Source organism: Vicugna pacos, unplaced genomic scaffold (genome assembly GCF_048564905.1).
Source record: "Vicugna pacos unplaced genomic scaffold, VicPac4 scaffold_124, whole genome shotgun sequence".
NCBI classification, from domain to species: domain Eukaryota; kingdom Metazoa; phylum Chordata; class Mammalia; order Artiodactyla; family Camelidae; genus Vicugna; species Vicugna pacos.
The window spans coordinates 252,809-324,897 of NW_027328804.1; the positions used below are offsets into that span (position 1 = coordinate 252,809).

At 40.7% G+C, this 72,089-nt stretch overlaps 1 long non-coding RNA gene across 2 annotated transcripts; it reads left to right on the forward strand.

The window, feature by feature from the left end:
• The first annotated feature begins 15,350 nt into the window (after window positions 1–15,350).
• On the forward strand, window positions 15,351–52,355 carry LOC140695034 (uncharacterized). 2 transcript variants are annotated; one of them, XR_012070724.1, is made up of 5 exons: window positions 15,351–15,608; window positions 18,146–18,260; window positions 23,205–23,289; window positions 51,911–52,085; window positions 52,262–52,355. It is a non-coding gene; the product is annotated as an uncharacterized lncRNA (long non-coding RNA). The 2 variants fall into 2 exon arrangements; XR_012070723.1 differs by lacking the exons at window positions 51,911–52,085; window positions 52,262–52,355 and adding an exon at window positions 46,287–46,362.
• Window positions 52,356–72,089: the final 19,734 nt, after the last annotated feature.

Sequence of the window (72,089 nt, forward strand, 5' to 3'; positions counted from 1 at the left end):
CTTTTCAGAACACTGGGCTTCAAGAGCTTTTTGGACCACAGGGATGTGAAGCTTTTTTCCGACCTTGGGTCATGAGGAAAGGTTTCTCCAGGCTGTGGTTTGTCTTTCCAGCTGTCTTTCTTGGCCTTTGTTTTCTGCTTTTGTTTGGTTTGATTTTGCCACAAGAAGAGCTAAGCATCTCCCTTCTGGCTCTGATTTCACACTTAGAACAGCAGTGCCTACCCCGAGATTATACACAGAGTTACTAAAAGGGCTTCATATGGTACGTCTCATCTTTAATCCATCTGGACTTTCCTCTCAAAATACAAAAATGCTAATTCACGTGAAAAAAAATAATTCACCCGTCCCTACTTAAGATATGTGGGCAGACAAACCAAAAAAAAGCCACCTTTTATACGATTTCATTGATAGGGAACCTCCAGGATAGGTAAAGACATAGAGAGAGAAAGGGGATTAGGGCTTGTCATGGGCTGGGGGAGGTAAGACGTGGGGTGCTCTTTGTATACAAGCTTTTACTTTGAGGAAGGAAATAGTCTGAAACAAGTGGTGCTGGTCTCACAGCACTGTGAATGCAATTAATGCTCCTTAAAATTGCACAATTTAAAATGGAAAAAGGCTAAACTTTATTCTTATATACTTAAAACAAAAATAGAATATAGTATAATAGAAAAGAAAAAATCTGACTCCATAGAAGATCTGTCCTTTTGGCTTTAACCCTTTGCCCTCTTTTCTAGGCTTAGTTTTACTAGCTCTGCACCTTTGTAAAACAATGTTGCCTTTAGCCTTAAATATACAGGAGAGCCTACTTTCAAGGCTCTGATTTTTAAGGATATTAACACTTTTGCACTTATATAAAGACAACAGGTTGTAGAATAGAAAACTACTTTTGTTTTGTTAGAGGACTTACAGAGGCCTGGTCTACATAAACAGCTGTAAACCAAGATAATGGCGGACTAATATCTTGGAGAACCATCTTCCACATGTCAACTTCAGGCTCTTATTCTGCTAAAAAGTGGAGGGGCTGTGGTTGGTTGTTGCAAACTTGTTGGTGTAGAAATTCCTTGTTCTTGGAATCCTTTGCAGCTGTCCACGTGGGTCAGATCATGGTGTTTCTGCAAAACCTGCAACAAAACTAACTTTTTCTATTCTGCAACTTGTTATCTTTATAGGAGTGCAAAGTGTTAATATCCTTAAAGCTCAGACTTTTGAGAATAGGCTCTCCTGTTTATTTCAGGCTAAAGGCAACCCTGTTTTACAAAAAGTGCAGAGCTAGCAAGTCTAAGCCTAGAAAACACTGCAGAGGGTTAAAGAAAAAGAACAGATCCAATATGGAGTCAGATTTGTTCTTCTCTATTACAGTGACTTTTGGTGAGAGCTAAGTGGATGATTCCTGGGTGGGTCCTCCACTGTCCCAGGCTGGATTTCAGGCAGGATCCTTGCCAGATTCACCATGATTTTGGACCTAATCTACCGCAGAGAAACTGACAATTATTGGATTAAAATTACCTTTCAAAATCCCTTCAATTGCCTGTAAACTATACCACAGCAGGGGATGTCTCATTGGCCAGTCAACTGCCAGTCTCCCCTGATGCAAGGGACAAGCGTCGCGGTGAGATCCATGGTGGCCTGGCCAGTGCACCTTCCTACTTTGCTCTAAAGCTTTGGATTCCTCACTTTGACACTTTAAAAACTCCCTTTCCTCTTCCCTCTGGCCTGGTGTGAATGAACAAGGTCCCTGCACCCACCTGTGCTGAGTCCATGCCATGCACACAGCCCCATGCACACAGCCCACCATCTGCTGTGTAACCCTGGGATCAAGTGCAAACTCTGAACTCCCCCACACCAAAGGTCCGCGTGCCCAGTGCCTCCGCCCTAGGGGTCCAGATCACCATCAGTACCATCAACCACCCAAAGCCCAAGGCCAGTGGCTGGCAGCCTGGGATCAACCTGACCCATCGGGTCAGTTGAGGCACAGGCTGCGGGGATCAGGGTGCCAAGGCGGGAATTGGAACCACCTTCAGCCCAGCCTGCCTCACCCTGTAGTCTCAGACATTAACTATGAAGGTGCACACTAGGCTCGATCCCCCACTGGTGGCAGTAGTCATCATTACTGGAGCACGGATTTCCCCACCCCAACCACAGGGTGGGGGTGAGTGAGTGAGCTCAGAGTAGGGGTGCACTCAGATTGAAGGGGATCCCATGGTGTGGGGGTACAGGTTGAGAGGTGTGGGGCCCGATCAGAGTGGAAATGACCTGGCTGAGAGGTGAGGGGGATAATTTCAGGTTGTTGGGTGTCCTGTGTTGAGGCATGAGGGGTAAGCTTGTGGGTGTAGGGGCCATAGGTTAGGACCTAGCAGGATGGAGTGTCAGGGCAGGGACAATGGTGTGAGGAGAAGGAGCCCTGTCTTCAAGGTCTGGTGGGAGACTGGGCCTGGCCAGTGGTGGGAGGGTAGTAACAGGGAGGGGAAGTTGATCAGGGGAAGTGGGGCTGGGTGGGTGAGGCCTAGCCTAGGGCAGTCGTGGTTCTAGTTCTGTGCCAGGACCCAGTCGGTGGCTGGGTGAAGGCTCTGGGGATGGAGACCCAGCGGGACAAGCAGGAGGGGCCCCACCTGGCTCCTCCCGGCCCCAGCGGCCAGGGCCGGTAAAGCAGGAGACCCACCCGAGCAGTTTGCGCTGCGGGCGGGAGGAGGAGGGGCGCGCACGCGCAGACGGACAGACGCGCGGACGCCGGAACCCACCCAGAACGCGTGGAAGCTGGCGGCAGCCGGTTGCTCCTGGACCAGCTCCTGGAAGAGGAACACGGCCTGGGGCCTGGGCCGCCGCTTGCCCGCGGCTCGGCTGCCGCTGCCGGACAGTTAAGAGGGCGCTGGTAGGGGCGCGCTTCTCGGGGACCCGGCGGGTGACGCCTGGGCTGTGCAGCTGAGGATGCGCCCAGGGAGGGGTGCGGAGGTGAGGTCCCGGCCGCGCGTCCCGTTAGGACCCAGAGGCGGGTCCCAGCCGCCGCTGTGGTTCGTGGTAACCCCGGTATTAGTAGTTCCTGAACACCGCGTTTTTGCCGCCGCTTCTACCCGGGTTTAGGAGAGCAGGTACAGCCCCGGGAGTTGGGAGGGCGCGTGGACGGTTCCAGAGCATCTCCGACTGGCCCTCAGACGATGGCCTGCTCCTGGCAGGCGGGTGTGGTGCGGTCGCGGGGCCTCGGATGGAATGGGGACTGCCCCATGAGAGCCCCTGGATTTGCTCCCATCTTACCCGCGGCCTGACCTTGGGGGCGGCCTCTAAAGACCCAGGTTAGTGGGACTCAGGTTACAGGTCAGTCTGCTCCTGGGAGATGGGCTCGGTGCGATCAGTGTGCTGGGATGGCTGCAGCAGCAGCGGGAAATTGTTGCAACCCCCGCTCTCACAGGGCAGCCCCAATCCCGCCATAGCAGCCGCCACCTTTCCCTGACAGCACAGCACCCGCCTTCCAGGAGCAGGCTGACCTGTAACCTGAGTTCCACGAACCTGAGGCAGCAGAGGCCAAGCTCAGGCCATGCGCTGGGGAGTTTGAAGCAAATCCAAGGGCTCCCATGGGCAGACACCATAACCCGCCACTGCCTTCGACCACACTGTGCCCTCCTCCCGAGAGCAGGCTGACCTGCGGACCGTGCCTGGAGCAGCAGAGGCCGAGCCCTTGACAGGCCGTGGGGGAGATGGGGGCAAATCTACCAGCTTGCCAGGTCGCTGCCCATCTCCCTGCCGCTGCCCCATGTTCGTGGACCACTTGTTTTCAAGTCAGTGGTTTCCTGAGAGGCAGGCGTGGTGCAGTCAGGTGGCGGGGGCTGCAGGGAGGGGTGCTGCCCCAAGGGGAGCAGGTGGACTTGCTCCCATCTCCCCTAGGGCCAGACCTGGGGACGGCCTCTGCTGCCCCAGGTTTGCAGGACGCATGTCATGTCCGCCTGTCCCTGGAAGGAAAGCTCAGTGTACTCGGGGCAGCCTCAGTGGCTGACAAGGATTTTAGAAGTCGGCTCTAGCCCAGCATAACTAACTCTCCTTTCTTCTCTTGCTTCCTCAGTTGGTGGCTGTATCGGCTTTTTCATTACAGGTTATTGCTAGATAATGAACATAGGTTTCTGTGCTATATAGAAGAAACTTAACTTAAAATCTCTTTTTATATATAGTGGCTGACATTTGTAAATCTCGAACTCCCAAATTTATCCCTTCCTATCCCCTTTCCCTGGTAACCTTGACTGTTTACTAAGTCTGCAAGTCTGTTTCTGTTCTGTAGATGAGTTCACAGTGTCTTTTTCTCTCTTTTTTTACATTGCACATATGAGTGGTATCATTTGGTATTTTTCTGTTTCTGGCTGCTTTCACTTAGAATGATGATCTCTAGCTCCATCCATGTTGCTGCAAATGGTTTTATTTTGTCCTATTCATGGTAGAGTAGTATTCCAGTGTATAAATATGCCACAACTTCTTTATCCAGTCATCTGTTGCTACATTTAGCTTTCCTCCATGTCTCGGCTATTGTATACAGTGGTGCTGTGAATACTGGTGTGCAGGTATCTTTTCACATTGGAGTTCTTTCCAGTTATATACCCAGATGTGGGATTGCTGGGTCATAGGGTAAGTCTACTTTTAGTTTTTTCAGGGATTTCCATGCTTTCCATAATGACTACACCAAACTAGATTCCCACCAGCAGTGTAAGAGGGTACCCTTCACTCTACAGCCTCTCTAGCATTTATCATTCATGAACTTCTGAGCGATGGCCATTCTGACTGATGGGAGCTGATACTTCATTATAGTTTTGATTTGAATTTCTCAGTTTATTAGTGATATCGAGCATTCTTTCATGTGCCTATTGGCCATTTGTGTCTTCATTGGAGAAATGCTTCTTTAGGTCTTCTGCCTATTTTAAGATTGAGTTGTTTGTTTTTTTGTTATTAAGTTCTATGAGCTGCTTATATATTCTGAAAATTAAGCCTCTGTTAGTCGTATCATTTGCAAATATTTTCTCCCATTCGTAGTTTGTTGTTTCCTTTTGTTTTACTTATGGTTGTCTTTGCTGTGAAGAAATTTATGAGTTTAATTACGTCCCTTTTGTTTATTTTTTTCTCTTATTTCCATTGCCTGGGTAGATTACCCTAGGAGAATGTTGCTAAGATTTATGTCAGATAATGTTTTGCCTATGTTTTCTTTTAGGAGATTTATCATGTCTTTTCCATCTGCATCTTAAGTCTGTACTCAACATCTGTGCTTCAGTTTTGAATTTTGAGCTTCTTAGAGAAAACCTACTCTTAGCTCATACGTCAGATTCAACATGTCTAAAGCTGATTTCATAATCTTTTTTCTTGCAGCGTCTCCACTTATTCAGTGGGATAATCATTCTTCCGGTCTTGAATACACAAAGGCTTGGAGTGGTCTTTGATTTGTCTTTCTCTCACCACCCTCCACATTTTGTCAGCTTCTTGAACTGTATGTTGTTGGTTTCAAGTGTCTATTCTGATTGCTGATACTCTGATGAAGAGCTTTCATCCCTGATACACGAATTTTTCCTTCTGCTGAATTCTTGGATATTCTCTCCCCCCCTTTCAGTCAACCTAGAGTTTTGGTGCTCCAACATCTACAGTCAAGTCAAAGACTTAACACAACCAGATCTCAGCCAGGGAGTCTCGACCCTTCATCATTTTGGACTTACATTATTTTTTCCAATCATTATGTAACTTAGCCTCCTAGGGTAACCTGTGCCTTATTAAAAACCAGGAGTCACCAGCCTTTTCCTATCCAGTCCTCAGTTAAAACAGATTAGAATTGCCCTGAGAACTAGTTGGAGCCCCATCCCCTTCATAGAGTCTTCCCTATTTATTCCAAATACTTCTAGCTCTTCTTTGTATTCCTGTACTGTTTATGATCAGTAGCCTGTAATCTTGGATTTGAGTACTGACTTGGTACCATTCCTGGGTGATTTCCAATGTGTCTCCTCACTTAGCTGGTAACTGGAGAAGACTCACTTGTTCAGCCTCCTTTATACCCCTCACCCTGCTTAGCATCGGGCAATAACAGGCATCCAGGCAGTGCTTGCCTTCTTTATTTATTCGCAGTGGTGGTGGTGTGGATTATAGCTAATAACTATTAATTCAGTGTTGCAGTTAAAAAAGAAAGCCAAGAAAATCCAAAAAACTTTATCTCCATGTTCAGTTTAGCGCTTTATCTCAATAGTTTTCTTAAGACTGTGTTTACATTCACATAGTGTTCAGTGCTTGTACAGTTCCCTGAGGCAAGCAGGTGAGATGTCATTATGTTTGACTTTCACGTTACATTTCATATTGGATATATTTGTGTAATGACAAAACCTTATTTTATAAGTAAACAGCCGGAAGCCCAGAGAGACTAAGAGCCTAACCCAGGATCACCTGGTTAGTGTTTGGCACAGGCCAGGACTGCAGTGCACATCTTCCAGCTGATCCTCTTCCAGTGCCTTTTCATTCCACTGCTGGGAAATGTAGCCCCATCAGCCAAACGGCCAAGTCACATTGCTGCCCCTTTACCTGCCAGTGATGGCAGTGCTACAAAAAGTGGCAAAGGAAAGGTCAGAAATAGGAGTGATAAAAGACATGGAAGTGCTGGAAATGGATCCTCAACCTCCTCCTCCCTACTTGAGCGCCTCACAAGTGTCCCACTCTGAGAGTGCTGTTCATTGTTTATAACATAGCCTTAAAATCAGACTGATCTTTTATAGGACATGCTTTTATCCTGGTCCCTTTCCTGCTAGTAGTCACCGTCATGGGCAGAAAGTGCCTGGCTGTGCTCTGTTTGTCACGTAGGTGGGAGGGAAAGTGGGAGAGGGAGTTGGTTGAACTGAAGCCGAGCTTTTTACAGCTCTGTTGTTCTAGGACCAGAGCAGTTCCACTCTTGCTTTCATCACCTCTCCACCTCCGAGTCCCAGCCACCCATTCCTGCCTGCTTCCCCACATGCCACGTCCTGGGGGAGGACAGAGTGGTGGGCAATGCCCCCTCCGCCCTCTGTTCTGGGAGGTGCAGGAGTCTGCTTTAACTTTTGAGCTGTTTTGGTAATTGGGCTTTTCCAGCTTTTCTAGACATCTCCTTTCCAGCTCTGAGAAATTGGAGATGTAACTTAACCATACATGGACTATACTAAAGTATTCAGTGACATTAGTGTCATGTTGTCTGTAATTGTGTTCTGTGACTGGATAGGAGGTTTTTTATCTCACAGGATGCTTCACATCCAATTCTAAAGGCCTAGAGGCTGCAGGTGTAATCCAAGTCCTTACATGTCTGTAAGGTAGACATGAACATTATTTGATAATATGACCATATGTTCATAGATTACGGTTAGTCCACTGGCTCTGTATCTAATGAAAGTTTAAATATCAAACGCTTGAAGAAAATTTGCGGGCCATGTCTTTTTGCCTGTAAGTAGTTGCAAAAACTGAAATCACAACTCTACCACAAGCCACAGTGTTTCCCAGTAGAGAAAGCCCTCTAATTTTACAACCTCTAAGTAATGCAGTGGTTCTTTGAGTGAGATGAGGGATGCCAGAGTATTTTTTGGGACACTAGAGTGGGATGACAAGTATTCTGGGACTGGTTACAGTTGAATCTCTACTTCCTATATCCTGGACTGATTACAGAGGCAATGTTAGTGCGGTAACCATCTTGTGGATGCAAGTGTAGCTAGGAAGACAACAGAGAAAATAGAAGGGATATAAAGTAATGGAGGGACTTCATAGCAGTACAAATGGCGACTTTGACACCACCAGCTGCTGATGTGAACTTTGCAAGAATTTGTGAGAAGTGGTGGGTGTCATTGCAAGCAGGAGAGTTCTGCAGCTTTTGGGGTGAACAGGCAAAGGGGAGAGCAGATATGGTGGCTATCCAGGGGCTACTTTTGTCCTGAATGTGAAAATGTCCAGTCCCCTGTTCAATTTTGCAGCCACAACTTCACATGACTCAGGGCGTTATTTCCACCAGAATACCATAAAAATATAAACAACCTGTTTCCCAAAGTGTTTGTTCTCGATCTGAGATGATTGTCCTGTGGTGGTAGGTAAGTGGGCGATGGGGCCTATTACATCACCCCCTTTCACTAGAAGTCTACCTCGCTACTTTCACCCTACTCCTAGAGGTGCTGTCATTCTGTTACACCTAGGCCTGTAAGACCGTCTTGCCTGAATCCTCACGTGAAGAGGGATGGTTATGTGTAGTTTTAAAAAATTGCTTGGGTCATGTGGTCCTTTGTTCCTTCCAATGGAAATCACTATTCCAGAGCAAATAGTATGCCTCCATAGAAAGTATATTGTTTGTAAGTTGTCTTCAGAGGTTTTGCAGTTGGTTTAAATATTTGCTTGGTGATGGCATCTTGATTGATTGAAGGAGGCAACCCTCACTAGGGGCATTGTGTGCTTTCTGTCTGAGAGTTCCTTTACTGGCAGCAGAGTGTTCGTAGGCAGAGTTAGAAAGTTACCTGGTCTGAGAAGCCGAATTTGCCCGCAGCTGGGAATTGGCAGAAGAGTCTGTTATGGAAGGAAAGCTTTAGGATTATCTGGTAGCAGAGTTCTGGGATCCAAACCCCGGGAAACCTCAGCTTTTGTAGAGTATGTTCTGTAACAATAGGCTATAGGATAATTTTTACACTTGTTATAGGATGTAGAGTTGGGGAAAGGCTTAAAAGTGAAAGAACCTTAAAAGAGAATCTCCGAATATTTTAAAGAAGACAGTTCTCAGAATGAGAGCTTTTCTGGAAAAGACTAGCTCTTCACTTCACAGGGGAAGCAGGGAGCAGGTGTAACTGCACTTACGGTAACTTAAAAGGTAAACCTTACCCTCCCACTTAGCTGTTTCCTGGTGTAGGTTCATCTCCCACATCTGTAGTTTTAGACCTGATGTGTCATTTTCTGGTACTCCATTCTGCTTCTTAGTGAGAGACTGACCCAAAGTCACATAGCAATTGAAAAATTGCGCAAAGGTCTTTATTGTTAAAAATGTAGACCTGTGGCAGGGTGCTGCATTTGCAATTGACTTTCAGTACAGAGAACACTGAAAAGAATGCAGTGTTATTTCTTTTTTTATTCCTTTAAGCCTTTGAATAGAAGGTTTTCTTTGCAGAGTTTCTGGAGTACATCAGAACAAGCAGGAACTAAAATAGCTTTAAGAAATCTCCAGTATAGACGTTGCTTATAGTGTGGTATCTGTCTTATGTTAATTCTTTAAAGCAGGAAGTTGTAACTCTCAATTTCTTAAGCAAATATAAACATTCTTGACTCTTATTGACATTCTTTGTGGGGTGAAGCTGCTTTTGCTTCCATTCTGAGCATTGAAAGGCCTTCTATGATACTTCTACCAGTCCTCAGTATTTTATTTTCCCTCTGTTGTGAACTTGTTTTTAAATTTGAAGCAGATATAAATATCATTAACTTGCTACATATGTAGATATTCAGTGTTACATAGTCAGAAAGTTTGTGTACATCACACGTATCTACATAATTCCCCCCTTTCCAACTGTGTTCCTGATGAAAGGATGGTGGGAAATGGCATTATGGGCATATGTCTTACAGTACACAGTGTTTCCCCTGTTCCCTCTACCATATCTGGATGTTCTTTCATCTTTCAGCTTCTAGACTTACTTGCTCTTTTTCTTAAGCCAGGTGTATCTCATCCCCCTGCGCACACACACATGTGTACACACACACACATTCTACCGTAGGGAGTAGCGTGCACCATCCAATTCTCCCACTCCAGCTCTGGACCCACCCACTGGAGGCAGTGTCTTGCACGAATTCATTTGTAAGTTGCTTTTTAAAACTCGAGTGGTCAGGAATTAGGACTGATATCCACACCTACTAGGCAGGCCCTCAAGGACAACTTCTATGGTTAATGCCAGGTTATCTTAATGTTTGACTACCTGGGTTTCATGTCTTCCTGTGCCACCTGTGTGACCCATGATTCCCACATTTCTGTCTCCTGCTAGAATTTTTCTCTCCAACTCTGGACTCTTACAATCTTCTACTGATTTGACACCTTCAATTGAAACTCTGATATCTTAAAAGCAACATGTGTAAAAACTGAGCCCTTTGTTCTCCTACCCCCCAAACTGGTTCTTCCTGCAACCTCCCCCATTCAGTTAGTGGAAACTTAATCCATCCAGCTGCTTGGGTTAAAAAGCTTAGAGTTACTCTGACTTTCACTGACATACCACATGAATTCTGTCAATAGATCTGGTTTAACACTGCCTTTAAACCATATCCAGAACCCAGCCACTTCTCACCATGGCTCCTGCCTCGACTGCTGCTTCCCTGCCCTGAGCCACTGTCCTCTCCTCCTGCACAGCCCTTTTCAGAGGCTTCCCACCTTTCATCTCTGACCCGTTTTGACTATTCTCACCCGGCAGTCAAGTGAGCCTCGAAAACCTAAGTTAGATAGTGTCGTCCTTCTGCAGTGCCTCCCCATTTCACTCTGGGTAAAAGCCACAGTCCTTACAATGTCCTCCAAGGCCATGAAGGACCTGCACTGACCCTTCTCTGCAGCTCCAGCCGTGTCCCCATTCTGGAACATGTGAGGTGTGCGCTGCCCTTGGTGATGGTTATTCCGTCCACCTGGGACTTCTTACCTCCAAGTCTTAGTTCTAACCTCAGTCCTCAGTGTGGCCTGCTCTGGTATTTAATACAACATCACCCTCATCCCATACCCTCAACTCTCTTTACCTTGCCCTTTTTTGATTTTTCCATGGTTCCTCTTTCCTAACATGCCACCTCCTCTGCTGCTCTGTTGTGTGAATTGTCATCTCCACCCCCATCCCAGCTAGACTCCAACCAAGCTCCGTGAGGACAGGAATTTTGTTTTGTTTATTGATCTATTCCAAGTGCCTAGACTAGTCCTGGGTACATAGTAGGCAGTCAAAAATTATTTGCTGAATAAATTTAAAGACTATTTTAAAAATGAATCATCCTTTCAGGAACGGGTGAGGATCGGAAGCTGCATGAAGGAAAATGGTGCAGTAAATATTGATATTTGCCTGTTGTTCTTTGTGTGATATATATATATGTGTTTTAGTCTTAATTTGGTATCCCAGTTTCTTAATTTAATAGCTGTATTAAGGTGTAATTTACAGGCCATAAAATTCACACATTATAATTGTACAAGTCAGCCATTTTATCTATTTCTAGATTTGTGCAACTTTGTCCTCATAAAGTCCCCTTGTGTCCGTCCATATGCAGTTTGCCCTCCCCTCAGTGGCACCCTGATTTTATTTCTTTTTTTCTTTTGGCAATCACATCTCAAACAGATAATTTACACAGCAGTACTAATATAGCTTTGCACTTTTTGAAATGACACACTTAAATATGAAATTAGCGGTCATTGCTGAATGTAGGTAGCAGTATCCGACATTGGTGAAAAGAATGGACTTGAGTGTCAGACTGGCTGCAGTCTTACCCAGCTCCACCATTTACCAAGTTACCCAAATTATTTTCTGCCTCAAGCTCTTTATCTGTTATATGGGGGTAATAATAGCAGCTTACAGAGTTGTTGTGAGGATTAAGCAAACAGGGAAAAAAAATTTAGTATAGTGGCCTGCTTATGTTATTACCTAAGAAATGGGCTTATGTTATTACCTAAGAAATAGCCTTGCAGGTAAAGGGCAAAATTCAAATCAGTTTCTAAAGTATATGTAAAATATAATCCAGTTCCTGCCTGGTTTGTAAACACGTATGCCTACTGAAGAATTTAAAAGCAGGCTAATTTCCAACAGAAAAGATCATTTCTCAGCATTTCTTTCAAAGATAGCTGCAAAATCACTTTTACTAAATGTTCCATGCCCAACTCTTACAGAAATTTGACACCACGGACGTAATTATCTACATTTTTGTTAAAATGATTCTGACCATCAGGAAGTGTTCTCAATTATATTTTAGCCTTTATGTTGAGAAATACTGTGAGACTTCTTCTAAATTAATGGGTGGGGGCATTCATTGTAGCTCTTGTAGCCTGATAAGCCTGCACTAAATTATCTTTTTTTAACTTTTAATTAAAGTAATAAATTAATTTTTTGCTGGGGGGTGGTAATTAGGTTTTTATTTATTTATTTTATTTTTAGAAGAAGTACTGGGAATTGAACCCAGGCCCTTGGGCATGCTAAGAACATGATCGTCCACTTGAGCTATACCCTCCCCCCTAAATTATCTTAAATAAGGTCTTTTTCTCTGTTTTGTTAATTTATGTACAGATGCACAAAGCAGGGTCATCAGAAGCCTCTCAATCACGAAGATGATAATAGTGAAAAACATTGCGCAGTGACAGTGAATCCTTGGCATATGAAGAAAGATTGTAAAGTCCTGAATGAATTAAGAAGGTATTGTTACATTAACATACGTGTAAGCATGGCTCTCTTACCTTTATTTTTCACTTTATAATGAAGATAATCCCCAACCGTCACGGTTGCTTTGTTTGATAGAGGCCATATCTAAACCCTTTTCTGCAAGTTTTTTAAATAAGAAAGAGCAGCTAATTTATCAGAAGTGTGAATGGTGTAATCTGGTCTGTCTAGTATGGTAGCCACGAGCCACATGTGGCTATTGTGAATTGAGATGTTCTATAAGTGGAAAATACATAATAGATTTTCAAGACTTCGTACAACAAAAATAATGTAAAATATTATTAATAAGTTTTAAAAGTGTCAATCACACTTTTGAAATGATAGTGTATTGGATATTTTGGGATAAATGTAATTATTACTGGAATTAATTTCACTTATTGCTTTTTATTTTCTAAATGGAATTACTAGAAAATTGTGACTTGCACTATGTTTCTATTGAGAGTGCTGGCTTCTAACTTATTGCAAATAATATGAAAAGAAAACTTTGATTAAAAATTTTGTAATTGAGTCATTGATTTACATCATATTAGTTTCAGGTGTACAAAATAGAGGCTCAACATTTTCATAGATTATATTCCATTTAAAGTCACCATAAAATAATGGCTATATTTCCCTGTGCTGTATGATACAGCCCTGTAACCTATCCATTTTATACGTAGTACTTTTTACCTCTCAATCCCCTAACCCCTCCCTGCCTCCCCTCTTCTCCTTCTCCCCATTGGTAACCACAAGTCTGTTCTGTGTACCTGTGAGTCTATTTCTGTTTTATTATAGTCATTAATTTGTTTTATTTTTTAGATATACATATAAGTTAATACATAGAATATTTGTTTATCTTTCTCTGACTTATTTCACTTAGCATAATACCCTGTAGGTCCATCCATGTTATTGAAAATGGCATTATTTTATTTTTTAATGGCTGAACAGTATTCCATTTGTGTGTGTGTTCATGGTATGTATATATGTGTGTGTATATATATGTATACATGTATATATACATATATATATATATATAATATACCACAACTTCTTTATCCAGTCATCTGTCAGTGAACATTTGGGTTGTTTCAGTGTCTTGGCTATTTTAAATAGTGCTGCTGTGAACATTGGGGTGCATGTGTCTTTTTGAATTAAATTTTTCTCCAAACATATACCCATGAATGGGATTGCTGGATCACACGGAAGTCTATTTTCATTTTTTTATGGAACCTCTCTTCTGTCCTCCATAGAGGCTGCACCAATTTACATTCCCACCAATCGAGTAGGAGGGTTCCTTTTTCCTTAAAAGGTAAAAAATTCTCTACATTTACCTACCTTCCTTTCAGTTTAGGACACAGTTTGGCAAAAACCAGATAGAATTTAATAGGAGTAAATACAGTATTTATTTTGAATGTCCATGCATTATGGATAGATATGTTATTGATGAGTTGGTTCCCTATTTTTGTAGGTGCAGATGTTTTTATAGCTTCACAGACATTTCAGTCTTGCAGAGAGGAAAATTTCTTTTTATTTTGCTGAACTTGTCCGGGTGTCTTTATCGGACTTGGTCCAGGCCTGCAGAGGTGAATACACATCCAAACCTGAACCATTTGAATGTCTGCAAGATATTAAGAGTCTAGAATATCAGATCTGGACTGTAACTCTGGTAAATGACATCAGTGACTAGACTCAAGAAAACTCCATTTGAGGACAAAACCTTTCATAAGCCAAAAAGGCTTTGAAATTGTGGCAAAGCCAGAGACTTTTGTGCACCACTTATGGCCACAAACCCATGAGGACAACCACAGGCCTTCTGGAGTGCCAAGGAAATTCCATGTGAGGAGTCCAGCACTCACAGGAATCCAACAAGTCCCTGTCTGCCAGAACACTTTCATTGCTACTGTGCTGTTTTGAGTAAATGTCTTTTCATCAGGTTCAAATTGGTTTGTTGTTATTTTTTTGCATAAAAAAACAACTTCTTGTTCCCTGGTGAAAGTAAAAGCCTAACATTTTCTGATTTCTTTTGACAGAGAAAACATGAGCCTGTGGATCTAACCTCATCTGTGATGGTCTGCAGCTGGGAGCAACCAGATCAGTGTCAGTCCCCTTGCAGCCATTGGCTGGGAGCCTGCATGTTCCTTGGAATGGTATTTGAAACATGTCACACTAGCCGTGCCTTCGCTGTGGGCTGGGAGGCGAGTCACTCAGAATCTGCATTATGGAATGTATGTTTCAGATCTACAGTTAGGAGATCTTTTTTAATAGCCAGAGAATATAGTCATAAATATATCTATTAATGTATTTATGCAAGAACATTTTTAAAGATTTTTTTATTATAAAAAGTTTCCCCCCAAAATTGAAAATGAAAGAACAATGGAATTAAAAATCATCTGTACCTTAATTATACATAAAGAATCATAAAATCCTTCTAAACTTTTTTTGTTCAAATGAAGATATTTTTCCCTTCCAAAAAGGAAAATTATCATTTCACATTTTTTTACTTTCTCCTTTTATTATATATTCCATATCAATAAATATAAATCTTTTAAATCCCTTTTAATGGCTGTTTAACACTATATTGAACAGATATGTAAATAGTCCTAGGTTTCAGAAATTTAAAAAATTGTCATTACAATACCACTGCAAAGAATATTTTGGTGTTTCTATTTTTAGTTACTAATTTGGACTAAAAATTAACAAGTTTGCTTTTCTTCATCTAAAACATTGGTTATTTTACGAAGGAACTGTAAGGATTTTAAATAACTTTTCAGTAATTTCAACAAAGAAATTATCTTTAAGGCAAAAATGTATGATGGATTGCAAATCTATTTTTATTATATCTTCACTTTTACCAGTGTGACATATGTGTGTGTTTACACAAGTGCTTTAACTACCAGCAACGTAAGAAAAATCTGTGTACTAAAAATGTGAAAATACTTTCCCGGTTTGTGTTTTCATTCTCCCAATGTAGGTTTTGGATGACAAGCTTGTATTTGCAAAAGTACACCCACTGTGGGAGGTGTTCTGTACATACGCTGAGATACTGCACATAATATTGCCTCTGAAGCCCAATGATCTGAAAACCCGGTCCTCAGCCTTTGATAACTTGAGATGTTTTATGAAAGTCCTCCAAGTGGATGAAAGTATCAACAACCGGAACAAGAGCTTTTCTTTGCCCTATTTGAGAAGAGCTCCGTGAATGACTTTTATATTCAGCATAGAGATACATTCTCCAATCCAACCACCAGAAACCGCATTGTAAGTCTAAACCGAGTTTAGCTGCTGTCTTGGGGGTGATTTAGAACCTGCTGTTGAATTATCAGTGATTTGGTTTGGTTGGTTTGATTTGGTTTTTAAAAGCTGCCCATAAAAAGGAAAAAAGAGAAAGAAAAGAAATATGCCTACAGATTCCTGTTAGGATAGTAAACAGTGGCTGGTTAGTTACCTTGTATAAACCACAAGCTCTCTTAGAACATTTTTAGGTTTACTTCATCCTTTCTCAGATCAAGTATCAAGTAAGGGACAGTGTTAAAAAAAATTCAGGATTAACAGGTTTGTGAGCTCCAGGATTTGCAAGGCAGCTTTCCCTCCCCATGGTGTAAGTCAAATGGCAGAATTGAAATAAAGCACCTCATGTATCCTCCGGTGTTAACAGGAAAAGGCTAATCTTCTTGACCTTGTTTCTTCCTGGGTAAAATGAAGATAATATATCAGGAGGCAACAAGCTCATTTAAGGCAGGAAGCATGTTGTCTTGTTCACTGCTGAATCTCAGGCACTGGGAAGGCTGAGTTTAACGAGCGAATGAATGAACAAACTGTACTTCCCCCACAGTTACCATGTGGGACAGTGAGGATTAGAAGCTAAGAGCATAGACTCTAGAGGGGAGGGCACAGCTCAAGTGATGGGGCGCATGCTTAGCAAGCATAAGGTCCTGGGTTCAGCCCCCATCACGTCCTCTAAAATAGACATATAACCCTAATTACCTCCCCTCCCCCACCAGAATTACCTTATTATCTCCCCACCACCAAAAAAAAAAAAAAGAGAAGTGGCCAAGAGCGTAGACTCAAGCTGGAACACCTGTGTTGGTTTCTCGCTGTCGACCTTGTAAATGTCATTTACCCTCTGTGTCTATCAAGTTCCTCACCAATAAAATGGGGATAATTGTAGTACCAACCTCGTAGAGATGCTATGGGGATTAATGAATCTGTGTCAGTGATACAACAGCCCTGGCTTATATTAAGTACTATGCATCTGTCAGCTCTTTTCATAATTACTGACAGATGTTATTATCGACAAAAGACGTATTAGTTCTTTGAAAGAGAAATGCATGTTAGACCATTTCATTTATCACTTTCTGTAATTCAGGCTTTTCCCTCTGAAATAACATTTTATGTCTGTGCACTAGAAAGCCACAGGGCTTTCCAAATTTCATCTGTCTGGGTTCTTGTCATGATGGCAATACTGCAGATTGCTGACATTTTTTAGGGACTCCGTCTGAGATGACAGCAACCCCTCAAATTTACGAGCGCTTCTCTAACTGATAACATCTCGCTAGAAATGAAGTTTTTATAATGTAACAGCTTCAGATGCTTAATGATGCCATAAATGCAAGGATGTTATATCTAAGCTCTTTAAATAAATCTTGTCATTGAAATAAAGGAAATACTATATTATAGCCCTCTATGACTTTGTTATCTTTGCTATCTGTTTATCTGACTCTCTAAGACCAAAGAAAGCAAATACTAAGATTGATCATTACTACTGTGTGGTACACGTATTTGTGGATGAAGACAATATTGAAATGCACTGTTTAAGATATTAAAATGGACATTAAACAGCTTCTTGATGCACATGCATGAACAGAACAGGGAGCTGGGTGCAGGGAGCAGACACTGAGCTTCCTGGATTAGAGACCCAGCTTAGCAGTCCAGCCCAGCAGTCCACATGTTTCATATTTATGTCCCAGCAAAATTAGCAGTGAGAGTCTTAAATGAACTTTGGGGACACTTGCAAACAGCTGTCATGATTACTAATGTGGGACACCAGGATTCTACAGTGTTTAGTTGGCATCTGTGCATAACCAGTTCTTTTCCACTAAAGCTTCTTGTAATTGCTGGTCCCACATCCAGGTTGAGGAATCATCTCATGTGGTGTTTGGGAGGGAGGTAAGTGGAGTCAGGACCCATGTTAAGGCTGGGTGGGTAATAATCTGGTGCTAGTACAAGAGAAAGGAAAGTAGGTCAGGTGGGAAGGAGAATGACTGGATTTAAACTTTGTTTCTTGAGTAAGCTAAATATATGACATCATGTCAAGTTACTTTGTTGTTTATATTCCATTTGCTGTCACCAAATAACTACTGAATTGTGGGGACAAAAATGCCTGGGTTTTAGAATTGACCCTGCCCCTAACCTGCCAGAGTCCAGGTTCCTCTGGGTGCCCAAAGAGGGGGCTGGACCATCAGGTGTCCCTCCACTGCAGCAGTTTGGGCACTTGGGTGGCCTAGATTTTTGCTGTGGAAGACTGGCCCGGTTGTAGGACATTAAGCATCTGCAAGGTGGTCCCAGGACTGTGACATCTAAGCGTTCCTTTCCACCCACGTTTGCAAATGACCCTCAAGGGGTTAATATTAATCCTGGGTGAGAATTATGAAAAATTATATGGTACCTCCATCCCTCCTGGCAAGTGAGGGCCCCTTATTTACAAATGACCATGAAGTATTAGCACCAGATTTTATCAACAGAACATGTGAACATTTTGTGACAGTGACACTCACCTGTTTGCTTCTGATTCCCAGTGCCACTTCAACCTCCATCAGAGGACTTCAGCTGCCCCAGCGATCAGGGCCTTCTGTACAGGGAATGGGCTCCTCCTCGAAGCACAGACAAGCAGCAGCCCTTAGGTCTCATCAGGTGAGCTGTTGTGGAGAGCACTCCAGTGGGAAGGGCTCAGGGTTGTCCTCATGGCATCTGAGTGTGACAGTCCTCCAAGAGTGTTAACAACCAGGAAGCTCACAGGAGCTCTGAACTTCGTTGCCCCAAGTTTTTACTGCAGGCTTTATTACAAAGCCATGATTTATTGGGTCACTACCGACATGGCTAACCCAAACCCTAACTGTAAGTCAAACCTTTCCTTAGCCCTAAACTTTGAGCCCCTTCCTCTCCTGGTGGCCACTCACTTGTCACAAAGCTTAAAGCCCCACTCCTCTAACCACATGGTTGGTGTCTCTGGCTGGCCAGTCCCCATCCTGAGTCATCTCATGAACACAAGCCATCCAAGGTTCCACCATGAATAGCATAGACACTCCTATCTTGGGAAATTTGGAAGCTTTAGCGGTTGCTGCCTAGGAACTGGGAAAAAAGACCTACCAAATTCTTCATTAAATAGGAGTAAGTGTTATATTTCATTTAAATTATAAAATAAGAGAGAAATTCTCACTGCTTTTCTGTATCTGCTGTTCGACACCGTTTCACTACACCACGTGATTGTAATGTCGTGCTCAGCATGTGTCTTCTCAGAGCACCAGCGCTGGCTGCTCCCCGGGAGCTTATGCTGTTTGGGCAAGGCTGCTGGGGGGATACAGGCCAAGGACAACCGAGAAAACAAAAATAATCGGGCAAATAAGGAAACAATGTCAGATTGAAATGAAGAAATAACACAGTGTTGAGATGGGAGTCTTGGGGGGAAGTGAGTTAAGAAAGTTATCTTTGAGTAGGTTACATGTGAGCTGAGATGGTGAAAAGGAGGCTGGAATTTGAAGATCTGGGAAAAGTCACCCATGGAATAGAGGCAGCTTGTCTATTGGCCCTGAGGCACAAATGTGCTCAGCAGGTTTGAGGAGATACTGGAGCCAGCGCTGGTGAGAGTGATGAGACGCGAGGTTTAGAAGGGCATCAGGAGCACGGAAAGGAGTGTAGACTCTAAGCGCAGTGAGAAGCAGTCATGATAGCTTAAGCACTAAAGTAATTTTCTCTCATTCACATTTTGCAAAGATAATGTGGAGAATGTATAGCAGGGACTCAGGAAGCAGGGAGGCCAGGTAGGAAGCTCTTGGATTGGGCCAGATGAGAGATGGTGGGAGCCAATGAGGAATGCGTTTGGGGAGTGGGGCTGACAGGATGCAGTTATGGGCTGGCTGTGGATGGTTAGGAGAAGAGGAGGGTCAAGGTAGCCCCAGGTCGGTCTGGAGCCAGGTGTCTGTTCTTTCTTTTCTCAGTGCCCCATGCAGTTGCCCATCTACTTGGGCAAACCTCTTAACCTTCAAAGTGAGGGTTTTAAAACACTGAAGTCTATTTGTTGTTTCACATTTTATGGAAAGATTCAAACATGTACAGAAATAGAGAGAACAGTACAGCCAGCCTGCCTGTATCAGTCACCCAGCTCCAGAATTATAAACTCAGAGTCACTGTTGTTGCATCTTTCATCTCCATCTCCTCCCCTCCCCCACTATGGGGTCATTTTGAAGACAATCCTACATAGCTTAACCTTTCATTAGTGAAATGACAAGGTCTCTTTCAAATAAAATTGGAATATTCTTTTTTTTAGGGTTACAAAATAATTCCCTGCTTGTCACAAAAATACACTTTTAAGTAGTTTTGGGGTTGAAATCAAGATCCAGACAAGATTCAGACATTGCAGCTAGCATATCTCTCAAGTGTGTTCTAATCTATAATTTTCCTGTTTCTCATTTTCCTTGAAATTGCTGAGGGGTTTCTCTATTTCCTGTTTGGCTGATTTCATTCTCCCCTATGGTGTTAGACTTGTTTCTCCATCCTATGTATTGGCTTTAGCTAAGTGATTTAATCCTCCCCTAAAAGCTTGGTCTGATTGAGGTTCAACTTTGTGCAAAAATATTTTTTATGTGAAGTTTTGTACTCCTGTCATAAGGTACATAATATTACAGTTGACTCTCTTTTTTGTGATGACAGCAGCCAAAAATGATTGTCACCCGGGATCATTATTTCATAAGGAATTTTATTTCATGTGGTCATACTCTAATTTCCTCCCTCAATTATCAGCAGGATCAGTCACGAAGAGGCACTTTCTCCTTAACCCGGGTTATCCTTTAGAACACAGTTTTAAAGGAGGATATTTGTTAATATGTAAATATTTAAAATTGATAATTTTTTTTCTTTTTAATTTTTTTTTCTAATGGAGGTACTGAAGATTGAATCTAGGACCTTATGCATGCTGAGCACACACTCTGCCACTGAGTGTACCCAATCCCAGTTGAGATTCATATTTATTTGATATCTTCCTTCTGTTATTTTTGTTTTGTGTTATACAGAATTTGAAGGCAGGGCAATGGGTTTGACCACTTTTTAATCATTCTTTATGGGCTTTTGGGGTTTGTGTGTGTGTTTGTGTTTGTAAAGAAAACAATTTTCCCACTATTTTAAGTATGTATTGCTAAGGCAATTATGTTGATCTTTTCCCTGCTCCTGGTCCATGTATTCCCTTGTTACTTCCCACTAGTGGCCCCTTGAGCTCTGTGACAAGACTAGCATGTCGTTAATCCATGTGGAAGGAGATCTGAAGAGATTTATTCAAGGAGATGAAATTTGTAGACAATGTATTGGAAAGTATTGTGAAAGTTGTTCGTTAAGAGAAGGTCTGAGGTTGAATTGTTAAGTGCACAGAAATCTAAGCTATGAACTACCAAGACAATTATTAACTCCAGGAAAACAAAGTAGGGAAGAAAAGGTAAGACTAGCACAAATTGCTACAGCTTTGAATAGTCTGTACAGAGTAATAATAATGTAAAGCAAGGATACTGAGCTGATGAAAATTATAATGTAACTGTATTAAAAGGTTGGAAGAAAGAAGGTTTGGGTATGTAGATGAGATGGGGTTTGAAAGAGATCTGAACCCTCATTTTCCAAAATAGAAAGTTAAATAGGTGATACATAAAGCTGAAAAAGTTATTAGGCTGTGTTACAAGGATATTAGTCAGAGAAAGGGAGTAAGTATTCCAAGAGTCAGCAGTAGGAGCTGAACGTGGTTGTTTCTGGCCAGGAAATGGGGCAGTTGTTGGGAACTGCTCCTTTTTACAATCGGTGTTCGAGAACTGTTTGACTCTTTATTGAATGTATGGCATTAGTTTGATAAAAAGAAATCAAAGCTGAATTTTGAAAAATTTATGTTAAGAATTGGGGTGCTTTTGCAGAGAGAGATAACAATCAGCAAAACTACATTTGAAGGGATCCTCATTATTCCTTGCATTTCAGCAAGGACTAGGAGGCAGACATCTGTTTAAGGTTCAAAAATTCTGTCTGACCTTCCTGCCGACTTGTAACCTTTGGAAGTAATGAACTCCCCGTCACTGTAAATATCCAGGCAGAGGCTGCCTGACCAGCTCTCTAACTGTAGCAGGGTGTGTTTACCATTGGGCAGTTAGAGCAGGCAACTTCTAACATTCTTTCAGTTTTGAATTTGGCATTTTCAGGATGGATAGTTGATAAGAATGTATTACAAAAAGCTTAACAAGAAAGTCCAAGACATCTCAAACCCATTGCCAGGGTTTTCTCTGCCAGACACCATCCTAAGCCTGCCACCAGTGAGGCAGGCCACAAAGCCCAGTCACATAAGAATGAACACACTTTGTCGCTCCTATCTGATTTGGCATCAGTCTCAGCCCTTTTCCCCATGGAATGGTCCACGCCCATGTCTCTGACGATGGAGCTGGTCTCACAGCAGCTCTATGAGCACTGGTCCAGCCCAAGGGATTCCTGCGTGAAGTTTTCCAGGATTCCAGGCTATTCTCAGAGCTGAGTCCCCCTTAGGCTAAGCCCACGGAACTCATCTTAGCTCCAGACTGAGCCGGAAGCCTCAGAGAGAACTCAGAGCTGAGGAAATCCACAGGTTTTACCCAGCACTGCCGAATCATCAGTGAGCCAGTTGAGGGAAGGATCAGCAACAGCAAGACACACCTGAGCTGCCGTCTCATTGTTCCACCTCATCCCTAAACCCTCTGTGTCTGCCTGTCTGTGTCGGTCTCCCTTTTAGGATCAGCCTGGCACCACTTCATGCCCTGCCTCCTTTCTTCTAATCTTGCCTCCCTGGCCTGTTCCATCTACTCCAGATTAACTGAGAAAAGGTTTTAAAACCTAGGAACAACAGACGTGCTAGATACAAAGAATACAGGGCAATGTCTTCCTCAGCCACATCCCTCCTGCCCTCTCCCATTCCCTCAATGTCAATGAGTTTTATAAATATTTTGTCAGACAGACATTGCACTCGCAGTTGTTATCATTATCAGCCATTTCCTTATTATCTGTGGTTTATGATGCATTTGCTCCAGGGACTTTCCCGAGATAAGGCAGGAGCAGATGACTGAGCCACTTGTTGATGTCCACTTGTGTCAAGCCTGTTAAGAATGATTTTTGGGGGGATTTGTTGAATGTGCCAGACTGTCCAGTGAGTGGTGATGATCCCCTGCATCTGCTCTCGAGTTGGCCTCATCCCCTCCTTTGCTCTGTTCTCATTTATCTCTCTTCAGCAGGTGAGCCAGTGATCTGTACTTCTATGATACATAAAACACTTCTTATTTCATGGTAGAATTTGGGGGCTGCTATGAAAACGGATATGTTTTAAGAGTGAATTGAGTCGGAGGTTTAAACTTAAAGCCCCCTTGATTTAGAATCAGAAATTAATATGATGGAGGGAGGGTATAGCTCAGTGGTAGAGTGCATGTCTAGCATGCATGAGGTCCTGGGTTCAATCCCCAATGCCTCCATTTAAAAACAAATAAATAAACCTAATTATGCCCCCCAAAAAAGAAAAAATAAATTAACATGAGGATGAAGCTACAGAGTGATTATTTGTGTCTTCTGAAACTTCCTTCTGTCTTTCTGCAGGAAATTCTAAGGAGAGAAGTTCGGAATCTACTTTGCTTGGCTGGGCTATTACACTCAGATGCTCCTCCTGGCAGCAGTCGTGAGGGTGACTTGCTTTCTGTGTGGATATTTTAATCAAAATAACTGTACCTGTGGGTAACTTGTCTTTATTCCTTCTTACCGTGCTTACTTAACTTAGAATGACATTCTCCAGGAGCATCCATGTTGCTGCAAATGGCCCTATATTGTCAGTTTATATGGCTGAGTAGTATTCCATTGTATAAATATACCACTTCTTTAGCCAGTCATCCGCTGATGGACATTTAGGCTATATCCATGTCTTGGCTACTGTAAATAGTGCTGCTATGAACATTGGGATGCAGGTGTCATCCTGAAGTAGGGTTCCTTCAGGATACATGCCCAGGAGCAGGATTCATAGGTCATATGGCAAGTCTATTCCTAGACATTTGAGGGAACTCAATACTCTTTTCCACAGTGGCTGCACCAAACTGCATTCCCACCAGAAGTGTAGGAGGTTCCCCTTTCTCCACAGCCTCTCTAGCATTTGTCATTTGTGGATTTTTGAATGATGGCCATTATGACTGGTTTGAGGTGATACCTCATTGTTGTTTTGATTTGCATTTCTCTGATAATTAGTGACATTGAGCATTTTTTCATGTGCCCATTGATCATTTGTATGTCTTCCTTGGTGAATTGCTTGTTTAGGTCTTCTGCCCATTTTTGGTTTAGGTTATTTGGTTGTTTCTTATTAAGTCATTTGAGCTGCTTATATATTCTGGAGATCAAGCCTTTGTCAGTTTCATTTGCAAAAATTTTCTCCCATTCTGTAGGTTGTCTTTTTTTTACATATGGTGTCCTTTGCTGTGCAGAAGCTTGTAAGTTTCTTTAGGTCCCATTTGTTTATTCTTGCTTTTATTTCTATTGCTTGGGTAGACTGCCCTAAGGGAACATTTCTGAGATGTATGTCAGATATTTTGCCTGTATTTTCTTCTAGGAGGTTTATTGTATCTTGTCTTATGTTTATCTTGCTGAAGAGACTGTCTTTATTCCATTGTATATTCTTCCCTCCTTTGTCAAAGATTAGTTGACCAAAAGTTTGTGGGTTCATTTCTGGGCTCTCTATTCTGTTCCATTGGTCTATATGTATGTTTTTGTACCAATACCATGCTGTCTTGATGACTGTAACTCTATAGTATTGTCTGAAGTCTGGGAGAGTTATTCCTCCAGGCTCTTTCTTTTTTTTCTTCAGTAATACCCTGGAATTTCTATGTCTTTGATGGTTCCATATAAATTTTATTGTGATTTGTTCTAGTTCTATGAAATATGTCTTGAGTAATTTTACAGGGATTGCATTAAATCTGTATATTGCCCTGGGCAGTGTGACCATTTTAACAATATTGATTCTTGGAATCCAAGAGCATGGGATACCTTTCCATTTTTTAAAGTCTTCTTCAATTACCTTCACCAATGGTTTATAGTTTTCTGTGTATAATTCTCTCACCTCTGTGGTTAGATTTATTCCTAGAAATTTTATTACTTTGGGTGCTATTTTAAAGTGTTTTATTTCTTTACTTCCTTTTTCTGTTGATTCATCATTAGTGTAAAGAAATGCAACTGATTTTTGAACATTAATCTTGTAACCTGCTACCTTGCTAAATTCTTCGATCAGCTCTAGTAGTTTTGGTGTGGACCTTTTAGGGTTTTCTATATATAGTGTCGTGTCATCTGCATGTAGTGACACTTTTACCTCTTCTTTTCCAATTTAGACCCCTTTTACTTCTCTTACTTGCCTGATTGCTATGGTCAGGACTTCCAAGCCTATGTTGAATAGGAGTGGTGATAGTGGCATCCTTGTCTTGTCCCAGAATTTAGTGAGAAGCTTTTGAGGTTTTCACCATTTAGTGCTATGCTGGCTGTAGGTTTGTCATATATAGCTTTCATGATGTTGAGTTATGTTCCCTCAATACCCACTTTGGTGAGAATTTTTATCATAAATGGGTGTTGAATTTTATCAAAAGCTTTTATGCATCTATTGAGATGATCATGTGGTTTTAGTCCTTTCTCTTGTTGATGTGAAGTATTACATTGATTGATTTGTATATGTTAAACCACCTTTGTGTCCCTGAGATGAACCCCATTTGAGCATGTTGTATAATCTTTTTTATGTGCTGTGGAATTCTATTTGCTAGTATTTTGGTAAGGACTTTTTTGCATCTGTGTTCATCAGTGATATTGGTCTGTAATTCCCTTTATTGGTGGTGTCTTTGCCTGGTTTTGGTATCAGGGTGATTGTGGCTTCATAGAATGAGTTTGGGAATATTCCTTCTTTTCAGTCTTCTGGAAGAGTTTGAGAAGGACTGGTAGGAGTACTTCTTTGTATGTGTGGCAGAATTCCCTGGTGAAGCTGTCCAGTTCTGGATTTTATTTGTAGGGATTCTTTTTTTATTGTTAATTCGATTTCATTCCTAGTGATCGGTTTGTTCAAGTGGTCAGTTTCTTCTTGATTCAGTTTTAGTGGACTGTATGTTTCCAGAAACTTGTCCATCTCCTCTAGGTTATCCCTTTTTTTATGTAGTTTTTCATGATATTCTCATATGATATTCTATATTTCTATGTTATTTTTTGTAATTTCTCCATTTTCCTTTCTTATTTTGCAAATTTGTGCTCTCTCTTTTTTCTTCTTTGTGAGTTTGGCCAGAGGTTCTCGATTTTATTTACTCTTTCAAAAAATTGCTTTTGGTTTGATTGATTATTTTCTCTATTACTTTTAATCTCTATTTTATTTATTTCCTCCCAGATCTTAATTATTTCCTTCCTTCTGCTGACTTTTGGGTGTTTTTACTCTTCAGTTTCTAGTTCTTTTAACTGGTGGGTTAGATTTTTTTTATGATATTGTTCTTCTTTTTTGAGGAAGGCCTGTATCACTCTAAACTTTCCTCTTAGCACTGCTTTTGCTTTGTCCCATAAGTTTTTTGTGGTTGTTTTCATTTTCATTTGTCTCAAGGTATTCCTTAATTTCAACTTTGATTTCATCATTGACCCATTTTTTTTAATACCATGTTGTTTAATCTCTATGCTTTCCTTTTTTTTATGCTTTGTTTCTCTGAAGTTGTTTTCTAGTTTCAATGGCATTGTGGTCAGTAAAGATGCTTGAGATAATTTCTATCTTCTTAAAATTTTTGAGGCTTCTTTTGTGACCAAGTACATGATGAATCCTAGAAAATGTTCCACGCACACTTGAAAAGAATGTATATCCTAATTTGGGGGGTTGTAATGCTCTGAAAATATCCACTAAATCTAATTTTTCTAATGTATCATTTCATTTCTCTGTTGCCTTATTTATTTTTTGTGTGGAAGATCTGTCTAGTGATGTTAAAGTGGTGTTAAAACTTCTGACAATGATTGTATTCCCATCAATTTCCCCATTTATCTCTGTTAGTAGTTGTTTTATGTACTTAGGTGCTCATGTTGGATGCATATATATTAATGATTATAATATCCTCATCTTGTTTTGCTCCTTTAATCATTATAAAATGCCTTTATTTATCTTTCTTTATGGCCCTTGTTTTAAAGTCTATTTTGTCTGAAATCAGAACTGCTACACCTGCTTTTTTGGAGTTTCCATTTGCATGGAATATCCTTTTCCGTCCATTCACTCTCAATCTATATGTGTCCTTCTCCCTAAAGTGTGTCTCTTGTATGCAGTTTATTGAAGTTTCTTGCTTTATTATCCAGTCTGCCACTCTGTCTTTTGACTGGAGCATTTAGTCCATTATCATTTAGAGTAATTAATGATAAATGAGTGTTTATTGCTATTTGAACTTATATTTGCAGTTGATTTCATATTTCTTCTTTGTTCCTTTCTTCTTCCTTTTGTGGTATGGTAATTTTCCTTTGTGTTATCTTGGATTGTATTTAGTTTTTGTTACTCACTTGTAAGTTTTTGGCTTGTGGTTACACTTTTTTGTAAGTCTGTTAACCAATTACTGTGACTGTGTGTACTAAACAGATAGTAATGTAATCTCAAACCCATCCTACCGAGAACAAAAAATTTAAGAAAAAAGAAGAAAAAAAAGATACTCTATATTTTCTTGCTTCCCTCTCCCACTCAATGATTTAGATGTCTTCTTTTACAATTTCATGTTTATTCTATTTGTAATTCATGGTAGTATCATCTTTCCAGTTATAAGCTCTCATTTCTGTATCATCCTGCTTCTTTTTTATTTAGAGTGTACCTTACAATATTTCTTTTAGCATGGGTTTAGTGTTGCTAAAGTCTTTTAGTTTTTCTTCTCTGTGAAATTCATTACCTCTCCCTCTGTTCTAAAGGATAGCCTTGCTGCAGAAAGTATCCTAGGCTGCATCTGTTTTTTCATTCAGGACTTTGAATACATATTTCCACTCCCTTCTGGCCTGTAGTGTTTCTGTAGAGAAATCAGCTGAGAGCCATCTCTTGTAACTCACTCTTTGTTTTTCTCTTGCTGCCTTTAGGATCATTTCTTTATCCTTCAGTCTGGCCATCTTGATTTTGTTGTCTTGGTGTGAGTCTCTTTAGGCTCTTCCTGTTTGGGAACCTCTGAGCCTCCTGTACTTGGGTGTCTGATTCTTTCTTTATGTTTGGGAATTTTTCAGTTATGATTTCTTTAAATACCTTCTCCATCCCCTTTGTTCTTTCTTCCCCTTCTGGAACTCTTATGATGCATAGATTGGCATGCTTTATATTATCCCATAGGTTCCTTATATTGTTTTCATTGTGTTTTATTTTTTTCTCTCAACTGTTCTGATTGTGTGCTTTCTGTTGTCCTGTCTTCTAGGTCACTTATTCGTTCCTCTGCATTATCTAGCATGCGTTGTACTGCCTTTAGGTCAGATCTCATTTCAGCCAATGAATTTACCAATTCTACTTGGCTCTTCTTTATAGCTACTATTTTGTTTTTGACATATTTTATGTCTCTAAACACTATCTCTTTTAATTCCTTCAGTAATTCGATCACTTCTTTTTAGAAATCTTGATCTAATAGGCCATTAATATCTATTTCATTGATCGTTCTTTCAGGGGATTTCTCTTTCTCTTTTAATTGGGAATACTTCCTCTGCTTCTTCAACTGCTCATATCTCTCTGGCACTGTGGCTTAAGGAGTATCAGTTATCTATTGTGGCCCTTAAAGGGGTTTATTTCTTTATCTATCTAAGGCCTATGCTGGAATAAAACTTAAAAACAAGAGAGAGAAATAGAATTTTAAAAGAATGGAGGAAAAGAAGGTTTGAAAACAGTGCATAATCAATAATAGAAGAGCAAGTTGAAGAAGAATAGGAATCGAGTTGAGATGTCTTTTTAAAACCTTAATAAAAAGAAGAAAAAAATCAAAACACAATATTTAAAACCTGTGAATAATCAATAACAGATCAAATCCAAGAGAATTAAAAATGAAATGAAAATTGTAAACATATAGAACTGTTTAAAAAGTAAAGATTAAAAAGCTAATAGAAAATAAAACAGGTATAAAAAGATTTTAAAAACAAAGATGTGTTCTCCTAGAGACTGAACGCTCTTAATGGTTTTATTGAGAGGTCTTTGTGTCATCGCCCTGTTTCATGAACTCAGCTTGCTCTGTTGGCCCCCTCGTCTGTGCTGCTCACAGTGTCCATTGGCAAGAAGATTGCACCCCTCCAACACTGGGTCAGGTGCTTCTCTCCTTCGCGGTGGGCGGGTGGGTCACTCCCCGTCCGGATGCCACAGTCAGTGCTGTGTCAGTTGCTCCATAGGTGGGCTCAGCTTCAAGAATAACAGGTTTATGGAGATATAATTCACATACCATAAAATGCAGCCTTTGAAAGTGTGCATTAGTGTTTTATGTACATTTCAGGGTTGTGTAGCCATCACCCCCAAAAGGAACCAGTACCCTTTAGTAAGTCAGTCCCTAACCTTCCTTTCCCTTAGCCCTCAACAGCCACCACTCTACTTTCTGCCTCTATGGGTTTGCCAGTTGTAGGCATTTCATATAAGTAGAACCATACAGTATGCTGCCTTTTTTGATTATCGTCTTTCATTTAGTGTGACGTTTTCAAGGCTCATCCATCGTGTAGCATATATCAATACCCAAATTCCTTTTTGTATTCATATAATATGCCATAGTTATAAATACACCACATTGCTTATCCATCCATCAGTTGATGATGAATAATTCTGCTGTAAATGCTCATGGACAAGTTTTTGTGTGAACACATTTTCACTTCTCTTCAGGATATATCAAAAAATGGAATTGCTGGGATGTATTCTACTTTTAAATTTTTGAGGAATTGCTAATATAGCTTTTAAAGTGACTGAAGCATTGTATATTTCCAGAAATAATGTATGAGGAGTCCAGTTTCTCCACATCCTCAACTACACTTTTTATAACTGGGTTTATAAATTCATATTTATATATCATATATCATATATATTTGTCATCCTAGTTGGTATGAAGTGGTATGTCATTGTGATTTTGATTTCTGTTTCCCTAATGCCTACTGATGTTGAACATCTTTTTATGTGCTTAGTTCCCATTCGTATGTCTGCTTTGGAGAAACACCTATTCAAATTCTTTGCCCATTTTAATTATATTTGTCTTTGTATTGTCATGTTTTAAGTCTTCTTTGTCTATTCTGGATAAAATCCCTTATCAGGGAAAATTTTGGAAATATTTTCATCCATCCTGTGTATTGTCTTCTTACTTTCTTCATGAAGTCCTTTGAAGCACAGAAGTTTTTAATTTTACTGAAGTCCAGTTTACTTGATTTTTTCCTTTTGTTGTTTGTGCTTTTGGTGTCATATATTACAAGTATTTGTAATCCAAAATCCTGAAGATTTTCTCATTGTTCATTTTCTAAATGTTTTATAGTTTCAGGTCTGTGATTTATTTTGAGTTAATTTCCATAAATGGTGTTAAGATAAAAGTTCAGTTTTCTTTCTTTTCAGATGTATGTACAGGTGTCCCAGCATCATTTTTGTAAAGATTATTTTTCCCCATTGGATTGTCATGGCACCTTTGTCAAAAATTATATGGCTGTGTGTAAGACTTTGTTTATGGTCTCTTAGTTCTTTTCTCTCAATCTATTTTTCTGTCCTTTCTGCAAGTATCACACTGTATGGATCACAGTTTTGTTAGTGAGTTTTGAATTTGGAAACTTCAAAACTTTGTTCTTTTTCAAGATTGTTTTGACTATTTTGGGTATCTTGCATTTCCATATTAGTTTTAGGATCAGCTTGTTCATTTCTGCCAAAAAGCCAGAGCTGCATTGAATGTATAGGTCATTTTGAGGACAATGGCCATCCTAACAATAATAAGGCTTCTGATCCATGAACACAGAAGAGCTTTCCATTTATTTTAGGTCATTTTTAAATTCTATCACTAGTATTTTAGTTTTCAATATACATGTTTCAGATATTTTTCTCAGTATTCCACATATTTTTCTTAATATTACTAATTATTTTATTCTTTTTGATGCTATTGTAAATGAAAAGGTTTCCTTCATTTTATTTTTAGATTATTCACTGCTGTTGAATAGAAATGTAATTAATTTTTATATATTCATTTGTGTCTTACAATTTTGGTCAGACTGGGTTATTAATTCTAAGAGGATTTTTTTTTCTTTTCTCTCTATTTTTACTTTGTGGATTCCTTGTGATTTCAATATATAATATCATGCCATCTGGAATCAAAACAGTTTTATTTCTTTCTTTCTAATCTAGAGGCTTTATTTTCTTTGTCTGATTGATTTGACTAGAACTTCTAGTACAATGTTGATTTTGGGAGGGAATAATTCAGTGCTTCTGCATTATGTATGATCTTTGCTTCAGGTTTTTCATAGATGTTCTCTGTCAAGTTGAGGAAGTTCTCTTCTATTCCTAGTTTTTATCCATTATTCTATTAATATGGTGTATTACATGAATTGACTTTTGTATGTTGTACTGCCTTTGCATACCTGGATACATCCCACTTAATAGTGGTCTATTTTATATGTTACTGTTTTGGATTTGCTTGTATTCTGTTGAGGATTTTTGCATTTATATTCATAAGAGATAGTCTTTAGTTTTCTTGTGATGCCTTTGTCTGGTTTTCGTATCAGTGTGATACTAGTCTCATTGAATGAATTGGGAAGTGTGCCCACCTCTTTATTTTCAGACGAATTTGTGAAGCATTTTTTGTTTGTTTTTGTTTTAGTTTTTTCTTTAAGTACTTGATGGAATTCACCAGTAAAGCCATACGGGCCTAGCATTTCTTTGTGTGAATGTTTTGGATTGCTATTTCAGTCACTACTTACTGTAGGATTATTTGAGTTTTCTCTTTCTCCTTGAATTAGCTTCAGTCATTTATGTCCTTCTAGGAATTTATCCATTTCATCTAGATTATCTCATTTATTGGCTATATAATTATCCATGGTATTCCCTTATATTCCTTGTTATTTTTGTAAGGGCAGTAGTGACATCCTTCCTTTCATTTCTCATTTTAGTAATTTGAATCTTCTCTCTTTTTTTTTCAGTATTAGATAAAATTTGTCAATTTTATTGATCTTTTCAAAGAACCAACTATTCCTTTTGTTGATTATTCTCTGTTGTTCATCTATTGTCTATTCCATTTATTTCTGCCTTTAGTATTTTGATTAGAATGTTTAATTCATTTATATTAATGTAATTTCTTATCAGATTGAAGTTACAACTGCTGTCTACTTTCTATATGTCTTTTTTTCCCATTCCTCTATTACTACACATTTTTGTACATAGTAAGCATTTTCAAGTGTGCCATTTTAATTTGTTTATTTTATCTTTTTCTTCTCCTCCTCCTACTCTTCCTCCTCCTCCTTCTCTTCCATTGCCCTGGAGAGTAAAATTAACATCTTGTTTTAAAGCAATCTAGTTCACATGAATACCAACTTAATTTCAACAGTACACAAAAACTTTGCTTTGGTATCAGTCTTTTCCCTCCCCCTCCTCATGCTGTCATTTTCATACAAATTGCACCTTTATACATTTATAAGCTCATCTACACAGTTTCATAAGTATTGTTTTATGCAGTTGTCCTTTACATCAAATAGAACAAAACATTTACATGTAATGCCCGATTTATACTGTTTTATTTTTTTACTCATGTAGTAGTGCTCTTTATTTTTCAGGCGAGTGTCCTTTCATTTACACCTGCTGGACTATCCTTAGTATTTCTTGTAGGGCAGGCCTGCTAGCAATGGATTCTTTCAGATTTTGTTTTTGTAGGAGTGTCTTAATTTCTCCTTTAATTTTTTTAAAGAATCATTTTGCTGGCTATAAAATACTTGGTGACAGTCTTTTCCTTTTATCTCTTTGATGATACCATCCACTGCCTTCTGGTCTCCATGGTTTTTGATGAGAAATCAACTGTCTTACTGAGGAGCCTTTCTATATGTTGAGCCACTTTTCTCTTTCGGCTGTCAAGATACTTTATTCTTGTCTTTTGACACACTGAATCTGATGTGCCTATTTTAGATGTCTCTAAGTTTATACCACATGGAGTTTGTTGAGCTGCTGGGATGTACAAATTAATATTTTCATCAAATTTGGGAAGTTTTCAGCCATTATTTCTTTATATATTCTTTCTGCCCCTTTTTTTCTCTCCCTCCTTCTGGCGCTCCCATTATGTGTGTATTGGTATTGTTGATGGTGTCCCACCTATCTCTGACACAGTGTTCATTTTTTTTTCATTCATTTTTCTTTCTGTTCCACAGACAGGGAAATCTCAGTAGTTTTAATTTAACTGACTTTTTCTTCAACAAGTTCATATCTACAGAGAAACCACTTATTGAAGTTTTTATTTTAGTCATTATATTTGTATCTCTAGAATTTCTAGTTGGTTTTTATTATAAATTTTATTTATTGTTATTCTCTGTACAATGAGATGAGCACATAATTTAATCCTTTAGGCATGGTTTCTGTTAGTTTTTTGAACATATGTGTAATTGCTTATTTATGTCTTTGTCTAGTAAGTCCAGTGTCTGGGCTACCTCAGGGAGTTTCTGTTGACTACTTTTTCCCCGTCTGTTATGACCAAACTTTTCTGTTTCTTTGTACATCTTGTAATTTTCTGTTGAAAGCTGGACATTTAAAATATTACAATGTGGCAGATCTGAAAGCCTGATTTTCCTCATCTCCAGGGTTTATCGTTGCTTTCATTGTCATTGCTGCTGCTGCTATTTATTTAGTTACTTTCCTGAACAAATTCTGTAAAGTCTGTTTTCTTTATCATGCATGACCATGAGATCAGTGTGTGTGAAGAAAGCCTAGTTGTCATCACTGTAGTAATGATTGGACAGTGATTTCTTTCAATGCCTGGAGACAATCGTTTGAGCTGTTGCCAGGTGGCTGTGTGTCCACGTGCTGAGGGATGCCCTCAGCACCGGCATGCAGTCAGCAGCTCTTCCGTATCCTTTAGTTCTTGCTTATGCAGAACCTCAAATTCAGCCAGAGTTGAAGGCTTAGGATTTTCTCAGATCTTTCCTTGCCATGTGCCACACATGTATATTGCCTTCTACAATTCTCAGAATTTTTTGGAGCTTTTTAACCCTACCTTCACCCCCAGAACGTCTCATTAATCAATTTTGCCTTCTAAGTTTCCTAGTCAGCACGTAGTTAGCCTCTACTGGTCCCACTGCCTCAGGCAGTTGTAATGTTAGATACTCACTGCTGATTGTTTCCCACACACACTCTGGGGACAGGCTGTTTGCACAGCATGAGTTTGTGACAGGTCACATAGTGACAGCTCTCTGGGGGCGGATTTTTTGGGTAACTTTAAATCACTTCTGCTCCTACCTTGATTGTGAGACTATTGCTTATAAAGGCCACCATTTAGGTGAGGATACAGGGATGGGGTAGATCAAGTTACAATGCCTCAAAACTCACTATCTTTATGGAGATTTAGCTGGGTTTTTTTTCTCAAATAAAGACTCCCCGAATTGCTGGAAGTGTTGGTTTAATTTCCAGAGTTCTACAGAGGTTAATTTTGACAAATTTTACAAAGCCATTGTCATTGCTTCATAGAGGAGTAAGTTTTCCAAGATGTTTACTCAGATAGTCTAGAAGTGTATCCCATTTGCATTTGTGTTTAACTGAGTTACTTGCAAGACTAACTAATTCTACAGCTCCAGCCCCATTCACATAAGAGTCCACCTGCATGGATTCTCCTACAGCAGTGTACAACCTGTTGTCAGATTGTTGTTTTTCTTATTAAAGTGTAGGGGTTTTTAAAAATATGCTCATGAATAGCCTTTTGTCATTGTTACACGTTACAAAACTTCCACTAGTCTGTAGCTATTTTTTCCCCTCACTTATCGTTGCTTTAATGAAGTTCTCACTTTTAAGGATTTTCAGTAAAGCAGTTTGTGGATGCTGATCACACGGGTGAGGCATTTAACTACTGTCTAAACCTCAGTCTTTGCTCTGATTCACTGTCTGGAACATCTGAACACATCTACTGAACCCCATATACCAATGGATGCTGACAGACCTAATTAAAAAAATGCTTTTTAAGTAAAGCAAAAAATATTAACTTTGACACTGGAAACGACAAATCTCAAATTTCCTAGCTGATCTTGCTTTCTGTGATCATGAGCTACATCATGTTTTTAGAGCCGACAGGCATATTTAACTACTGATTTTATTTCATCGGATTTTAGAATGCAGAACACATTTCAGGCCCACTTATAGTACCATATGTGTATCTTAAATGATATGTACATATGATGATGTCTTTATTATAAGTACCTTATTTTATTTTAAGTACCTACTGCTGTGCATCTCATTAAGGAAAGCTTGAAACTGCAGTACTGAAATTTTTCATACCACCATCATCCCATAGCATCTCTTTTCCACTTATATGTTGTGTGGCAGAATATTTTTCTGCTCCCTAGAAATGATCAATGTTGAAGGGGAAAAAAAACCCCTCCTCAAATAAATATACTCCAAATCACACACTTATCTGAACGATGGCCACCATTTTAGTCCATAGTCCACACCAATCCATCTAATCATACTGACTCAGAATACTCAACATAGACAATCCACCCCTGAATTCAGGGTCCTCAACACACGTTCTATCCCCTCCCCATTCCTTGTTGACTCTGACCTACTTTTGTCCAACGTGTCCTGCCAGTCTCTTTGCTACTTGACTGCACTTTTTAATTTTTACCTTTGAGTTCCAGGCTGCGCCTAGTGATTTCCAGAGAAACGCCAGACACTTGGCTCATCAGGAGGGGCGGTGAGGATTTCAGAAAGCTGTTAAACTAACTCACTTTCAGATAGTGAGTGGCTGTTGTGCGCATTCCTTCTAGATCTCTGCCATGCCGGCTGCATCCACCCCAGCAAAATAACGTAGCTCCTCCAACCACCTCTGCCTCCATTCATCTGGGTTTCTGCTTTCAGTGACACTCAGATGCTGCTGAAGGGCAATATATATATATATATTTTAATTGAAGTATAGTCAGTTACAATGTGTCAATTTCTGATGTACAGCGCAATGTTCCAGTCCTTCATATTCACATATATATGTATGAATTCCTTTTCATATTTTTTTACTAAAGTTTATTACAAGATATTAAATATTGTTCCCTGTGCTATACAGAAGAAATTTAGTTTTTTAGCTATTTTTATATATAGTAGTTAATATATGCAAATCTCAGTCTCTGATGGGCATTTTTAAAGCCACATCTGGAACCCTTGTTGCAGAAGTGTCTGAGAAATATATTTTCGACCTCATAGACTTTTGGTTAGGAAGTTGGAATAAAGGCTGACCTGGCTCACCTAACTTGTCTGCCTTTGTGAGTAAAGAGGTCTGGAGTTTCAAGTCCCAATGAAATGTCCCGGCCCTTCAGTAGCAAACTCTTAAAGCAACCAAAATGCTCCCGTCTACCAGAGCATGACTTGTCCTTAGACACTGCTGGACATAACCACCGATGTTGTCTAAGGCATCGTCTTCATCTGGTGCACACTTTCTTTAGATGTGTAATATCCTGATTAACAGGACAAGCTAGTTTGGATTCCCAAGGCCACAGGCAGCCTTCTGCCTGACTTTGGAGTATATATAGTCCTCTCTCAGATCAGCTAGAGCTGTCTGGTGTGTGCTTTCCCAGAGAATGTGGGTGCAGTGCTCCCCACCAGAGTCCTACCAGTTGTTTTATTGCAGGAAGAGAGAGAGTAAAGGAGACAGAACAGGAAGTTCTTGTCCAGCCTCAAACACAGTCACCCCCGTCCAGGGCTCTTGCTCTGGGACACACAGCAGTGCAGGTCAGCAGCGATGTGGCCCCGGTGTACTCCAAAACATGGTGTGGTTTTACTGGGCTATCTGTGTCTTTCATGGGCCCTGCAAAGTTCTCGGCTTTGTGAAATGGGGAACTAAGGAACTCCCACCCATGGCTGTAACTCCCAGGGTTTGCACCCTTACGGGTTTTGAGGATTTGCTGGCAACTCATTCTTTTTCACTGGGTCATTTCTCGGTTACACCTGCAATCCTGTGACTTCCTTATCAGAACTGCTCCTTACGTTCGGGATTTAGTGAAAGATGCCATTTTAGCCTGTAAGTTCATGTTCAGGGAGGAGGAGGAAGAAGCATAGATCAGAATTGCTGTTTTGCTTTTTTTTATTATTGTTTTCATAAGCCGTCTCCTGTTGTCGAATGGACACTGAGCTAATGAATGACTGTTACACTCCCATTTGAAAGATGAGAAAAACGACACTCAGGGAGAGGAGGCAAACTTCCTGAGTTTCCAAAGACCAAAAGGGATGAGCACAGAATAAGATCCCTGCAAATTTCTTGTCTGTCATTCGCCTTTAGGTCAATGACAGAGTGCCGTGTGTAGTAGTAAAGTTGTAACGTGCTTTTAAAAGGGTGCAGATGTTCTTGTTTTGTTTATAAAATCACAGTGTTTTGTCTGAGACTCTGAAAAAGAGAAATGGGTTAGTAAATGTTGGTTTCTCATCCTTGGTCCTTCCTCCCCTTCACAGATATGGACCCTTCCATCTGTAGCAGGAATAAGACAGCCCCAGCCTTGCCGTCTCATGAGATCAGTACTCATTCATTTCATTCCTGCCCACCAGTAGGTGATAAAGCACAGCGAGATTTTCATGTCCTGCTTCACTGATTCTTGTGAAATTAGGTGTTTGAAAAGGGAAGCTGCTTTTTTTTTATATAAAGTGCAGTAATTTTCCTAGCAGAGAAGGAAATTGAGGATTTTCTTCATTGAAAATCAATAGAGATTTCAAGAGCATCTGTATTTCTGATGCATAGATTAAAATGACAAAATCTAGAGGGATTACCGAAACACAAGGAAGATACCAAAAGTGTCTTTAAAGAGCTTTTCTAAGACTGGGCTTTTAAAGAGACTGTTAGTTGACAGAGACCCTCTTCTCATCCATAGTCCCTCTCCTTAGGTTGGAAAGGGCCAGCGCTTCCCATGTGTGCAGTTCTGGTGCTTCAAGTGAGTTGTAGGGTAGGGCGGTGCACGTGGTGCTCCCTTCAGTTTGTCCATCCTAAGTAACCCCTGGCAGTCAGAGGGCGAGTGTTTTGCAACAACGTGAACCATTCACCATGCTCTCCGTGGTGTGTACTCATCTCAGCTCATCCAGGCTCAGGTGATGGCAGAGCAGAGAGTGGTGGCAAGAGGTCAGCCATGAGTAGCAGGAAGCAACTGGAGTCAGCTGGGGCCCAAGTGGCTAGGAGTTCCAGGTTGAATTCCCAGGACTTCCCACAGCTCATTCATTCAGCTAATACTTCTCCAGCACCTGTCATGTGCTGGTGCTTCATTGTGAACAGAACCAAATCCCTGTCCTCATGAAGATGACGTTCTAGTGGACATAAGAAATGATAAACGCAGAAGCAGATCCAGGTCAGGACACATGAGTGCTGTCTACTTTGGAGTGCACAAGGTGAGATCCTTTGGGAAGGAATGTATGATACAGGAAAATGTGGGGGAGAGGATGGCCGTATCCCAGGTCTTATTTGGGTCCCTGAGATGCACCTCGTGATGTGTGGGTCCTTGGTTTGCACAGGAACGAATCCAAGAGAGAGCCACAATTCAGTAAATGTAGATTTATTCAGAGAGATATATACTCCACAGACAGAGTGGGCTGTTTCAGAAGGCAACAGAAAGGCCATGAGGCGTGAGGGTTGGGTGCTCCAGTTTAAAGGAAAAGTAGATACACACTCCACAGACATAGTGTGGGCTGTCTCCCTCAGCAGAGAGAGCAGCCACGAGGTGTGGTTGTTAGTTTTTATGCACTCAGTATCTTCATATGCTAATAAGTGGGAGGAATATTCCAACCACTTTGGGGAAGGTGTTGCGATTACCAGAAATTGGGCCACCACTCACCCTTTGACCTTTCATGGTCAGCCTTGAACCTGTCCTGGCACCTGTAGGAGTGCCATTTAGCATCCTGCTGTATTTCAGTGAGTGTGTATTGAAGCTCAAGTTCTACTGGGAGTTGACTTTTCCACCGTCTCGGTGCTAATGGCTGTGCCAGTCTTTTAATGGCTGTGCCCTGCCCCCTTCCCTCCTGTCTCATGAAGGAGCTCTGGACTGATTGCACAATTGCAGAGCAGGGGACAGAGTGGAAAGAACTTTATAAGTGGAAGGTGGAAGGCAGTGTTGGTAGTAGAATTCTCAAGTCAATTATAAAGTAAGGGTCTTCTGTTTGCTGGGATTACCTGGTGTCACATTAGGGAGCTGTGAGCCTTGGGGACTTCAGTGAGTGGGTGGCTCACTGTATATACTGTGTTGCTTCTTAGGCGGCTCGAGAACAGTTGGCTTATATGTGACCCATTCACTCAAGCAGGGGTCTTTTTGGGGATTTTCTGCACTTGAGGCTAACATGGGTCACATGGGGGGGCAGGACCGGCCAGTCACAGCTTGGTCCACAGTCACCTAGTGCCCTCGTGGCTTTCATCCCATGGATGTGTCACCTCCCTCTCAATGGGGACAAGGTCAAAAGTGGTGGGGCAGCTTCTCAGTGGCGAAGGCATTGCTCTCCAGACCCAACACTCAACAGCATGGACCCCTGGTTTTGGCTACAGTCTTAGCTAGATGAGGCTGTTGAGTAGCTGAGCTCATGAGACGTGGGTGCCATGCTTCCACCCTCACCAAGAGCTCTACTTTTGAAGATTCTGATCAGACAGCCACAAATACTCCCTAGCCCATAAACAAGGAACAGTCCCTTTCACTCGGGGTAGGGCACACAGAAGGAGAACGGATCATCCCGAGAGCAGGAGAGGCCAAATCAGTCCTGCCCTCAGGGGTCTGAGAGACGAGCCAGCTCAGTTCCTCTTACTAGTGGTTTACTTGGAGGATCTGGGGTATTTTGGTGACCTGCAAGTGTCAGGAAATAGTACACGAGGGCTTTGTAGAATTTCTGGTCCGGTGTTAACTCACCCCATTGTAGCTGTCGTGCAAGGAAACAAAACTTGGTGGACAACAGGCCATGGCCTCTGCTCCCTGGTGGAGCCAGGAGATTACAATGTTAAGAACGACTGCAGGGGCATCATTTCTATGTTGAGAGGCCAGATGGCCTTACATATCTCTCATGCTGGATGCCTAAGTTGCAAAGGGAAACTGGATTTCATCCAGCTCTCCAGCCAAGGAGGAGACCACAAGTGGCCTCCCCCACCAACTGTGAGCTCTTTGCCTCCACTGACAGCAGCATGTATAGCAAAAAGCTGGGCTGCCACCTGCGTTTCCGTGTAAACATCCGAGTAGCCACAACAATGGCCTCGTGAGCGATGGTGTGCCCAAGGAAGCGCTATGTGGGGCAGAGGGAGGAGTGCCGGGGTCAGACGCCGGGAGGGCAGGCAGGCAGTGAGGACATCTGTGCAGCGCAGATGCCATGGAACTGAGCCAAAGGGAGGCTGGTTTTGGAGCAGGGAGCCTGGGCAGTGCCATGTTGTTCGTAAGAAGATCCTGGGCTCTGGATCCAAGAAGTCATTGGCTTGATTCCTGACCTCAACCCTCATCTTGGGCAAATGTTTGAAGCTTTCTGTGCCTCTGTTTCTTGGTGTCCCAGTTGGGGACAATAGTAGCAATTACTTCTGAGAGTCAGGAGCGCCTTTATAGATGTCATTTCATTACGCTCACATCAGCCCACAAGCACGGTGCTTGGTCCCCCGTTTTACACGTGGCAGACGAGTAACTTTTAATCAGTAATCACGCAGCTAATAATGGTCATAATCAGCATTTGAATTTGATCCCTGTGTCCAGATAATTTCTATTCTCACTCAGTATTACTGGAAAACTAGTAAAGTCAGAACAAACACTGCTGGGAAGTGGGTGCTTGAAACATGTTTGTCATCTTTGCCATTGGGGAGTGTTGAGTTCACATTCCTCACAGCACTTCTGAGGCTCCCTGCGTCTCCGGCTGCCCCTGGTGGGGTCTACAGGGCTCTGGGCAGCTTCTCCTTGTTCTCTAACCCCAAGGCTCTCTGCTCTCTGCAGGTTGATTCTCAACCCTGACTGCTCGGTAGAGCTAGTGTCTAAAAACAAAAAAATGTGGGGAGGGTACGGCTCAGTGGTAGAGCACGTGCTTAGCATGCAAGAGGTCCTGGGTTCAATTCCCAGTACCTCCATTAAAATAAATAATGCTCAATACTCCCCACAAAAAGAAAAGAAGTATTTAAAAAATAATAAACAGTACAAAGGCCCCACTCCAGGCTGTGGTGCACTATTTTTTAAAGGCTCCCAAATGCATCCCATATGCAGGAGGGTGAGAGCTATCCCTATACACTTCTTGTGAGCTTGTCCACTCACACCCATTAGCCTCTTGAAACAGTAAAACTACTTGGCTCAGCCTAGAACTTTCTCCCGATTTCTAGAGTTTTATTTTCCTACTGCACATCTCTCCTGGAGCCCACAGGAACTCAGCCAGAACTGAATCAGTTGTCTCCTCTCATGACTTGCCCCTCTTCCTGCCCTTCTTTTTTTTTTTTAACATTTTTTATTCATTTATAATCATTTTACAATGTTGTGTCAAATTCCAGTGTTCAGCACAATTTTTCAGTCATTCATGGACATATACACACTCATTGGCACAATTTTTCTCTGTGATTTATCATAACATTTTTTGTATATTTCCCTGTGCTATACAGTGTAATGTCGTTTATCTAGTCTACAATTTTGAAATCCCAGTCTATCCCTTTCCACCGTCTAACCCCCTGGTAAACACAAGTCTGTATTCTCTGTCCATGAGTCTATTTCTGTCCTGTATTTATGCTTTGTTTTTGTTTGTTTGTTTGTTTTTGTTTTTTAGATTCCACATAATAGCGATCTCATATGGTATTTTTCTTTCTCTTTCTGGCTTACTTCACTTAGAATGACATTCTCCAGGAGCATCCATGTTGCTGCAAATGATATTATGTTGTCGGTTTTTATGGCTGAGTAGTATTCCATTGTATAAATATACCACATCTTCTTTATCCAGTCACCTGTTGATGGACATTTAGGCTGTTTCCATGTTTTGGCTATTGTAAATAGTGCTGCTATGAACATTGGAGTGCAGGTGTCATCCTGAAGTAGATTTCCTTCTGGATTCAAGCCCAGGAGCAGAATTCCTGGGTCATATGGTAAGTCTATTCCTAGTCTTTTGAGGAATCTCCACACTGTTTTCCACAGTGGCTGCACCAAACTGCATTCCCACCAGCAGTGTAGGAGGGTCCCCCTTTCTCCACAGCCTCTCCAGCATTTGTCATTTGTGGATTTTTGAATGACGGCCATTCTGACTGGTGTGAGGTGATACCTCATTGTAGTTTTGATTTGCATTTCTCTGATGATTAGTGATATTGAGCATTTTTTCATGTGCTTTTTGATCATTTGAATGTCTTCCTTGGAGAATTGCTTGTTTAGGTCTTCTGCCCACTTTTGGATTGGGTTGTTTATTTTTCTCTTATTGAGTTGTATGAGCTGCTTATATATTTTGGAGATCAAGCCTTTGTCGGTTTCACTTGCAAAAATTTTCTCCCATTCCGTAGGTTTTCTTCTTGTTTTATTTCTGGTTTCCTTTGCTCTGAAGAAGCTTGTAAGTTTCATTAGGTCCCATTTGTTTATTCTTGCTTTTACTTCTTCTAGGAGAAAATTTTTGAAATGTATGTCAGATAATGTTTTGCCTATGTTTTCCTCTAGGAGGTTCTTGCCCTTCTTATTTCAGGGAATGGCACTATAATTTAGACACTGCCAAAGCCAGAAAGCTGGCCGGCATCTTTGACCTCTTCCTGCCCTTCCATCACACCTGTGGCCAATCCGTCCACCTGCTGAAATGTTTTCTTCTCTCTCCTCCTGGCAGGGCCTCAGCAGGCCTTCACATGAACCTGCCAATAGTCCTCCCTGCCTCTATCTTGTCTCTTTCTAGATCACTTTGCATGTCTCCTCTACCTTGGAGGCACACAGAGTCCTTTGTGATGTGCCCCTGTGATCTCTCCACCTGGTTGCCTCACCTGCCTCCCACACCCTGTGCTCGCTTCTAGACTATTTGCAGTTCCTGGAAGGGACCTGGCTCTCTTTGGCCTCCCTCCTTTGCATGTGCAGCTCCCCAGGGAGAAATGGCCTTAACATTATAAGTTCACCTGATCAATTCTAGGGCATCTCAGAGCTCACCACAGTGGTTCTCTCCTCTGGGAGAGCCTTGGCTACAGTTCCGGCTCCCTGCCCCGAGCACCCTCTGCTGACTGTTATCCAAGCCCTCTTAACACGCCTCCTCAGCCATCATTTCACAATGAGTCCTGTGCACCTAGGAGCTCCCGGAAGCAGGGACTGTGTCTTTTTCCTCTTTATTCTCAGAGCATTGTAGAGACTCAGGTACAATGGTGGAGGACACAGTGGTTATTCTGCAATTTCTCTAGAGTTGGGGCCTAGGGGTAACAGTCTGGTGGGAAGAAGGGCTTAGGGGATTCACCCTGAAGCCACATTTTCAATTAACATTTCATGTTGTTTTTGTCTACTATTTAAAGTTACGAGTCTTAAAACACAATGACGATTTCTAAAAATTACATTACCGATGATTGAGAAAAATGGCAGTTTTCCATATTTAAGAATATTATTTTAAGTTTGTGTGACTGGGGTGGTGGAAAATAGAAATGCAGGGGCTACTAAAGCATTCTCATCCCCTTCCCCACCCTCAGGTCCTTCGGACAGAAGAGACAGAGGGATGTGAGGAGAAGGCTTGGATGGTGAACCGTGCAGTGCTTTTAAATTGTGACAGTTACTTGTGCTTTTTTTTTTACTTTTTTTTTAATGGAGGTAATGGGGCTTGAACCCAGGACCTTGTACATGCTTAGCACGTGCTCTATCACTGAGCTATACCCACCCTTCCCCCCGATATTTGTGTTTTTAGTGGGCATAATGTGCTGGTAGCAGGTACTTTAGCATCAGATACAGTCACCTGCCTCTGACCATCACGTTAATACCTTTCCCTTGAGCTAGAGAGCTAGTCTGTTTCCAAACGTTCAATAAATTATCTACATTTTCTTTTTTCTTAAACAAAAGGTATTAACTCATTTTTTTCTTTAGTATCGCCTATAAATAAAATGTGATTTTATTAACCATTTACCAAAGTGTTAAGTGTAATAAATATTAAGTACAGATTTCTGAAGCATCAGGCATCACTGAAGATCCACATTCTGCTGTTCTGTCTCTCTGTTAGTCACCTTACTTTTGGAGTTCTGGAAGCGGTGCCAGGCAGAACTTGAGTACAAATGGGAGACGGTTGAGCAGGAAGAACAAGTCTGGCCAGAATAGGAGGCGAGGTGTCCCCACGTGGAGATAGATGAGATTACCCAGGAAAAGCGGGCGCTGTTTAGATGCACTTTATTCTGTTTACTTCTGGACTTGTCAGCCTTGGCTGCGTGTTGGAATCACCAGGGGACCTTAAAAAATGTTGGTGCCTGGGTTCCATCACTGCAAACTCTGATTGTACTTAGTGGCCTGGGGGCGCATTCTGGCATAGGGAAGTTTTTAAAGCTCCTCTGGTTATTCTAATGTGCAGCCAAGTTGAAGGAGCACTGCCTGGAATGGTGGACACAGAAGAGAAGTGAGGTCCTTCCTTCATAATAACAGTAAAAAGGGGGAAAAGAAAAAGACTGGTATAAGTGTATATGAAAAGAGGCATTGATTTGTATCCTTTCATGACACCAATAAAAAATGCAAAATATAAATTAGCTGCAATGACATAGATGTAGAAGGAAAGACAAATTGGTTTTTATAGTTGACTCCCATTTTTTTAAATGCGCCTTCATTATTGTGGCCTCCTTTTCATCATAGACTAGGTGCCCCTTTGTCTTGAACTAAGTCCCGGTCACTGCTCCCCCTTCCTACTGGGATGTGCACAAAGCAGCATGGCTCTCATCCTAAAGTCAGAGAAAGGGTAGAAGAAGCAGGGAAACATTTGTTGAGGTGCCATCAGTGTTTGAGCAGTGTTTGAGCTAGTCATTTTACATAACTGGAAATGTAAATTTATTGCTGCCACTCCTGCTGCAAAATTAAAAAAATAAAACTGTATATCTTTGTATCAACATTCCAGAGCTATGAAAAGATGATTTTTGAGTCATTTGTATTATTGCTTCTTTCCATCAGCTGAGATAATTTAGAGCTGATGGTGCTTGCAGTCAGCAGCAGCAGGACAGTAGGTTGTGAGAATGAATAACTCTTGGGAAAAAAATGCTTTTACTAGGAGTATCTGAAAATGTCTCCAAATATAGATTTAATAAATTGAATCACAGATCTACAGAATGTTGGCACTGAAAAGATATGGAGGGAGCAGGTCAAACTCCTCTTTTTATAAATGGAAAAAAATGAGGTTCAGCTACCAATAGAAAGTGACATTTGTCTTTTACAATGTAATAAGCTTCTAATAATCCCCATTATGAATAGTTCCCATTGTTTACAACTGAAGATGGGGGTAAAAGCATATGTTGGTGAAAGACTGTACATTCAGAGATGAAAGCTGAATCTTAGACAAAATTAGATGTTCATAATGCTTTTGAGTCCTGAAAAACAAAAACTTATCATATTGGCAGCATACAAAAAATACTGAAGAGAAGTTTTTTGGTCATTTAAACTGCCAAGTTTAAATTTAATTTTGCAAGCTAATAAGTTTAAATTTTCATTGGGACATGCTTGTTGAAAAATTGAAGATGAAGACTCATTTAACTTTATCATTCTTCCTTATTTAAAAAATTGCCTTATTTTTTTTTAGTTTTTTATTTGAAGTATTTTACTTTACTTGAGAAAGCATGCTCCATTGTTTAGAGAGGCCAGCGTTGTGGTAGTGAGATCTTGCGAATGAAGTTGCCTAAATTCATATTTGAACACAGCAGCTTGCTTCCTGAGTGATCTTGGACAACTTAACTTCTCTGTGCCATAGTTTCCTATAAAATAAGAATAAGAGAGTTGCTTCTTCATGACAGTGGTAAGGACGGGTCGAAGTAATGTATAGAATCTACTTGGAAGGCTTCCTGGCACAGAGGAAGGGCCATGTACTTAGTTACAGCTATTATTATACTATATCTGGTTTTATAATCCAGTTAAATCTTGATTCTTGCTGATTTCATCTCTTAAAAAATTCTAAATATAAACTCTAAAATGGAAACTCTTAAACTTCATAGTTGTAGCTAATTAACACATAAATCTCAACCAAGAAACACACAGTGGACACCAGTTAGCTGCAGACAACTGTGATTCTTTCTGTCCTGCACAGACCCTAAGCTGTCACTACCTTCACTTCTGAAATCAAAGGCAAGCTAAGGAATAGAGCTTTAAATCTTGGCCTCATCAGGTGCTCAGACCATGGCAGGGAAACAGTTTACTGTTCACATGTGCATTTTCAAAAAATAGTATTAAAACGAACACTGTACATATTTTGTTGTGTGTTTGACATCGTTAACAGAAAAGAAAAGGAAAAAAAACAGGAAAAAACCCATGCATTTACAAACAAGGAGGCTATGTCTGAAATTTTTTTTTATATTATGTTTAGGATTTACTGACCAGTTAGGAGAAATATCATTTCATTGGTGTAATCCCTTGATTGACTAAACTTGTTTTTTTAATTAGGAAGAAGAGCGTGTTCCCTTTACCACCTGGGGAAAGTGTATACATATAACCCTTTGCGCAAGTGCTCTTTTTCTGGGTAAGAACCTGCCACAGACTTTTAAAATCTAATGTGAAATGCTGAGAAATCTGAAAGTCAAGCTGGGAACTATGTAGTCTCATAGAGGAAACTTTTTCCAGAGAACATCTGAGCCAATGCAGGGCGCCGCTCTGGAGGTTCCACAGTCTCTTCTGCTCACAGTGCTTCCCCCAATTCTTTTCACCTCATTTGTTCAAATCAGATCAGTGGTTTAGGATTCTCCAGGGTCTGATTAAGAGACCAGATGGAGGCATTAAATTTCTAAAATTTTCCAAGTGTAACAACCTAGGTAAAATGTCTAAGAATAGCCTAACAAAAGGATAGTAGGAACTATCAAAAAATAAAAGTAAAAACTACTGAAAGATATAAAAGGTGCTTTAATCACATGATTCTAGATTAAAAGATCATATCTCCAAAATATCAGAAGTTATAAAATTGATTTGGGTTTATTGTGAATAAAATCATATTAGTAATATAAAAATTAATAAGATAATGAGAGTTTTACTAGTTCAAGAATAGCCAGATTATAAAATAAGGCAGGAAGTCCAGATATGGGCTCTGATATCAATAATAATTTAATATAAGAGATGGAAGGCATTACAAATCAGGGAGATAAATAAAGGTTATTCAGTGAATGAAACACTTGTTAGCTACTTGGGGGAAAAGAAAAGATTGAAATCATACAGTGAACCATATATTGTGATAAATTCCAGAAACATTTAAAAAGTAACACAATTAGAAAAAAAACTACAAATAAATATGGATGAGTATACAACCTCTAGATGGACAGTAAGTATCAGAGGAAATTATACAAAGATTTCCATGCATCAGAGCATCCTAATTTTAAACAAAACACCAGAGAATGTTATTTGCTTACAAATCCGACAAGGGGCTAATTCCTTCAATACATAGAGAGTTCAGATCACTTCAAAGGTAACATCAAAATATCTCAGAAGCGTAGAAGGCAGAGAAGATGAACACACATTCGCAAAAGAAAAAATAGATGTCACACTTCAATGGTAATTCACTCAGTGCACATCAAAATGAAATAGTTTTCCACTTCTCAAGTGACACAACTCTGTTTATGAGGATGAATTGCCAGTGATCACCAATCCCATGCCTAGGTTACTGGATAATTTTTGTGAAGTATGGTTGATTTACAATGCTGTGTTAATTTCTGGTGTACTCCTCAAGCCTTCTTAGAAAGCAGTCTGGCAGTTGATATCAAGAGTCAAAAATATTCATATGTTTTAATCCACTAATTCAGCTTTGAAAAACTTTTAATCAGGAATTATTTCAAAATGGCAGGGAAAAGTCAGTATGGATGCAAGTCACAGACATACTTTTATATGTGTATATATATATATAAAATCTCAGCCAAAATATTCTTCCAACTCTTCACAAAGTAGAATAGTATGCAGTCATGAAAAAGTGTGTCCATGAAAATATTTTATGACATGTCAAAGTGTTGCGCTTATGATAGATTGGAGAATTAAATTAATATATAAAATGATTTGTAATATACAAACAATGCACCATTCTGAAGGAATTATGTCTATAGGTTGAAGCATTATTCTTATTTTATTTTTTATTCATTTTCAGAGTTGGAGTCTTTTGATTGTAGGTGACAAAATCAATCTCCAATGTGTTTAAACAACAACCAAGAAATGGGGATCCATGGGATTTATTGGTTCCTGTAAATGAAAACCTCAGGTCTGAGGTCTGGCTTCAGTCAAGGAGAGATACTCTAGCCCAGATGATGTCAAGGGCTGCTTTTGTCCTGTCTTCATTCTGTGTCCAAAGATGTCTCAGCATGATGCTTCTAGGCACGCAGTATCCCAGATCATCCATCCAAACCAAGACAGGTCTCTTTTGGCAGCTTCCTCTCTTGATAGAAGAAGCTTATGTTTCACATGGGCACCAGCATGTATCTCCTCACATAATAGTGGCTCTTCCTGGGTTATTTGCCAATTCTCCAATCATGTGCAAGGCCAATACAATGAGGGGTATTATTTGTCTTAAACCAACTGAGATCTACTTCTGGTGCTTCAGAAAGAGTGGGTCAATCGAGGTTAAATCACAGGACTAAAAACAAAAGGGAGGTTATTTATCCTAAAGCAAGTTCTGGGTCCTCTTCTAAGACTGGGGACAGATCCAGGACAGCAGTTCTGTCCACTACTGAGTACTTTCAAATTTTCTTTAATGAGCAAATGTTAAATTTATGATCAGAAAAGATGATAAATAAGAAGAAACTTGAGGAAGGAGAACGGAAAGCTTTCCTGTTTCTTAAGAAATAGTGAACCCATTAAGTGCTTGGAAGAAAAATGGAAATGTGTCAAGTTTGTAAAAGTTCTGAAATGAATTAGAATTGATTTTACAGACCATGTAGGAGACAGTGCTATACAGTTAGTGTGTCTTTGGGCTCTTTGAGTATTTCAGTACTTTCACTTAATAGTTGCTTCATTTGGGGCAAATTGCAACATCTCCATGTGGCTCTATTTCCACATCTGTAAAAGAGATATAATATTACCTTCCCCACAGGGTGATTGTGAGGATTTTGAAAAATAGATGTGTGCTGAAGCAATAGTAAGTATTTACGCATTCTTAACTATTATGTTTACTTAATACATAATTAAAAAATTACTATGGAGACTTTTAAAAAATGCATACTATTTAAATGGCCTATATGAGCTGTACAAGAGAGGAAGGCTTAATATACCTTCTATAATACATTTTTCTCAGCCTTAACTAATTTTCACATTTAATCACAAACACACCAAAAAGTTATTCCTTTCACAAGCATGAAGACTTAACTGTGAAGAAAAGGATGATGAAAGAGAGTAGAGGAGAAAATAAAATGCTTTCTCTACAAACTGATGGCTTAAAAACTAAGAAAAAACACCTTTTTAAGACTTTGGTCACCATATTCATAGCTTATACTTAGGTAGAGTTTTTCACATGCCTGCGGTTAATGTTCCAATTGTTTTCACAATTAGTAAATAATTGACTCATCACAATAGTCCTATAAATTGCTATTATTATCTCCCCATTATATGGGTGAGGAGATTGAAGCCCCTAGAGGTTAAGAAATTTGCACAAGGCCCCACAGCTAGCATCAGAGCTGGGATCCAGATACAGGAGTGTGGCTCCAGGAGGGGCTTGTAAACACTCCCTCTGCTCTCCCATGCAGGTGCAAGCCAGCCGCCTGCTATTACTGTAAATAACATGATGTGGTTCACTTAGTCCTGAAATTCACATTCTTTGTAGCTTTCTGTCTGGGGCACCCATCAGGAGCAGCCAGGGACACTGAGTACATGCTTCTGGACTATGACCAAGAAGGTAGATGGAAGGAAAACTGTTTAAAAATGGGATCTTTAATGTTCATTCTTCAGTGGCCAGAAAAAAAACCTGCCTAGTGAGGAACTGAAACCCTATTAGCCACGTGCAAATTTTGCTTCAGACACCCCCGCTGCCCTTGGGTCCACACAGTCAAAACTACTGTGGATTAGGGACATGAATCTTGTGCAAATGCAGGGAGTAGGAATACCTGCCATTTCAAGATCTCAAGGAGTATGAAAAGCATGTGAAGCTTTCATCAGCAGAGACCTGCTGTCACTCCCACTATTTCCCTCAGGGCATGTCCACAGCTTCACTGGTCCTATTCAGAATGAAGACGACAGCTAGCACCTGCTGACCCCTGAATCAGTGATAGGTTCTCCCTTGAAAGGAAGCATATCCCCTTCATGGGTTACAACTAGTTCATAACCTAAGTAATTCTACAGATGTAGAAGGGCTACTTTCATTTGTTCTGCTATCACAGACTTCCCTCCAAAAGATCATGCCACCAGTTACCCCATTTTCACCCATTAAAATATACTTAACAGGCTTCCTTCTTTAGTGCAGTTTTAGGTTTACAGAAAAATTCACAGAAAGTGGAGTTCCCATATATTCCCTATGCCCTGCACACAGCTGCTCCTGCTGCCAGCGTGTTACATTAGTGGATGCACTCATTCTTTTTGACATCTTTCATTCCTCCTCCCCTAAAATTTAACATGACTGATATTCACGTCTCTTATGGCATTTACGTGCGATTTATATCACTTCTCACGTTTATGTGAAGTTTACAACACATGCATGTTTTCTGTTTAAGCTGGGTTGGGGGCAAGTTTTCTGTGTAAAAATACGATCATTAGTGAGTCTCATGCTGCTGGGTTCTTGGGTTGTCAGGTCCTGTTAACCATTGTTTCAGTTATTGGGATCATTGTCTACGGACTTTCAGTGTTCATTGTATTTCCTGCAAAACTTCCCAAGAACCTGAATGGAACAGACCCAATCCAAAAGTACCTGACTGTGCAGGTGGGCCACGCCCATCACTGCTTCCCATATCAGTTTTATCATCATGGTGACCCTGAACGCCATATATGAGAAAGTGGCAATCATGATGACTGACTCTGGTAAGCTCCTCCTGCAGCTGAGATAATTTCTACACCAGTTTTAGAACCAGGTCAAAACAGAGACTATCTTTTAGGCACTTCAATTGCAGTACATTACAGTCTTTAGTTAACTTCAACTGCAAACCTATTTTCTCTAGCCTATATGAGAAGTGAATTAGCTCCATTTTTGCATTAGTAAAAGGGACAAAGGAAGCTTTAGAATGTCCAAGCTCTGTGTAAATATGTCAGTGCTTAATAATAATTTCAATTACATTAGATAATGTACCCTGTTGTTGAAAGTAAATAGTCTCTGTATTGCAAATAAGTGGAAGAGGGTCGTGGTTCCAGTGGCAGATTTGCTTGCGCGTTACGGAGAGGACAAGTAATCACACTGTTATGTGTCTTCCCCCCATGCTGTTCCTGTTAGTGTAACTCCATTCTCATCAGCTGCAGCTTCTATAATAAATGTTTCTTCTCTCTGGCTTGTATCCCACCCAGCGGCTTAGCGGCCTAAGTTAAGTGCTTCCAACACATTGCATGTGGCTGGGTGGTCCTCCCAGTGGTCTGCTCAGTGGTCATCTTCTGAAAATACTAAGACCAATTCAAATTCTGAACTAGGAGGATGACCCGTTTTATGTTCCCCAAATGCTTCTAGCAAGTTGCCCCGTGTTTTGTTTGTCTTCTTCAATAGTCCTACCTTACTGCCTTTCAGGGAGACAAGAGAATATTATCTAGCAGGATGTTTAGAAGTAGCTTTCTTTCAAATTACACCTAACAGAGGACAGTTCTTTCCCATTGGATACTGTTGTGCTTATAAATTTTAAGGAACAGGTGACTTTTTTTTTTTTTGCCTTGTGGGATATCACTTTCTTAGTGGGAGAAACTCTTACAACAGTGTGTACAGTTGGAATTAACATAGTGGATATGTTAAGAAATTCAAAACAGCTGGTATGAAAACAGTGTGAATTGTGTGTGTGTATGTGTGTATATATGTATATATATATATATATACACACACACACACATATTAAATGTGTTAACTCATGTGTCCGTGGCTTTGATTAGGGTCTCAAAGCCGTTCACAGTTTTACAGACTTACCTTTTCTTTATTCTAGCTGCAGAGCTCCCAAGGACCAGACTGACTATGAGAACAACCCAGCCATGAAGGTGTTCTTGTTCCATTTTGTCAACTACTACTCCACGTGTTTCTACATCACATTCTTTAAGGGCAGATTTGTGACTTATCCATGAGATCTGGTGTATTGGCTGTAAAAATACAGAAATGAAGAGGTGTGAATACAGCTTTGTGTTCTGACAATCTAACCTGTTTCAGGTTTTCTCTTAGTTGCCCAATGAAGAGTGTCTTTACTCTCTGCTCCTTAGATTTTTTTAGGCATAAAATAATGACTTTATTTCATGTTAGAGCTATCTAAAATTTAAATGAGATTTTCTTTCTAATATTCCAGTGTGACCCATGTGATGTCTCCTTGAACTGATGACACAGCTGACAATAATCATGGGAGGACAGCCCATCTGTAATAACATACAAGAGGTGTTAATTCCATGAGTACTCAGTCATGTGATCTTGGGTGGGTGAGAATGGCCCACCCACCCACATCATTTTCCTGCATGCCCATCTCTAGAACAGTGGAGACTCTCTGCTTATTAAATCTCTCCAGATAAGATGATCCAGCCAAAAGTATAAACGTACCTGATGTTTAATAATTATGTTTAAATACCTTCCTTTTTATGTTTAACATAAATCCCCAAGTGCTATAGTCTCTGCTTATTAGCCCACCACTGGGGACTGACTGATCAGAGCCCATTGAGAGATGGCCCTTTTTGGGGCCATGAACTTAGTTTTCCCACAATTTCCTGCAAATTTCTCCTCCTTTTATATATGCATTTAAAAATCCATAACAGGAATTTGTTGAGTGCCTAGTATGTGCTAGTCACTGTATTAAATGTTGTACATATATGTATGTGTGTGTGTGTGTGTGTGTGTGTGTGTACAAGTTAATCACCCAAACAATCCTTATTCTTATCTTCCTTTTGCAAATGAAGATCCTGTGGCTTAAAGAGGGTAACTGATATGCCCAAGCTCTCATTGCCAATAAGAGACCACTGTGGGACTCAGATGTAAGACACTATCTCTCTGAATCCATGTTCTTCTAAGAAGAGACTCTCTTAGGGTCCTAAGGCACAGGGTTACATAAAGTTTTAAGAGACACTTGTCTAAAATAATAACAACAGAGGTTTTGACTTACTGTTCTCTTCCTAAAATGAGAAAAGCAGATGTTAGCAAAGGTCACACTGTCCTTTTGATTTTCACATAAGCCCAATCCCACATCAAAGTGGACAGTCCAGTGTTATCTGCAATTTCTGAACATTTCAAGGAGCTTACTCTATTCACTTTCTGTTGCTGTTGTAACAAGTATCCCCAAACGTCATGGTAGTAGGAAGAGAAAAGAAAAAGTCTCTACTAAACAACGCAAATTTAAACTTGTAGTTTTCTTGAATGCAGAAGCCTGCTGAAGTCAAAGTGTTGGCACGGCTCTTTCTGAAGGCCTCAGGGGAACCTGTATCTGACTTTTCTGGATTCCAGAGACCACCTGCGTCTCTTGGCCTGTGACCTCTTTTCTCATTCTCAAGGTCAGCATGGTTGTGTGCCTCTGACTCTGAACCTGTGGTCAGATCTCCTCTCCTCTCTCCCCTCTTCTGCCTCTTTCTTCCTCCTTTAACGACCCTGGTGATTACACTGGGCCCAAATCTATAATCCAGCTGGTCTCTCTTAGAGTCAACTGGTTAGCAACCTTAACCACATCTGCAACCATAGGCCCCCTTTGCCAGGGAATCTGACCTCTTCCTATGTTCTGGGGATAAGGACATAGACATATTGGGGGGGAACATTTTTCTGCCTACCACACTAACCATTTTAAGATAATTTCTGGCTTTGAGTTTCTGTTTTCATGAAACTGTTGAACTCTCTTCTGTCTTGCCTTCCACACCAGCATTCTGCTCCTGGCCAACCTAACTGCAGAGCTCGCCCCTCTCTGTGGTGTCCCCCAAAACCACTTACACAAGCAGGTCTTACTGTTGTTTGGAGAATGGGGGAGAAATTCAAACAACTTGAATTTTGAAATAAAAAACCTCCATCATTTTAAAATCTTCCATGCCACTATAAAAATATTTATTTTTTTAACTTTGCTTTTTAATTTTTAAACTATTTTAAACTTTGTAACTTTTTTAAACTTTATTTTTTCTTATCATCCTTCATTGTAGGCTCCAGAAACCTGCTCTTCTGCCCACCGCATCCAAGTTCCCTTTCATTGTTTCTCCTCCCTTCACTAACCTTCCTTCTCTCTAGCTTATTACCAAGTTTCTGTCCATTCTCTTTATAGGGCAGTTAAATTATTTTTTCTTTCTTTCTTTCTTTCTTTCTGTTTTTGCAGAGTGAACACCTTTGCGTGTCAGTGTGTCCTTCCACATTTCTTCATAATGGCTTCATCTTTCAGCTTCAGTATGGATTACTGGGGTCTGTCTTGAAACAAAGGCATTTCCCTTGTCCCCCAGCTCACCACGCCCCTCAAAAAAAGATTCTGATCTTCGCTGTGAAATGAATCTTCTTTTTCCCTACTGTGCAGTAGACAATCCGTACCCTGAGCTCACAGTCAGATATTTCCAGAGAAGTAAAAGTAGGTCATGTGCAAATAATACTACTTTTCTCTGTGAAAAGAAATACAGCAGATAGAGGAAATACTTAACTCAGATTACTCAAAAGCATTTCCTGAAGGAAATAAGTAAATTATTTAACAATAAATTTTGTTGAATCTGGTTATCTGTGAGCTATTTTTACCAATCAAGGAGGATATATTTCCGAAACTGGTACTGAGCAATTCATGTGAAATGAAACTTGCTCACATGAACTAGTTTAAAGTAAAGGATGCATTATAGTATCTGTGGTCTGTTTATACCTTCGCTTAAATAAGCACATTGTTCTAGGTTCCAGTGAGCTGAACTTTGCCTCCATGTATTTCTACTATGGGCTAAAATATTTAGGGAATTTATTTTGAATTTTGTTTCCCTTTTTTGAAAACCAGGAATTCTGAATTGTAGCCAAGTTCAAGGGTGGCTTGTTTTTTCCTCACTGCCTCTTCTCTTTGTATAAGTGCAGTTTCCTTCTTAATTTTTCATATAAAATCCTACCATACCAAAGATCTATCAATTACTCTTGCTGCACCAAAACTATACCCATTCTCAAAAATACATAGGAAGGGAAAAGAAAACTTATCAAAATTAGCTACTATTTTCATGCTATTTGAATATGTCTAAAGGAACATAATGAAATGAATTTCACCATATCTCACCTGCCTCCACCCCCCCAATCCCATGTGGGGTTCTTGAGTAGGATTCTGGGAGCAAATGAAGGAAAGTGATGCCGTGATCCAGGCTCCCTCTGGGGTCTCCCCAGCACTTGGATTGGCACTGGTATAAAGTAGGTCTCAGTCCGAGCCAGCTGAGTGAGTGAGTGACTCACAGGCATCGAATGTGTAAAATCAGTGAATTAACAGCATTCTTTGTAGGACTCAGAGAATAAGCTGAGTGCCCTGTGGCCTTCCCAGCCTCACATACTATTTTGATGTTGGGGTCATTTCTGGGAATGTTATTCTGTACTGGACAAAAGGCTAGTACAATTCCAGGGTTAAGCAACTTTCCTAGGGAAATTTTATGATAAAATATTAAGAAAAATAGTTAAATGCCCCAAATGACATAGCATTGTCCTTTGGTGTTTAGATAATGTATGGCTGTAATTTTCTTACTTTATATGTTTTCTACATTTTCCACTATGTGTATGCACTACTATATAATAAGAAAAACAAATGTTTAAAAGAGAAAATCTCTCTTCTCCAGATATGATTTGGTTAGAGGATGAGTCAGATACATATAATAAGAGAATCTTATTTACATGTGTCCATAATTCACTCTTTAAATTCAGGAACAGGAAACTCAGGAATGAAATAGATTAAGAGAATCAAAGATACTTGTATTCAAGATTAGCAAGTAGGAGTGTCCTCAACAGAAATGGTGATAATCAATAATGCAGGGATTAAATGTGATAATGAAGGTACAAAGACAACATGAAGTAGAAAATGCCACGTGGCAAGCACAGAGTAAAGGGCAATTTACTATGATTATGCCAATATGTGTGGTCAATTCCCAAGCAAATGATTGTGTAACCCCTGCTAGAGGGAGAAAGCTTCCAGCCTTGGCTGAAGAGGGGGGAGGATCCAGTGTCTGTATTTTCTAAAATGTCTACAGTTGCTTCTCATGTGCAAATTGATATCCCTGCACGAGAACCATAACCCAACAGAAAACCCAAAAGACCGAGGACAATGATGGGTGGACGACAGCCCAAGCTTTTCTGCCACAGATGAGTGGTTCCACTCAGGAAGACTGAGCAAGAGGCTCAGAGTCTTAGCTAAGGACAAGCAAGTCGGGACTTCTAATACGACCTAATGCCATCGACAGGGGAGGGCATTTCAGCACAAGAAGGGAGCGCCAGGTGATTTAACATGGAAGTTTCACCCTGGATCCATACAGTGATGGATTTGGGTCCCGGAGGGTAAAAGCCCTGCTTCCCTGTGGCATGGACCGGATTCCACAAATGCTGAGACAGGAAGTATGAGGCAGAGAAAAATTCCCCCAGGAGAATCCCGAGTCTGGGTGCCAGGGAGGGTGATGGACGAGCGTAGTCCCAGCGCCACCCGCACCGCAGGGCTCCGAGTGGCTGTGGAGCTGCGCGCCCCCGGCCGGACCTCAGACCTGCCTGCAGCGCTCCGGGCTGTGGCCTGGGGAGCGGCTTCAGCAGGAGGCTGGCCCCGTCATTCTCGTAGGTGCTGCAGTGACCCCCACCCCTGTGGCAATGGTGATCCCAAGCCAAGGGTCTAAGTGACTTCAACCCTATTTACAGGTGGCCACAGCCGGATAGCCAGTGCTGCTCAAAAGGAAGATCCCACATGGGGTTTTGCTGTGTCAGGGGGGTTGCTAATACCTGGCCTGCTTTGAATCGTTTCATCGTGACAGCAGTCTGGGCAGTGGAAGTTTCATCTCTCAATTTTATTTCAACTTTTTTTGTTGAAAGTATAGTTGGTTTACAATATTGTGTTAATTCTTGGTGTACAGCATAGTGGCTCATATATATATATATATTCCTTGTCATATACTTTTCCACTAAAGGCTATTAAAAGTTATTGAGTGTAGTTCCCTGTGCTATACAGAAGGATCTTGTTCTTTGAAACAAAAATTACTAAACAAAGTAACAAAGTAAGCAGACTAAACCTAGCCATGTATATGACACAGCTGAGTTTATCTAAGGATTTAAATGTGGTTTTGATCTCCAGGATCTCTTTATCCAAGTATCATATGTACAGTGCCTGTGGAACACTTCTCAGAAAAATGTTCTAAAATCATAATATATAGAGAATAAAGAAGAAAGATAATTATACTGAAAAGCAGATATCAAAATATAGAAATGGGCATTTGTGATACAGTAATATCTGAAATATTGGAAGAACGTGTTGAATAAGAGGATCCTGTGGTGAGTCTACTAACCGCAACATTCTGCCATAGCAGTGAGTGTAAATCATCTTCTGAGATCTGCAACAATTGCATTTTGAATGTAAATAAAGTTAAATAACAAATAAGCCATGAAGTGTGGATTCAGATTCAGGGGTATCTCGAGTCCATATCCCCAGCATTTCCCAGGGCTCCCTGCTCTTCCCCTAATGTCATTGAAAGAATTGGGGAACGTTTGTGAAGCGAAGGGCATGTTCCATTGCAAAGAAATCTCGTAGCAAACCTGGGAGCATGGCCAGTGAAAGGTTAATGCTGAAATTAGAGGCCGTGGGAAACCAAGCAGAGGCAGCTCTTTACAAGTCACATCATATGCTCTGTGTGTGTCTACGTGTGTATGCATACAGACGTGTGGGCATGTATGATGTATACACCTGCCTTTCGTGTGAAGCCGCCTCACTGTCCAAATTTGAAATACATCCAAACGTGCAGTGCAGTCAGCCGAAACTCAGCCAGATGCTAAGTTGTCTGTTGTTGCTCTGTCTCTTCTGCTGAACTCCACGAGTAAACCACGCGCCAGCTGTTGCTTTCAGGGACAACAGCTCTGTAGGCTACAGGTCCATGCCTTGTTTCACTGCCAACTCTGATTTCCTTTCAGGATAAATTGCCATTTGAAAAGGGGGAAGCATTCAGTTGGCCCACAAGCCTTTGAGTGAGGAAAAAACATAACTTTAGAGACAGCTCTGTGGGACAGCATCCAGAAGGGGACAGAGCATTGGGCTGGGAGTCGAGGCTGTGTTTCTTTCAAGCTCTGCACTGAATTTGAGGTGGCATGTCACTTCTTTGTCCCTTGATTTGTTCAGCTTGTATTAGGGTCTTGGACCTGTTCTATCCAACATTAGAGTATCACATTTTTGCTCGGTGACCCTCCATGGCTCCGCAATTCCTTCAAAGGGAAAAATGCCCACATCCTCACGGCAGCCTCTAAGGCTCCACCCCCAAAACCACCAATTATTTCCTATTCACTGTGGCCCACACCAGTCTCCATGCTGTCTGTCCAGCGTGAGGGACCTGCAGGCCTGTGATCACTGTTTCCTCTGCCCCTCCTCTGCCCACCCCTTTGCTTCAGTCTTTGCCTTATTCAAAGGTCACTGCCCCATCCCCACTCCTCCCTAGCACACATTCTTCGCTCTCCTTTATTTTCCTCCACAGCACTTATCACCAGCTCACAGAACCTGTATTTCTTTCTTTTACTTATTTTCTCTGACGACTTTCAGACTGGAAAGGCCATGGTGGATAATAGGAGAGAAGTGGGGGTAAAAAAGACAAATGAGGGAAGGCATCTTCTAAAAGCTAAAATGAACACCTGAAAAGGAGGTAGGAGATAAAGTAGTAGTAGTCGTTACAATTTTGGTAAACCCAAGGCACGTAGTCAGGACTAGTTTTCACAATATTTGAGGGTAGGGAGGCAGCAATAAAAAGAAATTTATCCTGAAAACAAGAAATTAAATTCTTGGGAAGATGATGTGTTCAGCTTGAGATATCAGTAATACCTTTATGACCTTGGTCTGATAATATCCTGCCTTATAATTTGATCTGTTTGACAGCTGGATCATGAATCTAATGATGCCACAGTTTTGGGAGCAGAACAGACCAACCCACGATGGGAACGGGAAAACCATCTGTATCCCATGGGCAAACTGGGGTTATTTTATGAATACCCTGAAATGAGTAAGTCATCAATGGAGATTTCTGTGCTGTCGGTTATACTAGAGTATGCTTTGGGTCTCAGAAGCATTGGTTACCGAGCCAAACAATGTCCTAGCATACTGAAACGGAGCCCGCTTCTCTCAATTAGATGCAATTATGCAGTCAGGCTTTCAAATAGGGTGCCTGTGTGTATCTTTGTCAATATTTATGTTGCACAAAGCTGAAGATTTACTGCCAAGGAATGAAATGGAATACTCATTCAGATACGTCTCCTCCATTGATTCTCAGATCCTTCTGGTCATGTCGTCTAAGGATGAACTCAGAACCGTTACTAGATGTGACTCAGCTCAGGCTGTAGCCCGTGTGGCACAGCTGTTGGCTGATATCCTTCTAAATAGAGTCATGTGAGCCAGCCAGCCTGTGCAGAAAGCCCGCAAGCACATCCTGCCTCATTGCAGCAAGGTTCACAGGGTCACCCCTTCCACATCTCACACCTGCCTTTGATATTGTTCCTATTTCTTCTGGCTGATGGTTTCTGCCTGATTCCTTGAGTGACATCATGTCACATCACTGGCTTGAATTCAGGATGAATTTGCTGATCTGGAGTATCGGTAGAACACAGATCCCCTCCTTCTCCAATGACTTTGTCCATTTCTGTACATTTGCTTGGGCTCTGTTCCTCTTTGGTTGAACTTGGTTTTGAGCTCTCAGTTGCCTTTAAATTGTTGAATCTCAAAATAGATTTCCATAGGAAACGTTATCTTTTCTATTATGCATGGCGCACTTTTATCTACTAGAAGGCTGATGATGTGCACGTTTTGTATCTGAGCCCTTTCAGCTCACCACTGCCTTGAAGTAGTTTTTTTTTAAGCTTAGGAGACAGGAAAGGATTTTTGTCAGTAGGCTTTGCATTTATGCATGCAGGTTCTTGTTGGCAAAGGCACCCCTTTGTGCTTCCTGTTTATAAGTGTACAGATGGAGTTTTCTTTTTCCTAAATTACATTCTATATATAAAATAATTGCTTTTAACAATATACATTATACATAGAAATGCATCTGGTTCCCTCGGTGAATGAAAGGTCATCTTGTGGCATCTTCAGTCAGCTATGCTTTGTGGCCTGGTGTCTGATTTGAGTTTCATCTTTGCTTTTGTTGTGTTTAGTGACCAGGTTCCATTAAGGGTGCAGCTGCTGTCCCTGGTGTAGTAATTATGTTCGTTTATTCTTCTTATTTTCAAAACGACTTTAAACCAATGACCTGTTATTCCAAAATGAGTCATAATTGTAAATATGTCTTATTGGGGCTATTATCAGTATTAATAATAACAACAACATTCTGGGGGCAGCATATCATTAGGTATTTTAACACACACAAAAAAAGCCTTGGAAAAAAGTTATTCTAATTAAGTCAAATAAATGTCATGAAAGGAAAAGTTGTACGCTTTTGGGAGAAATTGATAAGGCTTTTAGAAATTTATAGTCTCATTAAAATATCAATTAAATAATTCAGCCTAACTCTACCCTACATAACAGGATGGAGTAACAGCTATTTTAGAGAGATTGTTCAGATTTATTCGTTTTCCTATTATCTAAATAATCCCTGATGAATTAGAAAATTCAATCCATTTCTGAGAGTAGGCAGTCTGTTATTCTGTATTCAACGCTGGAGTGAAACTTATTTTGTGTTCTTTTCATTCATGGGAGATAGAATTTCCAAGTGCTTTTTGAATTATTTTTGTTCCTCTAAAATAAATTGCCTTTGGTGGTGATCTCCTGACCTCAATTTCCTCCTCCCAGTTTTCCCCATGATCATTAATGACACCCCACCTGCCTTTTTAGTTATGCCTCTTAGCTGCTGAAGGGGAACAGCTACTGACAGATGACCCTGGAGCCCTCCATCTGTGCTTCGTTAGGCCTTGCACCCAGCCACCAACCTTAGTCTCCTTCGCCTGAATTATATTTCTCTGCTTTTCTGCCTGGAAGGACACTTGCCAAGCCTTGGCAGGGACCCCTCCACTATTTAGAGATTATCTGCTCTCCTGTCTAGGCATGAATTGCACTTGATTCTTGTCTTGATGGTGTGTGATCGTGTCCATGTCCATTGTACTCCCCGACTGGACTGATCCTGTCGGAGGCAGTAGTCAGGCTTTTCATCTTCCCGTCCATGTCTGGAGCACCACAGCCTGGACCCTGGTTCTCCTACTTGTTTAAGTGACTTGAGCTTGGAGTTTCAACACACTCAAATAAAACTGTTAGATGAGGTGGCGGTAACATTGCCCCCAATGCCCCCACAAAGTTCTATATGACATATGGTTTTTTCTGAGTGAAATTTCTCTTTTATTTGTTTTCATGAATTCCCCACTGTCCTTTGAGATTATTAGAGTAACCCTGAGTTGTTAACCACAATATCTCTCCCCCCACCAGCGAATGATCCTGCTGCCTGAGAACTCAGACATGGGACATAAGAGAAATTATCTATCAGTCTTAAAATCTGGAAGCCATAAGATACCGTTTTGTACTTAGAGCACCCACAGCACAAACACCAGTCTCTCAAGAATTTGACACTGCCTTCACAGAGGGCAGGTGCCATAAGTGAAATGCTGTGAGGGATGAAGTGAGAGCTCTTCATCTCTGGTACTGCCTTTTCCACCCTTGCTTTGTTAACTTGATTTCCCCTTCATATATTATGTTCTCCATTTAATTTACTGCATTTAATATCAGTTGTTCTTCAACATCTCCTTGCACCCGCCCCCTCCATTCCCTCTCTCTCCAGTGCTCTCCCACCCACGCCTATCCTGCGCTCTCCAGGACCAGGCCTGTCTCCCCCACGCCCTCACCACTGTTCTGTCTGCCCACCACCTGCACTCACATTTCCTTAACTCCGCAGAATGAACTTCCCAAAATGGCAGCTGAGTAACTGGGGGGGATTGTAGACCTCTCATCTCTTTACTGATTCATTCATTTATCCAACCAACAAGCATTGAGCACTGCTATGCCAAACACTGTATCAACTGCTGGGGAGACCAAAACAGGTAAGACTTGGTGTCTGCATTCCCCAGGCTAGGCGAGGCATGGCGAGTAGTTGATGGATTGCTAAGCAGGTGAACACAAATTGGACTTCCTAGAGCTGGAAATATTTGAACTGAATCTTGAAAGGTGAAAGGACGTTAGCTCTCTATTTTGTGGTAGAGGGAGTGGACACTTCATGCAGAGAGGTGGAGACATATATGTGTACACAGCATGAAGCGGCTTGGCCAGACTGAAGAACAACAAGTAGGGCTAGAACAAAGGATCCATAGGTGGGAATGTCAGGTGCACAAGGCCTCTGTCACGATGGGCCTTGTGTGCTTAGACTTCAATGTATCCTTAAGGAAGCAGGGATATATTGGATTATTTGTAAGTAAGAGAATTGCATAATGTTTATGTTGCAGAATATCTGGTTATTCTGGCAGCAGAATGGAAGATACTATTTTAGGGGAAGAGGCCCATATTTTGGGGGGAAAGGATATTTCGGGGACCAACGCAGGTAACCCAGACAACAAATGGCACACGCCTGCTGAGAGGCCGTGGGCAGAAAGAGAGAGACATGGGCGGCAGAAGTGGTGACTGCTGCAGTGGGGATTGGAGGGCCGGGGCGGCGGGCCGCAGAGCTGCTGAGGTGACTTTCCAGTGACCCATACGGAGAGCAGATCTGCAGGGGGAGTGTAAGGAGAGGAGCTGGTTTCAAGGAGATGGTTCTGTGTGTGTCATTTTGAGTGCGAAGTGTCTATGGGACATATAAGGAGTGATGTCCGTTGTTAAGCTGGATTCACCAGTCAGGAGCTCAGAGGAGCTGTGGGTGAGGCCGTGGGGGCGATTCAGTCCTGCCAGGTGGAGGACTGAAGACGAGGCCCTGGGGAAAAGGGCCATGTACATGGCAAATGGGAGAAGAGAGGTCCACCAAGAGAAAGAAGAATAGCAGTGCAGTTGAGAGAAAACGATTTGAGGCAACACAGAGAAGGCTGTAACCTGGCTTAAGAGGAATTTGAACACTGACTAAAGGGAGCGAAGTGAGAAAGGGGGGGTGTGTGGGGCATAAAAGCAAGGGCTAAAGCCCACCTTTAATTGTCTAAACTGAGGAAAAGGCGGAGTTGGACTACACTAATGTAGCCTTTAAAAAACAGATCTGTGTGTATCTGTGTGTGTGCATATGTGCACACACACTTTTCTGCCTGGGCTTTTAAAATTTATTTAAGTAAAACAAAAATTAAGGGGGGAAAATGTTCCACTGAAAGGAAAATATTTGTCCACGGCAAAAGCTACCTGGTAATCAAATAAACAGGAGCTGAGAATGCCCACTGGTTTGAAACACGCAGCCACCGGCAGTGCAACTCCTGTATCAGTGCCGTGGTGGGGCTGTGGGGGATGCAGGGCTCTGAGCCCTGGAGGAGTCATCAGCGCAGGCACTTCTCCAAGAAACTGGACTTTAAAGGGAAGAAGAAAGTATAGAAAGTATCAGAGAGCAATACAGGTCCGTGAGAGAGGGTTGGGAGAGGGTCAGCTTTGTTTTACAGGGGGCGTTTCTGGCCTTGCTGAGTTGCTAGGCCTTTGCTCTTGTTGGTCTTTGTTCCAAAAGCTTTTTAGAAAGTTCTTCTCGCTTGAATATCTGAACAGATTAAATCATGTTGGGTTATTTCTAGTGTTTTATTTTTAATTAAAAATTTTCTGGAATTTATTTTAATGTCAAAATTGAGGACAGTGTACCAGGCCTTCTAATGATTTAGCTAATTACACCAGTACCTGAATCCACTGATTTTAAGTGTCAGTTTTATAATATTTCTAAAATCTCTTAAATATCCACGTCTATTCTTGAAATGTGTTCTATTTCATTCATTCTCTCAGTGCACTATTTCTATACTGTTTCCATGACCATAGATTAATATCTCCTACAGTTGGTCCTATTTTATCCTTTTCCAGAATGTCCCTAATATTACAAATTCAAACATCCCTCCTCATTATTTTATTTGTATATTTGTGTATATTTCTGGAAGAAATTTAGGATCACCTTTCAGAATTTTTTCTTAAATCCATTCAGGATTATTAACTAAATTTGCATTCAGATACTAAATTTATTTTGGAGAAAAAATGTTCAAGTCCCCCAAATTTGAGTCTGCCAACTGAAGAGGATGGTGCATTCTACTGTTCATTCAATTATCATTTTTTTCTCTTTTTAAGTCATTTATCAGAATCATTTTAACATTTTTCATTAATTTATTTCTGAATAGTCTGTGCCTTTGTTGTCATTATAAATGATATCTTTTCTGGGTTTGAAGAGGGATGATTGCTAATGAAGTCTTAATTTCTAGTTTCTCTTGAATAAGAAAGGGATCTGACAGTGTGGGGCCCTCTTTCCAATATGGTGACTGTGAGCAGTGCATTTCATTAAGATGTCCACTTGCCAATTTGCCAGTGGCTGCACCCACTCCACATATTTCTGCTACTTACCTGCCCCCTGTAGGCAGATGTGTTCATGTAGGGTTAGGTGGGTTATGGAAACATATACTGATATCACTGCTGCCACGCTGCTGACCTTGTGGCATCACTAACTCTGGTTCTTTCTCTGTGACCTCCCTGAATATGACAGCTCCTTTTAGGCTGTGGACATGAGGCTTCTTTCCAGCACTGTCGGTTTTTCTGCAACACACCCCTGCCTCTCAGGTCAGAAGCAAATGTCAGCTCCTCCTACCCATCCACCCAATCCACTGTCTTGCCATTCCTGGCCAGAGTGGTCCCTATCCCTTGACTGAGCAGTAACACTGAAGGGACTACAAACTTGCCTCTCATCCACTGTCTTAGTTACATACCTGTGCTAGTTTACTTAAAAGTCTGCCAGTTAGGGTCTAAAAGTCTTTTAGATCTCTGGCCTTATCATTTCTAACTGCTCCCCCACCCCATGGAACAGCTTACCGCAGATCTCTGCTGCCCCATCTGTAGCAATGTCCTGTAAATTACAGACAGAGAGAAAAGAACTTCTAAGCCACCACCATAACTTTGACTTCCTGTGACCACACAGACCATAGAAATATCAAGATAAAAATTCCTGAAGAAGGATATTTTGCTTAGGAAGACACTTTAATTGCATACCTTTCTGTGACTTGTAATAACTTCATAGACTCTCTGAATGTGCTGCACTCACCTTCCCAGACTCAAGGGAGCTTGCTCACTTGCCTATTTTCAGTGCATTTCCTCCAACATTCTCTATGCAGAGCTTTCCCAAAAGTACATTCCTTATTCCTTTTTAAATTCTTATATACAACCACAGTATTCTTTTTCTTAATCCTCAATGACAAATCATCTTCCAAGATTGTATTATCAACACTGAGAGTGAATAATATGCATCAAGATTCCCAAGTTTATTACCAGCAAATAACTATGATTGGTTGAAGATTTTTAAGTATGTTATTCCTACTAAGGTTATATACGTGAAAGAAACAGTTTGTAATGAGTCTTCTTCCGAGAGATTTTATATTTGCCTTTTGTTTGGATTCTTTCACTGTTGAATAATATTATTACCATGAATGTCTTTTCTCTTTGGGATTTAGTTCACCATTTGCCCCTCTCTCTTTACAGGAGTAGAGGAATTGTTGTTGTCCTTCCATCCATCCACCACTCCATGTTGTGTGTCCATTCCTTTAACAGGTATTCAGTTTGGGTTCACCACCTTATCTGTGGCCTCTTTCCAGTGGCCCCTCCGTTGGCTCTGGAGAACAATATATTGCAAATCAGAGTGGGTATGTGGAAACTTGACTATCCAGTATAGACGCATGGTGCCAGAAAAAGCCCAGGACATTGCAGCGTGGCAGCCCACCATGCAAGGAACAGCAATTCTGGCTGTGGTGGACCAATGTGAGTAAAAAGGCTTCATGGGCTGAAGACTTTGAAAAGTCCAAACATGCATTGGCATTGCTTCCTAAGGAATCCAATGTTGGGTATTGTTTAATATGAGAGGGAGATGCTAACACTATCATTGCTATAAACAACATATTTGTTGTAACTGTAATTGTTATTATTTTAATATATTTTCTTTATAATTTTTATTTGTGACTTACAAGAGCTCTTACAGAGGCAGTTGTTAAGAAGCGTGGCCATTATACTGTTGCTGAAGTGTTAATTCAGTAGAAGCATGGTAATAGTATTAATAAGTACTCACTCATTTGATCCTCACATGGCTCTAAAGGTTACCCAGCAGTGCTTGTATAATGGAGATAGAAATCCATCCATTTAAGTGTTTGCAGAAACTAAAATAAGAGCAGTCATTCCACCATATTTTACCATATATTCCAGACTATCATTTTAAAGTAGGAACTACCTGATGAGGCCATAAAAACCCTTTGTGAATCCCCAATCATTCATTACATTCCTGGACCCTGGGGCAGAGGTTCTTCTAGAAGGTGGTCCCATCTCTCCTCCCCACCCCACTCTTGGGCTTTGCTACCCACTGTTGGTCATTAGCTAAGCATCCTCATGTCCTGCATGTGTCTGAGCTGTGAGGGAACAGACCTCAGCTCTTTACAAACTGTAGTGACTTTGACCAGTCTGAACAGTCTTTCTCCTTCCCTGCCCACTCCCACACAGGGCAACAGGGGGCTCACAACCACAGCGATTCCCATGCCAGCCCATTAGGGAGCCTTCTTCCCTAGAAATGTTCTTACAACCAGGGCTGTTTCCTCCCTTACTTCACTGACAGTTTCACTCCCAGCTTACAGTCCCCAACAAAATTCTATCCCAGTTTGAATTCCTTAATCAAGTCATATTTATGCTAAGTCCATGGCACTTTCCCATGAACACTCATAGAAACAGAACAGGGCCTGGCAGTGGCTGTGGGCCAGGTTCCTGAGTGAGGGGACTTGCTGGGCCCTTCAGGTTCTGTAGTCTGGCCCAAGCTTAGCTCCCGGCATGGCATCTTCCCATCTGCATGATTTCGGGCAAGGTTTCAACACTTTAGAGCTTCATTTTATCTCTGCTTCATATTTTAAGACTGTTATGTACCAAAAAGTGTGCTTAGGGAATTCAGTGAGTCAATGAATGGATGTCACATAAGATGGTCCTCAGGGAAGGTTAGTTATTTTCATTATGCACCATCGATAAAATTGGCTGCACAGACTTGGCCAGGTATCACAGCTACAGGCACAAGAATTTGACAGTGTGTCACTGTGGATCATAGTCACTATTTTACACAGTAAAACAGCTACCTGAGACCACCCAGCTGTCAGCCCACCCGACTCCCCACCCCACGATCCCTGAATTTATCTGATTTGCTTGCTACCCCTACTTTTTGGAGAAAGTTGGCAAATCACACACAGTCAATGACTGCTAGGTTATGTCCATTCCCATTCACTCAATTTGCCCCATTTTCAGTATCCACTGTGCTGCAAAACATAGACTAATATTCAGAATATGACAGCAAGGCCTTTCCCATTCCACAGTCAGAGAAGCATAAATCTGTCATGTTTAATATGGCATATGACACTAAGCAAGGCAGGAAAACAGGCTCCTGTGCTTTAAGAACATTTTTAATAATGACGTTTGAAACTAAAAGTGTTTTTGTTTGACCTTCAGCAAAGCAGAAAATTCAATTGACTCCTATTACCCATTCCTCAGATGTCCTGATTTGATTGTATTAGGCACTTTTTCCTCATCTCCCCAGCATGACTTTGCTCCATCAGCACAGATGGAGTGTCTCCAAGGCTGCTCCGTGTGCATGGGCGTGTGTGTGCACACATGTGCCCCCACTGGTTGGTGCCACTGATTCATATCCAGGGGTTGTTCTGTCTTATAACTCAGGCATTGCTTTATTATATCCTAGAAAACTGCTTTTAGATCTTTGATTGAACTATAGACCATCCTCTTGCCCACATTAGGAAGTGACGTCTTCCAAGACACAGGTCCTCTGTGCTTGTATTTATGTATAAATAAGAATTAAATATGCATGTCATCCCCTCATTTATTTAATTTGTGCCTTCCCAATTGAATGTGCACAGTAAGGGCTAACTCCATAACAGGAGAACTTTTAGGAAGAAAGAAGAAGGAATTAGCCACAAGGGAGAAGAGAGGACATCAAGCAGGCATTTGGTATAAAATCATTTACTCTAAAGCTGCTCTGGCTCAATAAATAAGTGGAATTGACATTGTTGTATCATGCCAGAGCATCTGCTGTTGAAGACCGATTTTAATTTACTTTGATATAACTGGAAAATTGTGTTGGAACAACATGGGAAATGAAGCACACTGCATCAATCTGTACTCCTGAAGTGTGTCTCACAGCTACTTAGTTTTGAGGAAAAGTATCTTGTCTGGAGACAATAGAATTATTTTCATTTTTGGAATTTTTCTGGCTTCCAGAAGCACATCTGCAGGTGATTCTGTAAAAGTCTAGATTTGACTTAAATAGCAGGAAATTTTAGCCTATTGAAATCAGGAGAAGTGAAATATTTTTGCCTACCACCACCACCACCACCAGGCAAGCACGTGTACACCCAGAGAGATTTCACATCAGACGGAATGACAAAGCTGGTTCTGTTACCGAGGCCAAACTTTTTCTGCTCGCTACACAACAGTGATACAAAAATAAATCAGGAGACAAGGTTTTGGAGCAAGGTATAGTAACTTTATTCAGAAAGCTGGCAGACCAAGAAGATGGGGGACTAATGTCCTGGAGAATCATCTTGCCCAAGTCAGAATTCAGGCCCCTTTTAAGCTAAAAAGGGGAGGGAGTGTGGTTGGCTGTGCAAACTTCTTGCTGCAGGCATTCTTTGTTCTTGCAGTCATCCATGTGGGTCAGGCTGTGGTGTCCCTTTAAACCTCCAACAAAACAAAGGTTATTCTCTATTTTGCAACTTGCCATCCTTGCATAAGTGCAGAAGTGCTAACATCATTAAAGGTCAGAGCCCCGAGAATAGGCTTTCCTGTAGGTTTTAGGCTAAAGGCAACGTTGTTTTACAAAAGGTGCAGAGCCAGCAAGTTTAAGCCTGGAAAACAGGGCACAGTGCTTCAAACTAAAGGAACAGATCCAATGTGGTGTCAGATTTGTTCTCTATTACAGTTCGATTTAGGGGAAATTTTGCAGTAGAAAGTCCCCTCAGTTTTTTTTCTTGCTTTACCTGACATCTTGTTTGTTGGCTTGTGGTCTCATGGTGTCTAAACCGTATGTTCAGATGAATAATATTAAAATCATATGGTGCAGAAAACATATCTGTTCCGCTTCAAAAAATGACTAAAACATTTAGCTTTGTTTATTCCCATAGAATTTGGATTGAATCAATTCTCGACTTTCTTCTTCCTTCAAACCAGTATTTTATTGGAGGGTTTAAAGCCCAAATTAAAGAATTTTGCAGGGAAATATACACAAAATGTTATGATAACTCACAGAGAAAAAAATGTGATAATGAGTGTGTATATGTCCATGAATGACTGAAAAATTGTGCTGAACACTGGAATTAGACACAACATTGTAAAATGATTATAAATCAATAAAAAATGTTTAACAAAAGAATTTTGGAGAAGACTCATGTAATTCATAACAGCTTTACATCCGAATTTAAGGCTGACCCATATTTATACTTTTAATCAAGGAACACAATAAACTTTCTTAGTGGATCATTTATGGCGTTTTTAACTTTTTCCATGTAATCGTTTGGAAGTTAAGAGGCCTAGACAGCTGATCTAACAAAACAGGAATCATTGCTTGACTCTGTGAATGAAAGAATCCCAGTATAGTTTCCTGCAAGTATATTTTATTAAAAATAACAAGGAATTCTTGCTCTCTAATAAAGCAACAGACAGAAGAACATTCTGAGTGTTTAAAATAAATCAGACTATGGGTTAACTTATCTAAACAAGTCAAGATAGTTTAGGGAAAAAAGTATGAACTTGAAGGAAAATACATATTGTGTAATTAATATCCTATTTTTAAGAAGCAAATGATAAAAAAAACCCAAAATTTAATCATTTATTTAAAAAGTAGTTATATAAAGCCAACTTGTTTTCATAAGTTACATAAATAAGAGGGCTATCAAAATCTACATTATTAAAGATTAAATTATACCAAATAGATCACCAAGGTTGATTGATTTTCATGATATAAATAATTTTTGAAAATATAACTTACATATAACATATCCAAGCAGCCCTTCAGTTATCCACAGTACCCTAGTCTACAGTTGTTCTTACTCTACTTAAAACAATTAATAGGCAAGGTTCAGGCCCTTTCATTTGAACTGCCGCTGGAATTCTGGATATTCCCTTAGTTTAAAGACCAAAAGCAAAGTAACAATTCTAGTTTAAAGCAGTTGCTAAAAGACTATAAAACATTCACTATCTATATCCAGTTACAGGAAAGAATTAAGTTTTCTGAACCATAAAAAAAGAAATCTGCTGAAAATGAAATTCTGTCATGTATGCTGACCATAACTATACAGGCTCTTAAATAATGCTCCCTTTACTGTTTTAATACCAACATAGGTCATTATAATCGCTTTCAAATTCCACTTATGCTAGATGAATGAACGCCTCTCCACATGCTCAATTCTGACAGCTGAGTGTGTGTGAAAGCCGTCAATCACCTAGCTAGTTGGGAACACACAGTTTCTTTTCAGTGGGAAAACACACGACATAAATATATATGGGGAGGTACTAGCTCCAACTCGGTTTAACAGAGAAAAGTGCATGAACTTGAAACTGACACTAAGAAGCATACTTAGAAATCACATTAAGTGTTTCTATGGCTCCTCAATCCCTTTATGCTACATTAATGAACGCGTCTCCACATGCTCAATTCTGAGAGTTGAATGTGCGTGTAATCAGTCAATGACCTATCTTGTTGTGAACACACAGTTTCTATAGAGTGTGGAACTAAAGTACATATATATATATGGATAGGTAGTAGCTCCAACATGGTTTTACACTGAAAACTGCATGAACTTTAAACCGGCACTAGAAAACATATGTACAAATCGCAGTAAGTGTTTCTAAAGTTACAAAATCCATTTTTGCTACATGAACGAAAGCCTCTACACATGTTCAATTCTGAGAGTTGAATGTGTGTGAAAGCCATCAAACAACTAGCTTGTTGGGAAAACACAGTTTCTTTTCTATTGGAAACTACACAATATCTATATGGTGAGATACTAGCAACAACCTGGTTTTACAGAGGAAATTGCATGAAATTCAAACCAGACTTTGGAAAAATAATGAGAAACCAGACTAAGTGTTTCTACTGCAACCCATTGCCCTCATCCTAGATGAATGAACGCCTCTCTCCATGCTCAGTTCTGAGAGATGAATGTGTTCAAAAGCCTTCTATCGGTTAGCTTGTAGGGAACACACAGATTCTTTTGAGTGGGGAAAAACAATACATACATATATATGGGAGGTAATATTTCCAAGTCGACTTTACAGTGAAAAGTGCATGAAATTCAAACCAGCACTAGGAACGAAACAGAGAAACCAGAGTAAGTGTTTCTAATGCAACCCATTCCCTTTATGGTAGATGAATGAACGTATCTTAAAATGCTCTATTCTGAGACTTAAGTGTGCGTGAAAGCCATCAATCACCTAGCTTTTTGGGAACACACAGTTTCTTTTGAGTTGGGAATAACACTATATAAATATATATGGGGAGGTACTAGCTCCAACTCTGTTTCACAGTGAAAAATGCATGAAATTCAAACTGGCACGAGGAAATATACTGAGAAACCATAGTAAGTGTTTCTACGGCAAATCATTCCCTTCATCCTAGATGAACGAACGTCTCTCCACAGGCTCAGTTCTGAGGGTTGAATGTGTGCAAAATCATCTATCACTAGTCTTGTGGGGAACAGACAGTTTCTTTTGACTGGGGAACTACACTACATACATATATATGGGGAGGTACTAGCTCCAAGTCGATTTTACAGTGAAAACTGCATGAAATTCAAACCGGCACAAGGAAATATACTGAGAAATCAGAGTAAGTGTTTCTTATGCTACCCATTCC